Source organism: Periplaneta americana, chromosome 2 (assembly GCF_040183065.1).
Source record: "Periplaneta americana isolate PAMFEO1 chromosome 2, P.americana_PAMFEO1_priV1, whole genome shotgun sequence".
NCBI classification, from domain to species: Eukaryota; Metazoa; Arthropoda; class Insecta; order Blattodea; family Blattidae; genus Periplaneta; species Periplaneta americana.
The window spans coordinates 85262688-85334776 of NC_091118.1; positions in this window are offsets into that span (position 1 = coordinate 85262688).

The window sequence follows — 72089 nt, forward strand, 5'->3', positions numbered from 1 at the left end:
ATTGCCATCAAGCAGGCAATGTAACGAGCAGCGGTCACGTATCTGTCATCTTGCAATTTCCGCTCCCACGATGCACTTGAACTGTCCATTATCTGATTAATACGACCGGTCGCTTTGTTGCTGGATCCAGGCGGTCAGCTCCACGCGGCCGCCTGGGAATGCTTGTCTTCATTTCCCGTCCGGCATTGCTGTTAGTTGGGCTGCCTAGACTGAAGGCACGCTGTAAAATGGCCGGTGACTTTTTACTGTATTATTTAAGTACTTTTATTTTCTCTCTAACGTCACTGGTTCCTTTTTATTTTCCCACTCATTACTTTTGGTTGTCTCTTTAATGTCATGTTAAGTTTTGTATTTATCTGTAACGCCATTGATTGCACTTAATTTTCTCTCTAATGCCATTAATTACTCTTATTTTCTCTCTATTGCCATTGAATACTCATTTCTCCTGTATCGCTATTCATTACTCTTCATTTTCCCAGTAACGTTATTGATAATTCTTCATTTTTTCTTTAACGCCATTTATTACTCTATATTTTCTTTCTAACGCCAATGATTAACCTTTATTTTCTCTCTAACGTCATTGAATACTCTCTACATTCTCCCTAACACCATTGATTACTTTTTCATTTCTCTCTAACGACATTGATTACTCTTTGTTTTCTCTTTAACGCCATTGATTGCTTTTTATTTTGTCTATAACGACATTATTAATTTTTATTTTCTCTGTAACTTCATTAATATACTTTATTTTCTCTCTAACGCTATTGATTACACTTTATAATCTCTCTAATATAATGTATTACTTTATTTTTTCTCTAATAGCATTGATTACTTTATAGTTCCCCTCTAACGCTCTCATTACTTTTTATGTTCCCTTAACACTATTGATTAATAATTACTTTCTATTTTGATTCTAACGCCATTGATTACTCTTTATTTTCTATATATATTTTTTCTGTAACTCCATTTACCACTGTTCTTTCTTTCAATTTAATTAAACGTTCGCTAAATTTAAAGATAATCTACGATGAAAAGGTATGATGTCATTGATGACGTCACAAGGTAGCTATAATAGTTATGTACCGCCATGTTGTTTTCATATTCACGATGATTATATATTATAGTGTTAATGCAGTTAAATTAAGTATATATAATATTTAGTACTCACAATTCTCTTTCATTCATCATCTACTTCCACTATTCCTCGAGTAGTATTAGCTTTTGGACTTAATTTCTCCTTGCCGTATCCTGGGCACACTTTGGCGATATCTTGTAAGAAAGTCGGTAAAATCTGGGAAGGAGTGTTGAAACCGTATGATCGTAAGTTGTGGAAGTAAAGGAACTGAAATATAGGCATTTCATCTTTTTTGCACAATATCTAAATTAGTACATATTGAATGTTTGTAATAATATTTAGAAAATGCAGGTTAATTATAAACACTTAAGTGAAACAAGAATTTTAAATAGAACATTTTTAAGACAATATTTACATTTAGTAATAATGCCACCCTTAAATTACATAAAACAGTAAAAACATAGTTATAGGTTAAAATCATCAACACATTTACAATTGTCCAATGTAACAATTTGTTATACAAAAGGACTTGTCTCATCAATGTACATTTAGAAGCTGTTTAATTATAATGGATAATTCCAGTCGTTTGGGATGCTACAATTATGTGTTGATATATTAAAAATTCGCTTTAAGTACGGTATCACGGCTTCAATGGCCATTGATTAATCTTTGTTTTCACTCGAATGCCATTGATTACTCTTTAATCTCTCTCTGTTGAACCGGAAATCTGACATGCTCGTTGTATCTGGTTTTAAATTTATATTTTTGTTCGACTTATGTATGTAGAATTACAATTCTTACATTTTAACGAATGTATGCCGCCATTAAAGTATTTATCCTTATTGTGTACTCTGTTAAGATTAATATTACTTAATTTATTGTTGATATTAAAAGCTACAGTACGTTAATATTTTCTTTTTTAAAAAGATTATATAATTTATTGGTGATGGTACCATGGTATGTCATAGTTTGCCACTTTTTCTTTTTGTTTTTAGTTTTTTCTATTGGTTTTAGGGTGGTAGTTGTTTTCTTATTCTTTTGTTCAGGATGTTGATAATAGTTCTTTTTATAGCCTTTTTTAGCTATTTTTATTATGTATTTAGTTCTTTCTTTTAGTTATTCTGACTTAAGGGGATGTTGATCAATCTGTCTATTAATTATATGAACTTGCTCATTTTTTTATTGTATGGATGTTGAGAATTTTTATTGATAGAATGGGTAGTAGAAATGGATTTATGTATATATCATATTCAAATTTTAATCCATTTATTTTTAAAGTAAGGCCTAGAAAAATTTATTGATTTTTTTTTTTTTTTTTAGTGTGAACTTAAGGTTGGAGTGCAGATTATTACAAGTGTTAAGAATTTCAGTATTAGTTTGTTATTCCTTTTAAAGTATGATGAGGATATCGTCAACCTATCTTTCGTAAAGTTGTATATTATGTTTTTGTTGTATGTTTTAAAGATGTATGTTCTCTATTTCTTGAAGAAATATTTCTGCGAGTAGGCCGGACATTGGGTCACCCATGGCTATACTTGATTTTAGTCAATATATTTTATTTTCATAAGAAAAGCAGTTTTGGCGGAGCGTTATGTTTAAGAGATTAATGACGTCTTTAATTAAGTTGGTATCTACGTTTTGTTCTTTTAGTTTTTTTTCTCAATTATTAGGATGGCTTCTTCTATTGGTATACAAGTTCTTGACATCTAATGAGATCATTTTTTTATTTTTGTGTGAGGACTAGATTATTTAAAGTATTTATGAGTTGTTTCGTATAGGCTATTGTGGATGTTTTCCATTTTCAGTGTTTCTTTAGGTATTTATGAAGAAATTTATTAATCTTGTAGTTGAGTGCTTCCATACTGTTAACGATTGGTCTCATGGTTAGTATTTGTTTGTTGTTTTTGGAAGAGTTTTTAGAAAGGATGTATTGGGGTTTTTGTGGTATATTTAAGTCTATTCTTAACTGGTATTAAATCAGGGGCTGATTTTATGGCCTTTTTTTGTTTGTTTTGATAGTTTTTAGTAGGATATGTGTGTATTTCTGTCATTTAATTATAGTCGATAAAGAGGTTGGTTTTGTTCATACAGTCATTTTTATGCACGATAACTATTGCATTGTTTTTGTCGGCTTTTACATGTATGAAATTTTTTTGTTTCAGTTTTTCCCCAAATGTATTATTTTGTGTTGTTCTGATTAAAAAAAGAAACAAAATAATAGCTAAAAAATCTGAATCACAGATTCTCACAAAAACATCTGAATATCACTTCTTGTCAAAACCACCTATATTTCCAGTAGTTTCGTTTCCACTATACACTGAAGCCAAGTTTCATTCTCGCTCGCGGCCTTCAATCAGGTCCTGTACTCTCGTTTTCTTTCGGCTTCCGACATTTGGTCTTTTGTGAATCCTTGTACCCTTCGCCACTCCTAATGCATTTCGCCGGTCACGATGGTATTTTTCTCAGAATTTCTTGAGCATGTTTGAAATTTTCAGTACTGCTGTCACAAACTGGTTCTAGTAATTCTCGTAATTTAACTCGCAGATACTGTAAATGGAATTTTTACCACTGATAGCGTTGTCTTTAAACTACAGAACGAGGTACTCCTCGCTTCCGTATCTCAAGTCACACTAACGCAATCGCCCTGACTCATACCGCGGTGTCGCGCCGAGGTCACTAAATATGGCCATTTTTGCCGTGCCTCCCTTCGTCCCCTCACACAACTGGTCCAACTGGATTACATATTGTTGAGAAGGAACTTCTGCCCTCTAATCAACTGAAAATAAGTCAATAACGTACCTCTTATACAGTAGTTTCCGTGCAGTAAGCATTTCAAATTATGAATTTTTGGGACATCCGAAACTGTACTTAATCCCGTCAGACACACTCGGGGAAGAACGTAGTTTTACGTTAAAATCGTCAAGTCATTATGCAAGCCGTAATTGTGATGTTCCATGGAGGTCGCGGTAGCGGGTTCGAATAGCACTTAGATTATGAACACTCGTCCGCTGCCATTAGCATGTTCTGCGTTAAATTAAGTGGAGGTCTGGCCTCGAGTGGACCCCACATCAAGATAGCCTCCGTGTCTGTCTGTTAAAATTGCCAGAACGAGTAAAAAAGACGAAACCTTGACAAAGATAAAAAATCGCAAAGAAAGAAGAACATTTCAAACCCGTGTTCTTACCTAACTGTAGAGAGATGCTAATGACTGACCATACTTCGAGAGTACAAAGTTTTTAGAAGCTAAACATTTCCCTGCATATATTTTTAAGTGAAAGATATGGTACTTGGTAGCTATGTAAACATTGTTTACTAAATAATTGATAAGAGTAAACTCATTACAAGGACATATTCACTTTTGTTGAATAAACAACACGTAACACAGGTGATGATGGATCGGTGTCGGTTAGAGTTCCCGAGTAGCTCAGTGGTAGAGCGTTGGTACGTTAAACCAAAGGTCCCGGGTTCGATACCCGGCTCCGGAACAATTTTTCCCTCGAAATTATTCAAATCAACTTTACAGGGAGTTATACCTGAAACCTTGATTTGCATAATACACGTCACTGTTCGTTAACAGAAAACCACAACTTGTCACACGGAGTTAGTGTGCACTCGAAGTTGGTTGCTTGACGGTTGTCAGCCCACTTTGAGGTCTGTGGATATAGAGGGAAAAATTGGATCGGTGTCGGTTAGAGTTCCCGAGTAGCTCAGTGGTAGAGCGTTGGTACGTTAAACAAAAGGTCCCGGGTTCGATACCCGGCTCCGGAACAATTTTTCCCTCGAAATTATTCAAATCAACTTTACAGGGAGTTATACCTGAACCCTTGATTTGCATAATACACGTCACTGTCCGTTAACAGAAAACCACAACTTAAGTCACACGGAGTCAGTGTGCACTCGAAGTTGGTTGCTTGACGGTTGTCAGCCCACTTTGAGGTCTGTGGATATAGAGGGAAAAATTGGATCGGTGTCGGTTAGAGTTCCCGAGTAGCTCAGTGGTAGAGCGTTGGTACGTTAAACCAAAGGTCCCGGGTTCGATACCCGGCTCCGGAACAATTTTTCCCTCGAAATTATTCACAGGTGATGGTTTCTCACTATATTATGCGGAATTTTATCCTAGACGGCGTTTGTCATATTTGTGGCTTGGCAAAGCGACTACACAGCTATTTTTCTCTAGCGTAGTTCTGCAGCTTTTGTTGCACTGTTCATTATCATTTATCACCATGCAGTGATATATTTTTTACTGTAAGTTGCAACAGCTTTAGTTTCGTACGTTTTACGCTTGACACTTCATTCTTTTACCTTTCACCTTCAATTTTATATATTTGAAGCAGTAGCGGCCGGTGATCGAAATCCTCGGTGAGGCCAGATCCAACTAGTTTTTAAGTGCCTCCGATAGGAAATGTTTATTTATGATATTAATTATTATTGTTATTATATTATTCATTCCATTATTACTGCATTATTACTATTATTATTATTATTATTATTATTATTATTACTATTAATGATTTCACTCACCAAATAGGCTAAGCTGTTATGCTGTGAGTTTCAGTGATTGTTTCAGTGTGATGAAGCAACCCATATTATGTGTTGAAAATCCCCTTTCTTTCTTTTCTTTTTATTTTTTCCCCTTGACAGCAACAAATAAAGCCAACAGAGAAGTTTATTTTGCACCACATTACCATTCATGTTGCCCACCAGGATGCAATAGAAACTCGCGTTTTAAGATTATCTGTCGGTAAAATTGTCAGCGATGTCGTAGGTATCTTGATAGACTCTCTCTTTATTTAAAACGTCTTTGTTTCAATATTATTTCTTCTCGAAAAAGGACACTCTAACAATGAATTAAGCACACCAGCATTACTCCTCGCATTTGTTTCTGTTTATATTTTCCCGAGATACATAACAACATTGGCACAGATTCACTACTGTACTACGAAGTACAATAGTACAACACCCTCGCTTAAGTCATAAACTAAGACATAAGGGGAGAGAATAGTGTGGGTCTCTGCCTGCCAAAGAGCTGGAATTTTTGTTATTTATGGCCTATTTAGGAAGACAAGTCACAATTGATATTCCCACCCCACTCTACCCTACAGGCCGGCCCATGGATGGGAGGAGTGAAACCTGACCAGGCCAAGAGGCCAGACGAATTGTGCCTCAGCTACAACGTTTTAAGCGTAAACTCAAAGCCCGCGAAAATGCAGGAAAATGCAGAAACCAGACCCGGCACGAGCGATCCTGGCCTCAGGAACAAACTTTACTGCAAAACAGATCTATATACATCACAAGCCAGACCCGGCACGAGCGATCCTGGCCTCGAGCAAATTTTACTGCAAAACAGGTCTATATACAACACAAAGTTTTCAAATGCTTCCACAGCGATATATGCTTCATTCAAAATACATTATATAAAAACACAAAATTTGATTTCAGTTAAGCCAAGTGACTGAGGCCCGGCCTCACTTGCCTCAGCCAATCAGCCGCCACTGATTTGAAGACATTTTGTTGCACTTCTTCGGCGTAGGCTATAGTCATCGCGACGTTCTGATTCCTTTAAGCCAGTATGTTTGTTTTATTTTTAAATCTAGCATCTATTTTAAAATTTGTCTTTGGAGCTGTTAACAATGCACTTTCATAAACTAATTCGTATTAATTAATTCTGACGCAAATAATTTGCTTTATATTATTAAAGTCATTCATTAAAAACTACTAACACCTTTAAAATTTCATTTTTTCTTTCATTTCATTTATTATATTCCATAGATCTTACATGAGCAATGAACAAGTAAAAATTTTACAATATTACAATTACAATTTTTACAAAATTTTACAATTTTTACAATGTTTTACAATTTTTACAGTTGTACAATTTTGTAATTTTCTACAATTTTCTAAATTTTTTTTTACAATATTTTGGCGAGATGTAGTGTGATGATGTGAGGCCCGAAGATTCGCCAAAAGATTACCCGGTATTTGCCTTATGGCTGGGGAAAACCGTTCTATTTTTAGATGTACGAAATTTAAAACACTGATAGCAGAAAAAAGTTAACGAAACACTTCACAAATTTCAAGATGAGAAACTTACATTTATTTTATTTTCCTGTAAGATAACTTACATTCGAAACAATACTGCTTGATTCGTTTTTGCAATTGTGGCTTAAAATATTCAACTGGTTTGTATTTCACATCTATGTGTTTTAATTTCAAAGTAAAATAACTTCACAGAATTCATGCACTCTTTTAACACAACTTCAGAACACACAAATCACTTATATACTCAATTCTCACCGCCAAGCACTGTAAATTCAAATTCTAGGCTAAATAATTACCATCACACTTTCCAAAGTGCATTTTCTTTCAACTGCAATATTTTCTCTTTTATTTAATTCTTTTTTTATAGTCCTGGTCCGAAGTCGGTATGCCATTATTTCGAAAAATACATTAAAAGACGAAATAAAAAGTCTTCAGAAATTTCGCAATATCACATTTCTTAGTTCTTCATAGTACGCAAACATTCTCTTCCCGCCATGTCAACAATAATCACTTATTAAATGCCTAAGAGAGAACCCTTCTGTCAAGTTCACCTGAGCTGGTCAACGTTAGTTCTATTCGTTTGGAATGTAATCTTTAATAAATTTTGAATAAAATAATTGCTAAGTACTATCTGATTTAGGCGCCATGGTAAATCAGATGATAGAACTCTGGTTTATGAGGATTGCTGACCAGTGGCGGTGCGTCCTATAAGTTCAATTTTCAGAGAACTTCCAGGAAAAAACAAGGAAAACGAATTTAATTATTTAAGTAAATGTATTTATAATTTACATTATCATTTTTTGTTTCTTGCTCATCTTTAATAAGTTTAGTTGCGGCTCTGATGTGTTTCTGTCGAATGAAAACCTATGAACCGCAGAGATCGCACACATACGAATATACTATGTAATTATGTTTACGAGTGCTTTCGAGTTTTAATTTGTCCTCTGAACCTCGCCGAACCAGCTTCTGGATTTGCGTGCGGAGCGAAAGGCAAAGGGAAACGCTGCAGGGGAAACGTGTGGATGCGCTGGTAAGAGGACCAGCACAGCTGTACAGTGACATTGTTGTCGTGAGACAGCCGACACGCTCTGGCGGAAACGTAAGGAATACGAAGTGGTCCAAACCGGAAGTTAGCTTCACTCTGTAGCCGAAATTATGCTTTTAGCACGTGTATGTTAATGATTGTTGTATTTATTACGGTAGTCGTTTCTTACAATCCTTTAAATGTCCATTTAGTCGTTCTTGGCGTTTTAGTCTTAACCCCTTCAGGCCTGATGTACATTATAGTGTACATTCTTTCTTGTTTTCTTTTTTGGAATATCTTCGATACTTTTAAATATTTTGAAAAATTCAATGTGATAGAAATGGAGAATATTATTTTTGAAACATTTCTATACCTGAATTAAAAATAAAATTTAAAATTTTGGGGCCCCAGGGGTCAAAATTGTCCCCAAATTTTGATTTTCAGTGAAGACTTGGTTTGGGACTTTTGGATCCCCAGAATGATTATGTGACCAGTGTTTCTTTCAATTATTTTAAAATATAAATTCAGGTCTGAAGGAGTTAATATAATATTCATCTGTGGTGTGACCAGTGTTCGTTTCCAAAGACAATGAATAGTGTTCAATATCTTTTACAAATTAATTTTCCAGTTTTAATCTTGGAAAAGAAGTGTAAAATAAAGAAGCATGGAAGGCCGTTATCTCAACTCAATTTAAAGCAAGCACAAATAAGCCGAGGTAAGACTTTTGCAGGACTTTTAATGTAAAAATATATGAAAGAAAACGCTGGATTTGCGGTTGTGAATCTACAAATAATTATTTTGTTTCCCGTGCCTGCTATTTGCTGAGGGTAAAGATACGAGCTGGACATGCACTGGTATGTCAGATTTAAGCCATTTGACACAGAAAATTAAGAAGCGTGAGGAATCTATTGCTCATACGAATGCTTGCCAAGATTTATTAGTCCTTGGAAGAACAGAAATTAGGCACTAGCTTAGTTCAGCTTTCAGGCAGAATATTGAAAGACAGAATGATAACGTAAGGAAAAATCGCTATGTTCTTTCAAAGATAATTGATTGTATTAAGTTCTGCTGTGAATTTGAACTTGCCTTACGTGGACATGATGAAAATGCGGAGTCTAACAATCCTAGAATATTCAGAGGCCTAATAAATTTCACTTCCGCTTTAGATGTACTTTTAAAAGAACATTGTGAATAATGCTACACTCTTTAAGGGTACGTCTAAGGACATACAAAATGATTTATTGGAGTCCATGTTGTATCTAAGAACATTAATGCTGAAATAGCTAAGGCTGATTTTGTGTCCGTAATAGCAGACGAAACTTCAGTTTGTTATAGTACTTATTTATTGTCTACTGGAGAGCCAGTTAAAAGAATTGTCACATTTTTAAATCCATCTGGGAACGTTGCATCCTCTTTGGATTTTTGCATTAAAAATGTCCTCTCTGACGTAGTCCGAGAACAGGAAGAAAAAGTAATATCTCAAAGTTATGATGGTGCTAGAGTTATGAGTGGCCGACATGCAGGGGTGCAAACAATTGTAAGATAAGATTACCCTTTTACCAATTACGTACATTGTTACGCTCACCAGCTAAACTTAATTCTTGTCCAGGCTACTAGTCAAAACAAACAAGTCAAATTGTTTTTCACTACTATTGCAGAGGTACTAATATTCTCTCATTCACCTCAAAGAGTTGCTGGTCTATTGTAAAAAAAAAAAGAGTTCCTCAGGGATCAGCCACAAGATGGAACTTCAATTATTCAAGAAAGTTATTACAGTTTGTGAAAATAAAGTGTCCATCCTAGAGTGTCGCCAAACAATTGAAGATAACAGCAACCATATAAAGATGTTAATCAAGCTTACGGTCTAAAGTTGAAACTGCAGTAGCCAACATTTTCATTTTGGTTAGAAGTATTTTATAAAACAATGCCCTATGTAGATATCTTATACAGTCAATTACAAAAGCGCAACACTGACCCCCTCTGAACCCTGTGACATCATTCGGAAATGAAATTTTGAAAATGAGAGACGATATTGATAATATCACTACAGAGGAAGAAAATACACCATAAAGAAGATGTGAGGACATGTATGTTACAAGAAATGTAGCAGCAAAGAAAGTGTTTGACTTTATCATTCAGCACAGCAAAGAAAGGTTGGTTTGATTTCTCCAATCACATATTGACTTCTACATTACTCGACCATCACTTCTTCTCTTCATTCAAAAAGAAATTTCCAGAAGATATTCTTTCTACTGTTGTACAGTCCTACCTATTTTTTTGAAGAGAGTTAAGCTGAAAACTGAATTACAGATAATTTATTCTCAAAATGATTTTCAATATATGAAAAGTGCAATAGCTCTTCTTAAGTTTTAATTGAAAACAACTTGCATGAACCCTTTGGTGACGTTATGAAATTCTTAAAATTAGTAGCTACTATTCCAATGACATCGTGTGATGCAGAGAGATTTTCTCAGCTTTGGCGCGAATGAAGACATTTCTTAGAAGCACCATGGATGAAGATAGGTTGTGTGCACTCGCCATCCTGTCTATTGAAAAAGCAATGATCCACAGGCTTCAGGATTTCAATGTGAAAGTCATCGATATATTCACCACAAAAAATGGAAAGAAGGATGGATTTTCTGTACAAATATACTTCTACAGGAGGCTTAACTTCATCATCATCATCATCATTATTAATTTAAGAAATTATCTACTTTAAAGAACTGTAATATATATATATATATATATATATATATATATATATATATATATATATATATTCTTTTTCAGAAATGAGATATTGTTTAAGATGTTGGGAAACTATGTAATATCATAAAAGTATGTATGATTTGAGGCTTTCTCGGCGTTGGTTCGCTAATAAGTTTTCGCGGGATATCAGCCGAGTTAAGATTTTGGAATGCTCCAAGCTTTCGACTGCTATCTCTGCAGCCATCTTCAGGGAAGTGATGTCCGAACAGAAAGTCGAAAGGTTATATAGATGTGGCTGTCTCAGGTGAAACGGGATTGGTTGGCGGATCGGCCAATCCGGGGCCGGATTGGCCGATCCGCCAACCAATCCCGTTTCACCTGAGACAGCCACATCTATATAACCTTTCGACTTTCTGTTCGGACATCACTTCCCTGAAGATGGCTGCAGAGATAGCAGTCGAAAGCTTGGAGCATTCCAAAATCTTAACTCGGCTGATATCCCGCGAAAACTTATTAGCGATCATAAAAGTAGTGAACTCCTTGTCATTTTAGTCACGAACAGCCACTGACCCAAGCTCAAATCTCAGCGACGACGGAGTTATATTTGTGATGGACAAAGCCAGGATGTGAGAAGTGTTCTCGGAGTTCTCACGGTTTTTCCTCTTCATTCCACCAACACTTTTCATGATTTCTCTTTAATTTTATTATCCGTTTCGAAAAACAGGGCACTTGATTTCTGTTTGGCTTTGAACAGGCTTTTCGCCGTGGCAGATGTTACACTGATGGATGACATTGGTGGTCATGAGTCATAGATCCTCAGAAAATATCGAACCAAGGCACAATATTTTCTTCCAGGGAGATTTGGCGACTCTGATCGATCTCTTAGGTACGGAATACCACCTGTAGAGATAAGGTATTCGCGCTTGTTGGCTGGAGGGTAATGGACGGTAAGGCGAATGTTGATCAGAACTCACATGTATCGAATTTCGAAACAGCATAAATTGCATCCATTCAAGATGTAGTTACTGCAGAATCTTAGAGATACAGATTATAGGAGACGTTTTGAATTTTGCTTTTGAGGTAATGGTTAGAATAGGTGATGATCTCATTTTTCTATCTAAAGTTTTATGGACAGCTGAAGAAATATTTCATAGGAATGGAGTAGTGAATCGCCATAATTGACACTACTGGGCTGCAGAAAATTCTCATTGATTGCGAGGAACCAATCATCAGCGAATGTGGTGTACTAATGTATGATGTGGGATTTTAGATGGATATTTGTTGGTAGTGTCGTGTAATGTTCGAACATGAGAGGGGATATCAAGACACTAGAAACTTAGCCCTACTCCTTAGGCATCCAACAATACGTAGAAGTGAAGCATGTAAACTAAAAGAGCAAGTCCGTTGAAAATCTGTAAGAGACCTTATGTTCGGTTCATGTTTGCCGTGTCTCTGCAGAACCGAAGCTCTCTTTACGTTTATTTAATTTTTCCCTTTCCTTAAATTATCTTCGGTGCCTTTCTCCTCCTGCTCCTTTATGCTTGAGCTGCATAAGGATGTCAGGCACATGTCTTGCGAGTTAGGCGTAGTCATGGGTATAGGTAATTTTTCTTGTTGTAATATGATTAAACATTCACATATATATATATATATATATATATATATTTATATAAAACGCGTATGTTCATAGTACCGACTAATATTGTGCAATCTTCAAACATGAGACAGGAAACCAAGACGTTACAAACTTCATCTATTTAATATGACATACTTATTGCAAGATATGTGCTAAAATTCTTAAGCGGTGAGAGTGGAGGACAGCGAATATTTTTGTAACAAGATGGAACAAAATGACAGTCCTCCTCCTGCAAGTCGAACATCGGAAAATATCGAACTTCGCCATTCTCGACAAACTTGAACCAAACATAACGCATGTAATGCACGACGGTAATACTTTCATCATTCGTATAGTCACACATCTGTTGTTACCGAGCAACTGTGATTTATTTGAATATTATGTCAATAAATGTAATTATAGCTACTTTTTGTCGGTAATTGGTATAGTAACAACTATCATGTATTTTTAAACATAATGTAATTTACCTGTATGTACGTATATTTCTGTGGATTTTTAATCATATTTTTGTAATAAAAATTACTTGTCCTTTGTCTTCGGACAGTTGGCTAAACAAACAAACAATTCTTACGCAACTAAAAGCATGAAGGTATGGGAGGAGGGGATAGGAGAGGTTGACGAACTTGAAGGGACAAGTTCGAGCGAGCTGGACAGATCCGCTTCTTCAAAGCAGACTTCGGTTCTTGTCATGCTCGACAATCTTAAACCGAACATAGTGCTTGAAATGTACGACGCTACTTACTAGGTCCATACTTTTATCAAGGAACTTCAAAAGCCGCCATATATCTACAGTTTATTCAGAGTGCTCTGGTTGACTTCAAATGTTCTTTCAGCACGATGGTGCACCAGCACAAAATGCAGCAATTTTATGAATGTCGGGACAACAAATTCCCGCAAGGGTGGCTTGGAATCACTGACCAATAAGATGGTCAGCACGGTCTCCAGATACACACCATTGTATTTATTTTTATGGGGATACTTAAAATCGCTTGAAGGCATACAGTCATATAGCTTTCTAAGTACTTCGTAATGTCACAAGAATGCACACACAAAATATTATGAAAACTGTAAAATGACCTGAATATAAAGCAATGGTACTTCATACTTATATCATTTAAATCAAGATGAAGAGAGCAACGAGTTTATGGAATGAAACTTAGAGTGTTCCACTAAAAACACTCTGTGTTATTACGAATTTCTGTAACATTCAGAATAATTGCCAATTATTATTCAATAATAATAATAATAATAATAATAATAATAATAATAATAATAATAATAATAATAATGATGATTTATTTAACCTGGCAGAGTTAAGGCCATACGGCCTTCTCTAACACTCAACCAGGAGTAAAAACTGCCTTATAGAAACACTACAAATTTACAAAGTACACACAAAACTGAATAAGATAATAATAATAAAATGTAAACAACAAGTAAGAAGAAATCAGACATAATATATAACATACAGAATGAAAGAAAAAGCATAATAAAATGTGAACAGCAGGTCAAAAATAAATGAGGCCTACAAAGTATAAAAAATAAGACAATTATTGATAATAATAATAATAATAATAATAATAAATAAGAATACTAATGATAATAATAATGATAATAATAATAATAAATAAAATAATAATAACAGGCCTAAGAGTAATAATAATACTAATATTAGTAATACAATAGTGCAGTACAAAGCATACAATGAATACAATATTTTTAAGTATACACAGTAAGGAAAATTATGTTTATATATACCTCAACTTATCACATTAGAGATATACCATTATCGGAAAATATGAAAACAAAAATATAAAATAAGTTAAATATCATTAGAACATAAAAAAAAAGTGAATGCGTGGAAACATGCAATACAACACTTGTCATAATAGTAAGTTAGTTTGGCAACTCAAAACAGTAGACTTTGGTCATTTCCATAACGTAAGTATGAAACTACTCTTGGATACACTAAAATGCTCTGGTTATGGGAGTGTCGTGGGAATCCTGTATATTTTCTTTATTTAAAAGTATGTTTTTTTTTCTACAGAATACCATGCATTTATATGTAATTTAGTCTAGTCCGAAATAAGTGGATCTTATGCATGAAGCTAATTGTGCAAAATTTTTGACAGTCGTACATGGCACTTATTGGTGTTAAATCGCGGAGACTGTCAGAGACGTGTCCTGGTGTTCTCGTAACTTACGATTGCCTACCAATCGTAGAGTTCTGTAATTATTATGAAACATTAATTCTCCATAAAATTTCGGAACATACGGTGGGTGTCTAGAATTGTATCTCTGCCGGTCAGTGTTCGATGTCTGTACCGATTCATTTAGGATTCAGAAATAAATTTAAAATGACTTAATTCATTTCTTTTATTTATGCGTGCTCTGCTCTCTGTCCTACAAGGGAAATAATTTGCATTGAAAGATCGAGTGCACAACATGTAATGTGGATATAATTAACGAATGACTCTCTCGCCAAGGCCCTTGTAAGCACATTCTTACCTGAGCTTGCTTGTACAACACCGTAGCCAAGTGTCAGTACACTGACAGAGTTAGACTATATATACGCTCTTGTAACTGGGTGTTACCATATTGATTGGAGGTTAATGAGGCTGTCCAGACATGAACAAGTTACTGGTTACACTGATCGAGTGCATTTACAAGACAATTCTCACTATAAAAAATATCGAAGAGAATAATTTTATGAAAAGTAGAATTTGAGAATAAAATTATGGAAGAGATCTATCAGATTTAAAATCTGATATGTGATTGTTGAGTTTATCGAAATAGCAGATGAAATTGTTATTGTTAAAAATGTAACTTTAACTTGTGAGTAGGGATGTTTTCGAAATTAGATCGTAGGCATTTGATTTTGCATTTGATCAATCACTTCAATCGGAAATAATAAATAGCTAGTTACGATCCAAATGAGATCATTCTCTCCGTGTTTGAAGAAGAAATAATGATTAAGTTGTTTCTTTACACACGTCTACAAAGAAATAAACCAGCAATAACGTTTGCTAAGATTATACCCTTTTCCTCTGTGTTAAAGGCTAATAGAAATTTTTCTCAAAATTCCTAATGTTCATTAAATTAGTTCTTTTTAGTTTGCGAAATACAAAGCATTGCAAAAAAGTACACCTTGTCTTTTCGTTCCTTGTCACTTTTTATTAAATTCCTTCTGTTCGTGTCACTTTATCATCTTCTTTTACCCCTCCTTTCTTTTCTTCCCCTACTTGAGACCTTGGCATGCGATAGTGAAAGAAAAACTACGAAGAATATTGATTCCACTTACAACTATTTTGAAAAAACGCACATTAGAATTTATACAAACTCACATACCAAGATTTCCCCCAACTGGCGTTTCCAGGTAACCAGTTGTACCGTTAAACGATCACATCAGCTGTATCGTCACGGGTATAATTTCATGAAGCTATACGATTCCGAGTTAGGAAATAGACTCTTGTGACGAATTTATTTGCATTTGTTATGCCGGCTGAAATTCAAGAAGTGTTAACGGTGGAACATGAGCTGCTGTATACTTGGATCAAATATACTGACGAGCACAAATACTGTAGAATTTGTGATAAACAAATGGTATATTGAGTAGATATGGTCTGATTTCTGGAATCTTCTGTCAGCATCTTATAATATAAAATTACTCACAATATCATGCCAGCAATAGGCCTATGATGTATCCAAGTATCTCATTACTAGGCTGCGGCCTAGAGTCACCAATTCGCGAGGTTGAAGTTTGGAACGCATGGAGTATACATGACGTCATGACCCATGGGATGGGATGGTACTATGAGAGTACAGTTGGTTTCGTAAGAAATTACATTACCGCCTTTCAAATTCTGCTTGGCGTGGGTCCTTGCAATCACTACACGTACTTGAGATCCTTTGAGTAAACAAGTATATTTTATTTCATTTCATTCATTTATTTGATTATTTATACATGCATATTTCTGTTAGTGTTAATTTCGCTGTTTTATAATTTACACTACTGAGGAACATGTCGAAAATTAAGAACGGACTTCTAGAGAAGTTCGGAAAGGAATATTTTATTGATAAAGGAAGAAAAGCGCTGAATTTTGCAAATTGTTAAAGAAGTATAAGGACAGAACTAGAATTTTTCAAAAGCAGTGTAATAGCGATATATTTTACCACCTTAACACAGAAAAAGCTCTGTGGCTTTAACTCTGCCAGTATAAATACATAAATTATTATTATTATTATTATTATTATTATTATTATTATTATTATTATTATTATTATTTATTACTTACTTACGTACTGGCTTTTAAGGAACCCGGAGGTTCATTGCCGCCCTCACATAAGCCCGCCATTGGTCCCTATCCTGAGCAAAATTAATCCATTCTCTATCATCATATCCCACCTCCCTCAAATCCATTTTAATATTATCTTCCCATCTACGTATCGGCCTCCCTAAAGGTCTTTTTCCCTCCGGCCTCCCAACTAACACTCTATATGCATTTCTGGATTCGCCCATACGTGCTACATGCCCTGCCCAATTATTATTATTATTATTATTATTATTATTATTATTATTATTATTATTATTATTATTATTACCTACAGACTCCCATGCTCTTGCCTTTTGATAGACGTTATGGCATGACATCAATTTTTTTTTCCTAGCACCTATTATAGTCATTCACTATCTCAACTAGCTTAAATGTATCTTCTATCTTATAGTTGTGATTTCTAATTCCTTTTGATTCATTAATTTCTTTATAATAAACTCCATAGACAAAATAATAATGATATGTTCAGAAATATTAAAAAAATTGCTGGTATTGTGAAGCACTTTATAAACAAAACACCATCTAAATTAATGCCAACCTCTGTTCCTGTTCGGCTAACTATGGAATAGATAACCTTGGAATAAACGAACATCATACAACACAGAGCTCCATTTATTCTATAGTTAGACTATTCCACGAATACCTATTCCAAGATTTAATCCACGATCGTACAACTGGGCTTTAATCTACGAGACGCTAACCCGTAGCGTTTGCCCATCACCAAGAGGGCAGTTTCATCTGTATTGATATACAAATGAGTCTTCGTGCCGTTGGTGTAGTGAAAGGGTGGGCCATTGATGAACACATTTAACTGTATGGGCCCATTTGTACACAACTGGGGGACTTCTACTCAAGTTTGGCAGGGTTGGTGAAACTTTTACCTACTCAGTTCGTGAACGTGCGTCCTGGGATATAGACCGAAGTAAGGCGCACCATTCCAACTGAAAACACCCATATCCAGTAACTTAATCAGACGATCCTTATGGCAAATCTTGTAGAAAGCTCACTCGATGTCCAGGTAGACTGCAACTACGGCACTGTTATGCTCAGTCCCCAAGTATTGTCCTCCGTCATGCCAAGAAATTGGCCAAGGTGGAATCCGAACTGTTCGTTACCTATCTGCGACAATACTTTCCCAGTGAGTTGTCTATGTATAACCCACCCCGCCAATTTTCTGAGAGAACTGAGGAGACTAAAGTGCCTGTAGTTATTTGTATTCGCCATGTGTTTTCGGGCTTTGGAAAGTGAATTACGTAGACCTCTTTCGAGGGTGGGGTGTAGTGACCGCAAGCCAACTCCTCCTCCTTCATAGATGAACAGGAGAGATGCTGTAATACGATCGCCTGGATAACTTCAACGCCTTCACTCTTGTTGAGGTTTCAGTAGTCGAAATGTTGGAGATCTGGTTTGCAGCCTCTTGTACTTGTGTGGCGTGTCTAGGGGCCATGACGACGTATATGTTTCCTTGTATAATTTTTATAAACCTTGTCGTCCTCCCGAATGGGACGCCAATACTTTCCAAATATCGATTTTCTCCATCACATGTCTTAAATATGGTTGACGAAGTAGATGAGGAACATCATTGTTGTTCGTTTGAATCTGTGACGAATTACAGAAGTTCTAAAGTAAGCGTATATTACTTACACGAATTTTATCAATATTTGAAGATATTTAGTGAGGAATAGACAATCCATATCAGCACTGTGGCATGGATGAACGTGTGATTGACATTAAGGAATGGCGTTAAAAACGTGTCAACACTGCGTGGCCCTTGCAACGCGGTGACTGAAAGACAGCAGTTCGTAGGAAAATCAGACAGACATTCGTTTTAAAGTGACTTGTATATTTCTTGGACACATTCTGGATACCCCTGTTACAGAAATCCTCCACATACGACGTATTTAAAAGTTTACCGTCATTGCAAGAGCGAACTTGAATTTTTCAGCATTATCTCCTTCTCAGTTATCAGTAACAACAATGGCGTGGCGCGCAAATAATTGACGCCCCAAGAATTCCGAGAGACAATGGAGACAATGATAAAGCTGTAATCTGGACGGGAATGCCTCGTCACGACTGCCCCTGCAGCAATATTCTCGAATGTGGAGTGTCGCCACGTCAGGAAGAACAAATGACTGCTGTCGGAGCGACACCTACAGCATCCACATGCCCAATTGTTTGAAGTCTTGCACAAGACATTCGATTCTCATTCATAGCACGCTTTGAGAAAGGAGCTCTCTCATTTGGAAGTAAAATACAGAAATAGTCCAATAACGGCGATAATATTTTAGGTCTGTGGTCAATTACTCAGTGTTTTACAACTCATGAAACTTACCTGAAGCAGGACTTCTCGTCTTTATTTGTTATTCTCGTCGGTTCTATTTTTCTTAAAACTAATTTATTTTATTTCAAACTCGTCTGTTGTCTTCAACCTTATCTATTATCTTTAACATTATCTTACAACCTCTTCCATTCTTCTACAACCTTGTCTACTCTTCATCTTTATCAAAACGAGGGAGAAAGTAATGGTGGATGTTGAGGATAGGTGTAGGTTGGATTTTCTCATTGCATTTAATGAAGAAGGAATTGGTAACGTTTACATGAATGATTCTATCTTCGTCTTCAGTTGATTAAAATATTGGACTGAGACGGAGTTCCTTCTCCCGAAGTGGTTACAAACAGACTAGTATGAAATATTTAGTTGATATCTTTCTTAATAAAAACAATGGAAAATGCTGTCTAAATCTATCATGGTCGTTTTCTCCTCCATCCTCCTCTTTTCCCCTCCTATTCTCCATCCTCCTCCTCTACTCTGCTGCTTTTCTCCTTCTATTCTTCTTCATCGTTCTTGTCTACTCTGCTTTTTCTCCCTTTTTAGTCTTTTTCTGGTCTTCTATTCTGCACCTATTTCCCTTCTATTCTCCTTCATCATCATTGCTAATCTACTTCTTTTTCCATTCCAATCTCCTTCCTGCTTTTTCCCTCCTTCAGTATCCTTCATCCACATCCTCAACTCTGCTCCTTTTCCCGTATTATTCTGCTTCATCCTCCTTCCCTATTCATCTACTATTATCTCCTTGTTTTCCTCAGTCGCCCTTTGTTCTCCTTTTCCTCGCCTTTTATTCTCACCTTTCTTACTTTTTGGTTTTTATCTTCTGTATCAAGTGCATTTCCTGGTTATTATGTAACTTTAAGAATTTGCCCATGTATTCTCATAAATCATATGTGCAGGACGATGTATTTCTTGCTGTAAATCCAAAGCTGTTCCTGCCAAGTGGTGCAGAACTAATCAAATTACTGCCTCAGTTGGAAGCTTAGCACAAAGTTCAGACTAGGGAAGAAACTGAACGTTTGGAATTGACAACCGATAAATGATAGCGATCTTAGTCTGATTAGTGTAACATCGACGATGTATGCGATGGTGGGGGAAAGCAACTGGCCACCCTATCCCGTTATCTCCTGGCCTAGTTGCATCATGACATGCCTTATTGGCATCACTTATGAGATTCAGACAGTTGACTAAACAAACAAATGATAGCGATGAGGTTACTGGTTGTTAGCACGAAGACGATGTTAATTTTATTACGATAGTGAAGATAAAGACGATGACCTTGGTGGTAAGTCTAGGGAGCGAATGTTGATGACTTAAAAATCTACTTAAAATGATCAATAAAATGCCCTTAAAATAATGGAAAAATGACGTAAAATGAGAAGAAAATGACATTTAAATATTATTCACCGTACTCGCAACCACAACTTCTTAAAAATTAGTCACCTTGTTTCAATGACTGCCCTGCAAATGTCGGAGAGAGAAGGAAACTTTCTAGAATTTGATTGAGATAAAGGAAAAGAGTATGCAACAAGATGAAAGTTTTAAGGAAAAACTATAGATTTTAATGAGGGTTTACAATGTGTTTCAATTAGGGGTGGTCCATGTCAGTGTCTTCATTCTCCGTTTCCTCCTTCCGCTCTTCACTTTTGTTACTAGACCATCCAGATAAGGAGTGTAAATGACAAAAGTTGTGGGCGCAGAGTGCATTCTTGCAATCTTTGTCTTAAAAATACTGTCTACTGCAGTATATCCCTTCCGAACCATACTGGGGAAACAACGTTCTATTGTCCAGGAAAAGATTAAAGTTTCCCCCCTTCCAAACATAAATTCTAAAGGCATCCTCGTACCGACAAAAGAACAATAGTGATCAAAGCCCTTACTTAAACTAAGCTGTTGTCAAGCATTTTATATAATTTCTGTTGTGTGAGGTGAAGCCTTAAGTGAAATGAGGGATAGACTTTAAAGGTTTTTCCAAACTATAAAACTCAAACTTCACTGTCATTCACTTATTTATTAGGTAATTACTAGTAGGGCCTACTACTGATCTGTTTGCTTAGAAAAAGACTCAACGGGTCTATATGTAAAGAAGGAAGTAAAATGCATTCAAAACGATCTAAAAGTCCTTCAAAATATTAAAAATGACCAAAAAATACCGAAGAAATGTAAAAATGACCTACTAGTTCAAAACGTCAAAAGATGCAAAAAATGCAATGTGAGGAATTAATTTTTTACGTTGATATTAACATAGAAAGGATTTCTATATTAATAGGCATCGTCCTAATGTGAAAAATAAGATGATTTTTCATCAACATCCGCCTCCTATTGGTAACAATGATGTCGATTATGATTCTGAAATAATTCACATGAAATTACCAGCGAAATTGATTTAATAGATTTTTCATTAATACCTGCTGCTATTTGAAACGGTTTTGTACGAAGGAGAATTTCGGCACTCTGTAAGATTCAGCAGGAGAGAGCACGCAAATGGATAGACCTGTCACCAACTTCATAAGTCTTGCAGGAAAACACGAGGGCGTGAAACTGCACGGCAACTCCCACAATTTTCACGGACACTAATGGCCAAAGATGATATAAGAGCTCGTTACTCAGACAATTGGCCAGTCTCGTCCATCACGTGCCGCCGATTGATATTTGTTGAAGATGTGATTTGATGGCATCGTGCAGGCGCCCACAGACTGATACATGTTTACTTAACGAGGATAATCTGTTTTGTAACTGCTACTTTAAATTCAGTCCATTTATCTGGCTGGGCTATGTGGAGCAGTTGTTATAACAGCATACAAAGTAGGAAATTGAAACTGCACAAACTGAATGGAATATTATAGAACGTAATGGAATATATTCTCAATGATGATGGATGATTATTGACCCAAAGGTCTGTCTCACGTGCAAAGTTGTGTCCTATGATAACTATGAAGCGAATAAATAGTGAAATTGTAACAGAGAAATGGAATTACCCCACAAAAATCTGTCTTTACTTCGTATTTCTTAAAGCCCCAATTTTGACATCGGTTTTATTTGACAAGCAGAGACTAGCACAGCGGTGACCAAAACTCGAGCTGCAGTGATTACTTGCGACAGACAGCCTATGAAGTAAGGAGACGGAGGAAAGGTAGTTCTCATGAAAACTACAACCAGTGGTGGTTCCTGTGCTAACATCTTGGTCAATCCCGAGGATAAAAATCTCAGGCTTTGCTGTATCAGTAATGTCATTGCTGTCATCAAGAGCCAGTGAATAATATACGATTTTTCTTGCTTCTTTTTTTAACCTTCCTCTTGAATATAATCAGAATTTTTCTAAATTCTTCTCTCGATACTTGGTCGAGAAATTCGTAGTTTTTCAAAATTAAAAACTTCTTATGGACAAGTTATTTAAGCTAATTTAATCATTATTCTTTCGAGAAATTCTGTTCTATTAAAAGGCTTTAGAGCATGAGATATTTCAAGCTACATTAGGTAGCTGATTTCCTTACATTTGTTTATGTCATCTTTCTCTTCCTGGCTATGATTTAAGACATGTCAATTCCTGGCGTTTAACAGCTCGTTGGCACATAATATTGAATCAATTTTTCTACAATATTATTAATAAATGAATAACTAATAAATAGTTACCCTCATCTAAAGCTTAAGAATATTAAAATTGAGATAAAACCTAATAATTTCATCCTTCTAGGGAGAAGATCTAAAAATATCAATATTCATGCACGTATAGAAGAATTATAGAAACATATACTTAGTGGTCAGTAATAATAATAATAATAATAATAATAATAATAATAATAATAATAATACATTATTCAGCGTGGCAATTAATGTTTCTATATACTCATAATTGAACCGTTGAGCAAAGTAAACATAATAGTCTACATTTTGTCCGACAGAACAAAAAAAACAGCTCTTACTGCTTGTAGAGACAGAGTTTGTAGAGCGACATGATACACCCACTCGGTGGCGATTTCTCTTAAGGAGCACAGGAGCAGTGCACTACCTCTTCAAATAACACATGTTTTTAAATTTATACCAATGAGCTACAGTAGACTATGTGAGCGACATAATTCTTTATTATAATACTATTTAAAAATAACACTGCATGTGTACTGTTCTTGTTGACGCCTGGCACTTACGTTTACCGCTCGACACTTGCGGCACACTGTTCCATTCGAGCATGCGCAGTAGTACTGTTTCACTGGCAAGCTTTGGAGCATGGTAGGGAGGCAATACAGTGTGCGTAGGAGGGCTTAGGAGCACTTTCAGATGTGTTCTCAAGCTCGTTCCATCATAAATGTTACAATGAATAGTGTGCAAAATCTTTTAAATGTGTAATTTTCTATAAGACCTTTACACGAAAAGATGAAAATAAATAAGATGGGTAGAACTACACATGAATTAAAATTATAAGTGACGAAGAACAGTAATAGAGAAGTGACTAGAAAATTCAACATTCGGACTTACGAAAAATGCAATATGCGGCTGCAATATAAAAGACGCTGTATTTTGTTTTCCTTGCATGTTGTTCGACGGAGAAAATTTATTGACAAAAATAATTACATTTTTATGAATTTTATTCATTTTTCTGTTTGAATTTAGGACTCTGCGTAGTAACTACATAATTTTGATTATCGTTCTGCAGATATGATTGATTTGAAGCACATGAATGAAAGAATTAAAAAGCACGATTCTCCAGCTGCACACATCAACAATAATGTTAAATTAGCAGTGTCGGTTCAAAGAAACATACAGACACAATTGGATTCAATTGGATTGTTGCACTTCACAATGATAAAGTTACCAAGAACAGATATGTGCGTGCGGTTTTGTGGAGCTTTTGAGTTGGCTTTAAGAGGTCGCGATGTCGGAAACTTATCTTTAAACGCTAGTATTTTTCTTGGCCTCATCAATTTCAGTTCTGAATTAGATGCACTCTTAAGGAACATTTGGAAAGAGGAACAGTGTTTAAGAGTACATCAAACACTGTGCAGAACGAAATCCTTCAAGCCATTTTGATGTATGCGAGATGAGATTTCAAAGAAATAAAGAAAGCTGCTGACTTTCTAGCAGTTAAGGCTGATAAGACGACACACGTATCGAATGCTTGTGAACGTGTGAACTGTGTTATAAAACGCAATATAGCGAAAACAATACTATTTACGGTGTGCTGCAATAGAAATTGAACACTTTACTTTGCTATTACTGGACTTACATAGGAAAATGATTAACTCCAATTTCTTGACTAACAAAATTATACAAATCTATACCTACGTAACATATGTTAATATGTATGTAGTAGTTAGTACCTATAATAATAATAATAATAATAATAATAATAATAATAATAATAATAATAATAATAATAATAATAATAATAATAATAACAATAATAATAATATGATAATCATAATCATAATAAATATTTGTGCACCACCAGGATTATTTATCACCAGGGAACGGATTTATATGGACTAAAAATATATGAAATATGTAAATATATATGTAGTTATTTTTACCAAAATATGGAATTAAATATGGATTTTTACCAAAATATGGAATTAAATATGGACTTAAAATTATAAAAAAAATGACTATGTACGTTAAATATTGGTACATTTTAATCAAACTAAACAAAAAATATAATGGACGTACCTTATCTTCCAATGTAGTTTCAACAAAACACAATTTTTATTGTCTGTTACCATAACAATAGGTTACAAACATTTCTTTCAAGTGCTGAAAAGTGAATCTTCTTCTATTGTCTCTGAGGATAGATTTATACTGACTAAAAGAGCGTTCGACGTCACAAGAAGTAACTGGTACATAATTCAATTTCACAATGTCTGCTGGGGATAAGTCCAAGTTAATCTTCACTGTTGATTCACCACTCATCACAGCAACAACCTTTTGTAGTTCTTCATATCCAGGGTTTTTTGAAAGTACAGTGTCCACCTTAGCTCTTACTGCATCTGCAACTTTACCTCTACCACGATTCAGTTGTTCCACAGTACTATTTATAATTTCAAAACTTTCAGATAGTGAAAGGTGCCTATTTTGGAGACTTTTGAGCGTTTTTATGATGCATGAAAATGTATGCTGAATGTGAGCTAAGTCATTCTTCACACTTATGTCACAGGTAACTGTTTTCGCAGTATCAATTGAGACTGCATCTTCAGAGTCCAATGCAAGGAGAACATTGTTAATAGAGTCTATATGTTCGGCATAATATTCAACTGCTTCTAGCCATGTACCCCATCTAGTTAAAATTGGCTTTGGTGGCAATGGAATTTCAGGGTACATTTCTTTCAACACGTTAACTCTACTGGGAGCTTTGAGAAATACTTTTTTCACTGATGAAATCAACAAATCTACTTTAGGGAAATTGTCTCTGACCACTTCTGCCACACGATGAAATGCATGCGCCACACAAGTAAAATGAGTCAATTTAGGATATACAACAGATAATGCTTGTCCAGCTTTGACCATATAAGGGGCAGCATCGCTAATAAAGAATAACACATTATCGTACATAATACCCTTTGGCCACAGGATACCCATAGCTTCGTTGAACAGTTTAACTATAGTTTTGTTATTGCACTTTTCTAGAACATCACAATGTAAAAGAATTCGTTCAGAATATTGTTCACTTAACAAACCGATAACTACATTACCAACAAGTCTACCTTCTTTGTCGGGAGTCTCATCAATGGAAACCCAAATTGAACTATCTTTAATTTCATCTCTTATCTTCTGTATTGTCTCATCGTAGATGGATGGAGCATACGTCTTCCTAAGTGTTGACTCATCCGGGATTGTATGTTGAGTATATTTTTCAAGGAATTCCCTGAAGACCTTATTCTTTAGTTTGTAGAGAGGAATATCAGCAGAGATGAGAGAACGGCACAGGTCGATGTTAAACTCAGATCTTACATTCGATGTTGTTGGTTGTGTTAAAAACAATTGTCTCTGCTTGGAATTTAGTTGTTTGTTGGCCTGATGTTTACTAGTTGTAATGTGTTGTTGCACCAGGAACTTTTGTGTAGATGATACTGCACACTGACACAAATTACAAAATAATATTTTATTGTCAGTTGATAAACCATCTTCTTTAAATTCTGAAATGTAACTTGTTAGTTTTGATTTTAAATTGACTGAATGACGTACTTTTGGCATATTTACCGTCTTTATAGTATGATTTACAAAACTGAACCTATGTGTACTCTGACTGGCATTTAACTGTTGAGCTGCACAACTGAAGTCTGTTAAAAATTTTAAATTAAATTAATACAGTTTTGTAACTTACTTTCCCATTGTTGATAGGACTGCTAATTTTCAAATAACTCTGATGTTAAAGGGATTACTGAACATGTGTTTAAATCTCTATTGTTGAAATGTATTTTTAAAAGTTAATGGAATTTTGTTTTGTTTTATTGTTAAACCTAATATAATATGGACTGTTTTATATGAAATATGGAAAATATATGGAAATTAACGAAAATATGTACTAAACTCTAAAATATGGAAAAATATGGAAAATAAAAGTAGGATTTTTCAACCCTACACATTGTGAAACATAAAGATAATGCAAAATATAAATTATATTAGCTTTATAAGTAAATATGTATTTACATATAAATCCTTTCCCTGTTTATCACCACACGCCACTGCACCCACTGCTTGCCTTCAGTACGTGAATGAAACACACAGCAATGTACAAGAAACTTCTCGTACCCGTTTGAATGTCTGTGATTATACGAAGAAATCACGACATCCACTTTGGTCATCACTGCTCTAGCAGCTGTTAATCTAATGATGCGCCTGAATATATCTAGATACTATAATATAATCTGATATGATATAAATTGATATGTTTGGTATGGTACTGTGTGACACTATTTTTATACGATATGGTATTGCATGAGAAGATAATATATTTTGCTGTTATGTAGTCTACAATATATTGTATATAACATAACATAGCATGACGTGACGTGATATGTGATGTCATATACCGGTATGATATGATGTACGATAATCTTCGTCTCGTGTTGCCTTGTCTTAAGCTGTAGTCTTGCGCTATGCTGACCACATGATCAAGAAATCGCGCTATGGATGTTGAAATATAGGCTATGGTAAATTATAGTAAATGGATCGGTGCATAAGTTCGTAGCGTAAATAAATACTCGTTTGCTATGGAAACATGGACAGCAGATGAATGAAAGTACAGAAAAATGCTACAAACTTACGCACCAGTCTAATAATTAACAATAGTTTTACAGTTTCACTTACAAATCCAAAATGTTACAATACGGACAATCAATATTTAAAGAGGACACATGACTTTATTCATCCATTCATCCATCCGTCTGTCTGTCTGTCAGAGACAGGCAAAATGTCTATCGGGCTTGCCCATGACTGTTTACGTCCGTGAGCGGGCTTACGCTTTGTATCGTTCGCCCGCCTGCAACCTTCCCTCACAAACAGGCAGGCAGTGTGGTTGCACGTGACTCCCAAACAGTCCTAAAGATACGGTCACACGTCGCTACTTTTGCAGCGCTGCAGCACAAAAAACTGCGCAACTCTTGTACTGCGACGTGTGAACAACGGTGCAACCCGAAAAGTAGCGGCTGCCGAACCTGCTGCCCGCTACTTTTCCATGCTGCGCGCATGGTTTTGTTGAAACTTTTGCTGCGGTTGCAACCAGTGTTACCACCCAAATGTGCCAATGATACTTTTATTGTTTGGATATATTTTAATGTTAAATGTGATGAAAATAAATTATTTGTAAGAGTTATTAAATACACAACACAGTCTGAGCATTATAGCTGACGATATAATTCATTTTTTAAATTTTCCTTAGCGTAGTTCCAAACAGGAGGAATATACTGTTTTTAAAAGCTTTATAGTAAAAATAATGTCCATTTGTGAATACTAGATACGACAGAAAAGCAAATAATAGATAAGGAAGCTTTCGCATCAGTTTCTTAATAATGCGAACATAACCACAAAATGTATATTGAGAAGTCAACACGGAGATGGAAACCTGCAGCATGACTGCGGCTGCAAAAGTAGCGCCTTGTGTGTGAACAGACTCGCAACCTCCAGTTGCAACTTTTGCAGCACTCGGGTTGCGCAGCACGAAAAGTAGCGTGCAGCGCGCTACTTTTGGCTTACGTGTGAACACGACACGCAACTTTTGCAGCTGTAGTACAAAAGTTGCGCTGCAAAAGTAACGATGTGTGACCGTACCTTAAGAGTGACCCGAAAGGACTGTTGGGTTCCGTCGACCTGCGCCAGACTGTGCTGCTTTCAGATGCATGATAAATATCAACCAAGTCATTCAAACCTGACAAGAAGCCTACAGATATAGACAAACTACTGAAAACTTAATTTGTTGTCTTCTAAAACGTACCGTTAATAAAGACAAAGAAAACTATTTCTCGTCAACATAATATCCATTAAATGCCAACAGTTATTATAAATTACTTGCACTTTCCTTTTCATCGTAGTAATATAAATTTAATACAAACCATTCAAACTTTCAACTTCATAAATACTGTGAAAAGAAATCTGTCCCTCAGAAGTTAAATAGCAAATCAATATTCTCAAGAACGAAAAACTTTTATACATTTTACATGTATTCATGGGGCTTTTAATTGTTGATAAGGAAAAAGTTAAAATGAAATATTTTTCTATAATAGTTGTTGATATTCATAATAATTGTTACCAATATCTTTTTTTTCAACATATTTCCTTCTCTTCTCTTCTCTTCTCTTCTCTTCTCTTCTCTTCTCTTCTCTTCTCTTCTCTTCTCTTCTCTTCTCTTCTCTCCTCTCCTCTCCTCTCCTCTCCTCTCCTCTCCTCTCCTCTCCTCTCCTCTCCTATCCTCTCAACTAGTCATAAGTTACGAAATGTTACTATTTTGTTGAGTCAGGTACTACACTTTGCAGGAATATGAAATATATAATATTGTATTATTATTTTATGAATTCTGTAGCGCAATAAATCGTAAAACTGTGTTTCTGTAATCAAGAATTATCCTGCCGTGTTGGAACATAAGATAAAGATTTTTTGGAGTGACTAAATAGCCAACGATCTTAGATTTAAAACTAGTACTGTTTCATCTTAACCAGTGTAGACTGGCTTCCGTAAATGCAAATCACTCTACCTTATAATACGAGCAAACAGGCAGGCTTTCTTGGGTCCCGCCTGGACTGAACCTATAAAACCCGGGCTCAATGGGTTCAGTCTTAGAAGTTAACTTGCTTTGTAGCGTCACCGGAACCCAAGCCTGACGGCAAGCAGGTACGGGCGTGAGTGTTGTCTGATTTGACGGTCTCTACTGTCTGTCTGTCTGTCTGTCCGTCTGTCCGTCCGTTCGTCTGTCTGTCTATCGATCGGTCGGTCGGTCCGTCCACCCACCCACCCACCTACCTACCTACCTACCTACCAACCTACCTACCTACCTATCTATTTATTTAATCTGAGACCATAGGGCCTTCTCTTCTATCTATCTTACTTACAAATTGCTTTTACAGAATCCGGAGGTCCATTGCCGTCCTCACATAAGCCCGCCATCGGTCCCTAACCTGAGCAAGATTAATCCAGTCCCTAGACTTATAGGCCTATCCCAACTCCCTCAAATCCATTATAATATCATCCTTGTATATCGTCTCGGCCTCCACAAAGCTCTTTTTCCCTCAAGTCTCGGATTCACCCATACGTGCTACATGCCCTGCCCAACATCTGGACTTAATGTTCCTATTTATGTTGGGTGAAGAATACAATGCTTGCAGTTCTGCGTTGTGTAATTTTCTCCATTCTACTGTAACTTCATCCCTCTTAGCCCCAAATATTTTCCTAAGTACTTTATTCTCGAAGACCCTTAACTATTTCTCTCTCAAAGTGAGATAGGCTTATAACTGTTTTATAAATTCTAACTTTCAGCTTCTTTGAAAGCTTCTCAACCGAATAATAGCAAGCATTTCCCATATTTATTCTGCGATTTATTTCCTCCCGAGTATCTTTGTTATGTTTCTCGAAGATATTTGAATTTTTGCACTTTTCCAAAACATAAATTTCCAGTTTATTAAAAAATTCGTCAGAACCGATCACAACTATTGAAGACTGGCATGCTGATTTTCCACGATAATGCAGGACTTCATATCGCCGGGCCAGTGAGGTCGTATTCATCGACCACAACTGGGAAAGATTCCCTCAACCAGCCTACAGTCCGGACATGAGTCCACTTGACTATGATCTTTTCCCTCAAATGAAAAATCCACTTCGTCATCAACGTTTTACAACGTTAAATGACCTGAATACAGGTGTGATCGGACGCATCCGAGAGTTAAACTTCAAAGCAGAATTCAACGGCATCCACAGCTACCACAACTTTGGAAAGTAGTGATAACACTCTAAGGAAACTATTCTGAACGCTCTTGATGTATAAAATACATGGCAATTAAGTAACTCTCTGCACCCTTATAGGCCTAATTAGATTACTATGCTGATATTCCGACGCAATAATCTTTTGCAATAGAATTGCAAAGAAAACAAAATGATGTGGAATCGTTTTGTATTAGGCAGTCAGTGCGGTCCCTCCTTGTGTACAAGGCAAACCGCTGTAAACGTGAGGTCAACTGATTTGTCCTTTGGATCTAGATGACGTCACGTTTACGTCAAGGGCTTAAATCAAGTGCTGATGTAACAGATTAGCTATTGTTTATGCAAAAAAGTAAGCATACCGAACGAAGCATTGCAGGCTTACGGTGCAGAAAATTGGTGTGTGTATTGCAACTATTCTCGAAATAGAATTCATATTGTGTAAGGCTATTGCTTCTCACCTCTGACATAACCAAGTCGTTCTTTATCATATATTGTATACTACAGCGTAGCTTTACAAATTCATCTTCATAACTAGCGCAAAAAAGATCTGATATACAGTATGTAAGTTAAGTGTTGTTTGTTTGTCCAAATAAAACACTAATTTGAGGTGGTCAGAAGCAAAGTGATGTAAGTGCACTTTAGTTACTTTCGAGAATAAGTGATTAAAAGTTACTAAGCTTTCGTAAATTCCGTGAAATTTTAATTTTAAATGTTAATGTGTGATGTGGTTAAAATACTCGTATATATCCCTTTACCACTGAAATTTTAAATGTTTTAGTTTACCCTGGATGCACTTACATCAATTTTTTTAGAAATGTCACTTATACTTCTTTGCTTCTAATAGCCTCATTTATCTTATGAAAATAGCCTATGTATTTAATTCCTTTTTAGATAAGAGCACAATAAATACATGGAATTTGGAATATATTAAAGTCAAAAAATAAAATATAAACTTCTAATTACATTAAACAAAACAAAATAAACAAAAACATGTCGAATTTATATGTAACAGTCTTGTTCGTACACTTTGTTTATTTACAAATGTGAAAAACAATTAATATCCTGTAGTATAACCTTTCGACTTTATTACTGCTTGGCATTTCCTTCTCATTGATTTTACCAAGTTTTCACACTGTTCTGGTTTGATTTTAGCCCATTTTTGTCTCACTACATGTTTCAATTCCTCTAATGTACGGCCTCTTTCGTGGTCTTCTGCTATGGTAACAATTTTTTCACAACACACGCCGGATAGTTTGATTACTGATCTTCGTGTCTGAAGACTCTTCAATCATGACTCGAATTTGTGGAACGCTTATTCTTGGATTTTTGACAACTTGATTAACTATGAATCTCTCATCACGTGCATTTAGCAATTTTTGCTTGGTTTTTCTTGCCAAGTTATTCCAAGTTGCAAGATTTCGAAATTTTTCTACAATGTGTTGTACTGTAGAATGTGTTTTATGTACTATTTTTACCTATTTTTCTATAGGAATAGCCTTTCAGAGCCAGGTGAACAATAACTTTCTTTAAATCTGAACTGAGCTTGTTACAACGCTCCATTGTACACAATTCTGAATGACAGAGTAACAGCAAGTGACGGCCATTGAAAGACAACCCTGTGCGCACTGCATGCTAAATGTAAATACTCCCTCTCCATACGAAATATGTAGTTTAAATTTTTTATATAAGTAACAGGTGTATGTAAATTAATTTTATTCATGTCACTGTGTTCGTGTTTAACTTATCAAACATAATGAATTTAGTTTTATTAATATATTTTGAATTTTAAGGGCATTTCAAAGGTTAGTTTAACAATATATGAGGTGAACGAACAACACTCTTATATACTGTAGCTATCACTATAATATATGCTTTGTAATTGTCTGTACTTCATTAGTTAGGGTCCAGCATGGTCTACGACTTTACGTCACTGTCTTGGGAGCTTAGTCATTAGTAGGGAACGGATTTCTAATTCCATACCTATTTTGTTTGCTACGTCTTAGACTATGTTACTCAGATATCTCTACGTCTTATGTACAGAGGATTCCCCTATTAAAATACTATACGCCTAAATAACCATGAACTCCTATGAATTCCTATAAATTCTGTGCCTGAAAAGTGCCTTTTTAGTACTTTGTGTTTATCGTATAAAACTACCGGTATTAAATTGCAAAAATGCCTTAAAATTAAAAAAAAAATCAATTTAAAATGTAAGAAGATAAATATAGCTATACTGTATATATACAGAGTGTTAAAAAGTACTCAATATATTACGAGGTGTTAGTATGTATCAAAACAAGAAAATAATGTCTAATAAACGTGGTTCCTACAACACATACTTTCAGAGATCTGAACACTTGTTCATAAGAGATGCTCAATGCCACGTCCATTCATGGCAATGCATTTCTCTGCCCTTTGGCGTAAGGAATCACGCATTCTTTCAAATTTGTTGTTAATCCATTAATAAGAAAGTCCTGATAACGAACCCCAGTTAATTTCTATGGTAGCACGTATGACCCTATTAATCTGTTACCAAGAACGCCTGCCCATATGTTGACTGAGAATCGGTGCTGATGTCTTGTTTCTTCAACTGCATAGGAATTTTCACCAGCCCACACATGCTGATTACGAAAGTTCACATCATCATCTCTGCTGAACCTCGCTCATATCCGCAACTAAACTTTTGTTTTCAATATTCCTTGCGACGTATCACTATTCCATGCCAAGGGTGTCAACTACGGTATGATTATCTGGTAGTCTGCTGTATTGTAAGGCAGAGAAATGCATTGCCATGAATGGACGTCACATTGAGCACCTCCTATGAACAAGTGTTCAGATATCAGAAAGTATGTGTCGTAAGACCCATGTTTATTAGACATTATTTTCTTGTTTTGATGCATATTATCACCTCCTAAAATATTGGATACTTTTTAAACACCCTGTGTGTGTGTGTATGTGTGTGTGTGTGTGTGTGTGTGTGTGGTGTGTGTGTGTTTATGTTTGTGTTTGTGTTTGTGTTTGTGTTTGTGTGTGTAATATTACAGACTAACACTGTTCTAACAAGTTTGTTCCATATTGGTCTTAAAAGGGGAGGGAAGGAGATTTTACCTATTTCCTAGAACCGAAGTTCGTTTGGAAACATCCATCCTAGCATAAAAGAGATGTAGGTTGTTCGGGTTAGGCGAAAGCATACAAATTAGCTTTCGCGTCAATGCACCCCCATTATGCGAAATGAAACTGATCAATCGGCCATCATTCTCTTTTACTGATAGAATTTGAATCTTCAAGTCAGTAGCACTCGTTGTCAGCAACAGTTATTCGTATTGTACAGATCCAGAAATAAAATTTGGGTCACCTGAATTTTGTTTCTGGTTATGTATACATAAATTCCATCTGAAACTAAATATTTATTAAAATTACAATTGGGCCCATTATTTCTTAATTTTATATAAACTTCTAAAAGTCCTAAATTTGATTTTATAAAGTCCTAAATCTCTTTTCTTTCAGCATCTGGAAATCCGTCCCCTAGTCATAGAGCGCTGGACTATGACGTCCGTGGATCCGAGTTCATATATTGCTTATGGCGAATTTGTATTTGTGGTGGGTAAAGCGACGGATCATCTCCGTCTTGAAAAATAGGCGTGACGACCCATGCCGTGTAGAGTGTTCTTGGTGGTTTTTCCAAAGATTGGTTGGAGACAGGTATGGTGGAATCTAGACGACTCACAGCCTAGATCTGCATCAGTGACACCGTAGTCCATATCAACTGGTCGCTTGATAAAAGAACGATGTATGGAAGTATAAACATTCTACTAAAACATGATTATTTCAGAATAGTATAAAATGGAGATTTAGCCAATTATCAGTTCTTAACGATTTTCTTTATTTTTTTTCTCACATTGTAGGGTAAGAAGAGAAGATTATGTAAATTCAGCGCAATGGCTCGTTTGAGAATGTAAACAGGCACGAAAGGTCACATGCTCTTTATCTGCCCGTGTGGTTGGCCTGTATGGGGAGGGAACAGGCTACGGCGTGTTTCCACTCTCCAACATCCATTGAGCTGGCTATAGAGACGTTAAAAATACTTTTTGAAAGATGACGTTACTTTTGTTCACTACACAATAAATGCAGTTTGCATGCCCCTATTGCGGCATTTTTTGTTTAATTTCATTCTTTTTGCATTGCTATATTTTCAAGATTCATTTAATTTCACATGTGTTTGAATATATTAATGGCGCATATCAAACTGTCTTGGAACACTGAGGAAGGAGGGGCGAAATGGGATAGTGGGATAACAAGAAAAATAAATAACAGACAAAGAAAGAACGAGACATGAAAAAGATAAAAGGGAAAGATAAAACAAAATAAATAAACGAAGACAGAGATTGAAAAGATGAACGAAATAGACATGCAGAAAAGAGGAAGCAAAGTAGGAAGAGAGAGAATGAATTAAAGAAAGGGGAAATTATAAAAAAAATAATAAGAGAAACGGACGAAAAAGAAGAGACGGCATTGTCGTCTCAGGAGAAGACTGCGGCCCACACTGGTGGAAACTTTACCTTCTTGTTATTAGCAGCCGTGGGTAATATTTCAGGCTGACGCTGAAACAATTAATGCACGTGTAAAAGCGATATATGTGTAGCGGGAGGGGCGAGCAGTTGTATGGGCGTTGCAGGTATTTATGCAAGATTTCCTTCAGTTACGAGTGTAATTGGCTCCAGGGAGTTATAACACACTTCCTTGACATACAGTATCATACAGGTATTTACTTGGAGCTTAAGGGACGCCAAGTTATAAATCTGTATGGAACCACACCTGGCGCAGCTCAAGTACAGTGATTGATTCAGAGCCTCAGGGATTTGTAGTGCTGTACGCAATTAAAACTCATAGCGCAGTGACATTATAGGAGACTGCAATGTAAACTTGTTTACGTCTCGAACACCTTTTTACTATATCAAGATTCCTTTAACTGGCTGAAACTCCAGGGGAGAGGAAACTTATTCAACTGTATAGCTGGCTTGTAGTAAGAGTTCCACTGATTATATCTCACTAAGTACGTGTTGAATACCACAGAGAACTATCTGCTCTTACGACGAAATGTTGAAGTTGTAAAACCGTGGCTTGCAGGATCTCTTATTCTAGTCACATGCATAGTCCTTTGTATATTTACAATGCACAGAGAGTAGACCTAACTTACTTACATTTACTTCGAAATAAGAACTTGTAACACTATTATGCCCTTCCTCTATTGCAGCTCGCAGATTTTGTGGGCCCAATGAACTCTACTAATCCCGTCTTCACGATATATGTTCTTTACATCTTCACTAAATTAGATGCAGTCTGTCATATAATCTAATGACAAGGGAACGGATTTCTAGGTGCTAAGAAAGAGAGATTTAGGACTTCATAAACAATTTAGGACTTTTAGGAGATTATATAAAATTAACAATAATTTTAATTTAGTAAATATTCCATTTGAGGTGGAATTTAAGTACACAGAACTGGTGCTGACAATGAGTGCCGCTGAACCAAAGACTCAAATTAGTATTTATTTAGTATTAGTAGTATTTATTTATTTAACCTGGTAGAGATAAGGCCTCCAGGCCTTCTCTGCCCCTTTACCAGAAGATTCCAACTATAATATGAAGAATAAAATTACAATTAGTATTAAATTTACAATTACAAATAAAATTACAATTAGTATTAAATTTACAATTACAAATAAAATTACAATTAGTATTAAATTTACAATTACAATTACAATAAAAAAAAGTACGGAAAGATTACCTGACTAATGAAAGCAAGATAATTTATCATAGAAAACCAAAGAATATTTTATATTTACTGAATTACAAATTAAACCTAGAATAACAAAATTGTATAGTGATGAAATTACTGGATATTGAAATATTTTGTGATAGATTAAGGAAACTATTTAGGCTACAAGAAATCAATTACTGACCAAGTGCCTAATAAGTTTGCGTTTGAATTCAATTTTATTTCTACAGTCCCTGATGCTAGCTGGTAGCGAATTCCAGAGTCTTGGCAGGCCTATTGTGAAAGAGGATGAGTATGAGGAGATGCGATGGGATGGTATTGTTAGTATTGTTTCATGACAAGAGCGTGTGTTCAGATTATGGTGGGAAGAAAGGTAAGTGAAGCGAGACGACAGGTACGAAGGAATAGAAGCAACGAGCTAGAAGTAGAATATAGAGTGGCGTTCACGTCTGTATAAGTGCTCTTGTGATACTAACTTGAACTACCGGCCGCCATGTTTTAACTGGTTAGCTCGCTTTAGCAGAAGTAGACGTATAAGCACGTGGAGATTTTTAAATCCCTTAATTAAGATGCGTCTTGTGAGCTCTGCTTATAACTGTAGCAATCGAAGCGACAAAACAAAGAATATGTCATATTTCAAGTACGTAGTCTGCCATAATTTAGTATTATTATACATATAATAACAGTTATTGATAGAAAGATTCTGTAACGTGTTCATTGTTTTCACAGATTCCCACTCAAAAATGATTTGTTAACTAAGCTGTTGGTTTCACAAATGAAGAGAGAGAAATGGCTTCCCACAATACATAGTCATAGTGTTTTATGTCCCGCACATTTCGATACTAAGTGCATGTATTTTGTAAACGAGAGGAGACGTTTGTTGCCTAATGCAATACCAACTAGTGTCGTGCATTACAGGCGCTACGCTCGGTTCAAGTTTGTCGAGTACGGCGAAGTTCGATATTCACCTAAGTTTCCTCTGCAGAACGAGGTCTGTCGTGTTTGTTCCACCTTGTTACACAAATATTCGATGTCATTCACTAACGTTTTAAGCCCTTAAGAATTTTAGCACATATCTTTTGATTAGTTTTTCATATGATATAAGACGAAGTTTTTAATATCTTGGTTGCCTTTTTCATGTTCAAACATTGCAAGACACTAATACCAACCATATTCGATTTTCCATCTCATTTACAAAGAAAAGAGACATCTAGGCCTTCACCGAAGAAGCGACGTTTCGAAGCTTTTTCTTCTGTGGCAGAGGAAAATTCAGTAGAACTCCGCCCAAAATTCAGGTCTATATAACATACTGGCATGAATACGACTTCAAGTAGCCTATGTCTGTCCGACGGAACTGAAGCTTACGTGTCTTCCACTGGAAGCATGTTCGATCTCGCCTGCATTTTCATAATGCCAAAATTACTCATTTACAAAAAAAAATGTGTATTTGGACATTTTAATATGCTCATTACTTGCGTTTCACTCTACCGACGATTCATTGAACTCGAAAAAAATAAACATGTCAATTTCAGTTAGTTAAGATATATGGAATAAAATGTTGCTGCATGGGTTTACTAAAGACTATTAAAAGTAAAGAAGTGTTAGTAAAAGAATGTGATATACGCGTTATTGCGATATAAAATAAGATTCACAAGATGCAACTATCCTGGACTAACCTTTCCGTCTCATCCTATAGGAACCACGCCCACTTCTGTATTTGTTCCACATCTTAAAGCTTCAATGTCTATGTAAGGCAGAGAGCCCACTAACATGATAGTGATACGACAAAAACACTGATCCAACACGAACTATGATAGCAACATGACAGCAAAGTGACCTGGTACTCACTGGACTGATTCATTCATACAACATGTTGTCGGAGGATGAGGACGCTCTCAATCTAGTTAATTTAGATAATATCAAATTATAGGGACAGAAAACATAGGAGACGATTCTGGGTGCATCCTTTTTGGCATGCTAATTTAGAACAACGCGGTGCTTTTAATCTGTTCAAAGACTTAAATAGATACCCAGAAAGATTTAAAATATTCTACAGAATGAGTAGAGAAACATTTAATCTGTTGGTACAGAAAGTTGGATCTGCAATTTATAAAAAAGAACACTAACTTCAGGATTTCAGTCAATGCTGAAGAACGCCTTCTGATAACTATCACGTAAATAGGCCTATATGTTTATACATCAGATAAATAATAATTGTTCGTTTCTCGTCCACATCAAACTAAACATGTGTTTACAATATATTTATAGGGTAGATGGGCCAATTACAGGACAGGTCCTATTTACGGACACTCCTAATATTTTGTCATGTTGTGCTTATACAGAATACTTTATATATTCCTTTAGCTAGTCAATGGAAAGCAGTAATATTCTAGAGCTGATTGCGACACGTGGGAGTGAGATAGTGTATGAAACCCGAGCTACAGATAGCGGAAAGTGAGCAAATGTTAATAGGATATCTTTATATTTCGCCCTGTTATAATATTGAGCGGTAAATTATTCTGTGTAAATAATATAAAATGATTTTCCAATAGGTTTATTATGTTTTCAATCCGAAAAATAGATGTAGAATCAAAACACATGGCAAATCTTTAATAAGTTCAATAAAGGCTATATTGAAATTAGGATCGTCCCGCATCTTAACCCTTGTATTACCAACTCACAACTGATACAACAAAAAGTGGAGTATGCAGCACTGTGAGCGACACAACACAACACAGATAGTGTCGAGTTGTCTGATCAGATGAGTGGGCTTCCGTTCATTTCATATTATGGGTATATAAGAACATACACGTTAGCAATAAGCAAGGCATCAAATCCGTGTCGTGTTGCTGCCACTTGTCGTTCCAGTGGGCGCTCTGCCTAAGATGTATAGAATAAAATGTTGCATGGGCTTCCTTCCCACTGGTAAAACTGGATCTATGAGTTATTACAATATAAAGTATGATTGACAAAGCGCAACATTCTAAACAGTCCTTACAGCCTCATCCTATAGGAATGACGCCCACTTGTATCCACATCTTTAAGCTTGGATGTTAACGTAAGCTTATGGAATAAACTGTTGCTGCATGGTTTTCCTGACCGCTCTTAAAATAAAGAAATATTAGTAAAATGGAATATAATATGGGTTAATACGATATAAGCTAAAATAAGATTTATACGATGTAACATATTGTATACAGTTACTTTCCGTATTATCCTATAGGAACTACGCCCACTTGTTGAACAGTTAAAACATGGCGGACATAGGTTCAAAAGTTTCAAAGATGGCGGCGCGATCGCCATTCTATATTCTACTTCTAGCTCGTTGAATAGAAGAGTTCAAGATTTCGAAGAGAAAGAAAAGTGAATTTAAATTTCTTTTCTTATCTAGCTTAAGCCAACCTATTGCTTCCAGGGATGGAGTAATATGATCATATTTACGAACATTGTTTACAAAACGTACACACAAATTACGTTGAAGTTTAGTTTTGTTGTGGCTGGAGAGGTCAGTCAGTAAAATGTCAGCATAGTCAAAATAGAGAAATACAAGTGTCTGCGCAAGGGACTTTTTAAGCAAGAGGGGAGGTGAACATTTATCCTTTTTAGCACATGAATAATAGAATATATTTTTCTGCAAGTTTCTGTGATTTGCATGTCCCAGTTGAGATTATTATCCATGTGAATGCCAAGATTTTTTACTGAAGAACTGAAAGGGATATGCACTGTACTTACTTTAACGGGGGAAATGTCAAGGTGTTTTACAGCATCGGTTTGCCGTTTGTATCCTAATATAATTGCTTGTGTCTTTCCAGGATTGATTTTAGGATGGAGTTTCTTTATCCATGTCGCAATCGAGTCAATGTGAATGAGTGTTATTGGTGATTGGTCAGTTTCATTTCGCATAATAAGGGTGCATTGACGTGATTTTTAAACTCTCGCCTAACATGAACAACCTATCATCTCTTTTATGCTGTATGGACTTTTCCAAACGAACTTCAGTTCCAGTAAATTAGGTAAAATCTTCTTCTCTTCACTTCTAAGATAAATATAGAACGAATTTGCCAGACCAGTGTTTGTAAGATAAAAAGTAAAGTATGGTTTATTTAACGACGCTCGCAACTGCAGATGTTATATCAGCGTCGCCGGTGTGCCGAAATATTGTCCCGCAGGAGTTCTTTTACATGCCAGTAAATCTACTGACATGAGTCTGTCACATTTAAACACACTTAAATGTCATCCACCGCAATTACGAGGGCCATAAAAAATAAGTTCGCTAGGGGCCGTTAAGAGAAAGAAAACACAATTTCTTTGGAAAAATTGATTGGAACAGACACAGCAATCGTTGAGCTATTTTTCAACATATTCCCCACCGGAATTGAGACTTTTGTCATATCATGGGACCGACAGAGAGATGCAGCTGAGACGGCTTTCAAACGCTGCTTCTGATCCAAGGCGGCTGACTTCTAAGACACAAGGATACAAAAATTGATCCCATGGTATGACAAATGCCTTAATTTCCGTGGGGGATATGTTGACAAATAGTGCAACATTGCTGTATCTGTTTCAATAAATCTTACCATGCAATTGTGCTTTTTTTTTCTGTAAACGACCCCAGGGGAAATCATTTTCTGGACGGCCTCGTAATTGCGGTCGAGTGGCCAAAATTTGTATAAGCATTTATTTTAGAAGAAGAAGAAAAAATTAACTTTTCTATCTGCCCCCATTAGAAACTTTGCTTGTTAGTAAACTACACAAAAAAAAAACAACACTTTTTTTTTTAATTCTACAAAACGTTGGTAATTTCGATACTGTTACATGGTTCAGAAAAAGTTTACATTGAACAGTAGATAAAATACATAGAAGAGTTAGAAATGGAATTGTTTAGACTTCAAGGATAACGTCATAATTTATCATAAACCAAGTTATATCTTCGAAATGATAACATTGTAAATCAATTGAAATAAAATGTACAGAAGTAACAGGTTGGCAGTAGCGTTCTTCCCGCGCACTATGGGAGGCGATCTACATAACATTAGATGCTTATGATAATTAATGGAGGAATGGCGCAATGGGGTAAGGGAAATGAGAGTTACCCTAAAAAAACCTACACCGAACGCCGTCTTTGTCCACCACAAATGCCACTCTGACGCACCAGAATTTGAACTCAGATTGCCAACGTGTGTTGCGGAAACTCTAGTCCAGTGGTCGTCAGCACTCGCTGAAATGGGTAAAGGGTAAGCAGTGCAACGTAATATGGCCCGTCGTGCAGCAGGAAGAGGGAGAGAGCATACCCGCCAGCTGCCACGGATGCACCATAGTGCAGTCTCTTATCCGCGGGTAAGAAATGCCAGCCTGAGAGTGCACTGTGCTGATGACCTCTGCTCTAGTCGTTCGACTAACGAAAATTTCTATCTCATTTAAGAATCTCAACAATACATATGAGGAAGTATTGTGAAACTCTAAAAATAGATTTTCATACATGTTTTCAGTGTCACTGATACAGAACAATTGTTTTCAGCCATACCGTTTGTGTAAACATACAGCGACTTCTCTTAAATTATTGGACGAATTTACACCAATTCAGCAGATACTAATCAATTTATGCGGGAATGATGCATATTAAATAATTATAATAACTGTATTTAAAAATAATAGATATGTATTTAAAATGAAAGAAAAAACGATTGTGAATTCGAAATCTATCCAAACGATCTTTTACTTTTTTTCCTTACATAAGATGTAGAAATAAATAAAACAACTACAGTGTGTCCCCAGATTCCTATTTCTAAGAGATTATTACATGCGGTATTGTTTTACTTTTAGTTGCGAATATTTCAAGTAGACTTCTGACACCTTATCAGCCACCGGCGTGGCTCAGTCAGTTAAGGCGCTTGCCTGCCGGTCTGAAGTTGCGTTCGGGCGTGGGTTCGATCCCCGCTTGGGCTGAGTACCTAGTTGGGTTTTTTCCGAGGTTTTCCCCAACCGTAATGTGAATGCAAGGTAATCTATGGCGAATCCTCGGCCTCATCTCGCCAAATATCATCTCGCTATCAGCAATCTCATCGATGCTAAATAACCTTGTAGTTGATAGAGCGTCGTTAAATAACCAACTAAAAAAAAAACACCTTATCTGTGCGTTCTCCTACCGTTTGTGTGTGAGAAAAAAAGGTCATTGTTTGTATGTATGTATGTATGTATGTATGTATGTATGTATGTATGTATGTATGTATGTGTGTGCATGCATTCATGTACAGTTTCTATTATTATTATTATTATTATTATTATTATTATTATTATTATTATTATTATTATTATTATTATTATTATTTTAGTAGGTTATTTTACGACGCTTTATCGACATCTTAGATTATTTAGCATCTGAATGAGATGAAGGTGATAATGCCGGTGAAATGAGTCCGGGGTCCAGCACCGATAATTACCCAGCATTTGGTCATATTGGGTTGAGGAAAAACCCCGGAAAAAACCTCAACTAGGTAACTTGCCCTGACCGGGAATCGAACCCGGGCCATATGTATGTATGTATATATGTATGTATGTATGTATGTATGTATGTATGTATGTATGTATGTAACACAGCAATAGTTTATGGTGATATACATTTTTATAGATGTTAGGAACTTATACGGCTAGCTACTTTTATACTTTGTGTGATTGTTTAGTCAACTGTCCCAAGACAGGTCTGAATCCCACAAGTGATACCAACATGACACCATTTATGACACAACTAGGCCAGTAGATAATGGGGTAGGGTTGCCAGTTCCTTTCCCCCTCCATTGCATACATCGCCGATTAGCTACATATTCCACTAATCAGACTTCATAGTATATACACACAATTGTTCATGATATTTGAACAGATATGACCTCGTTTGTTGGATATAAATTTAGGATATTGACTGACAGTGACTTTGTTTTATTTTATACATTTCACCAGCAATTTTTTTGTCATGGTTTAGCAACTTTCGTGAAAGGACGCAGTGATGTGCATTATAAATTCACCACTACCACTGTCGTTTAATTTACTTGATATAATACAGGCCAAATATTTAAATTCTGTTACATCTCCAATGTCTTCATCATTTATAGTCTATTTTCGGTCTTTGCCATTCATATTTTTCTGCTCAAGAACAGGTCTTTCACTGCAAACCCAGCATTCTCCAATCTTTCCTAATTTCAGCCTTCCTCTTAGTCTCCGCATATGATCCAAATATCTTAATGTCGCCAACTATATGATATCGTGGTCTGCCACGAAATCTTCTCCCGTTCTTTGTCATTTTTTCTCTTATTGCCATTGCCTCAGTGTAGTGTCAGAAATCTTCATTTAAACTTCACGTGTGTAATTATTTCATATATTTGAGACTATACACTGCTCTCTGTAAATCATTCTACGTAGTTACCAATAATATCTTATCATCTGAATGTATGGTAACAAATTAGATATGTTTATAGGGGTGCATACGAATTCAGCACATTATACCTGAAGAACCCTTATTTCCTATTTGAGTAGTGCACAAACATTCTGAAATCGTTCATTCGCGTTGAGCGAGCACAAAAAATTTGAAATCGTTCATTCGCGTTGAGCACAAACAATTTGACACAATTTCCTTCCCATTTTCTACGAACCTAGGACTGACAGCATTGATTTTACTGGCATGGTTAAAAATGTTGGTCAAAATTATTTTGCTGGTGTGGTTGAAAATGTTCTGTCAAAATATCTAGTTTTTTTATGTTTCGTCGAGCGGTTTTCTTTTGGCGATTGCAGCTTCTTATGTTAATATAAGCCTATGTATACAGGGTGTTTCAAAAATACGGGGCATAATTTCAGGTATGTATTTCCCACATGTAGACAATCAAAATAGTTCATTACAACATGTGTCCGGAAATGCTTTATATCCGGGTTATGGCCTTCACAACATTGAAATTCACCGGAAAGTTTTTCTTTCCGCAGGTCGTTGCCGTCAAAGGAGACATTAAGAGGGCACTCTGACAGTTCATTCCGAGGCGAAAGTTGCATTCAGTGTTGTGTAGGCGTTAGACTGTGCGACATGTATTCAAATCAAGAGCTGGCAGAGATACACTTCATGTACGGTAAGGCGGACGGCAATGCTGCGCTGGCTCGTCGTTTGTACTAGGAGAGGTACCCACAGCGACAATGTCCAGATCGGAAGACATTTGTACGTCTCCATTACCGTCTGTGCGAGTATGGAAAATTTAACTCTCCTGGTTTGGGAAGGGGACGACCAAGATCTATAACTCCAGAAGTACAGGAGGAGATTCTGGAGGCTATGAACATGACTCCTTCTATCAGCACACGAAGGGTAGCGTTGCAGTCAATGTTCCTCATACGACTGTCTGGAGACTGTTGAAAGAGTATCAATTGTATCCTTATCATTTGTAACGTGTACAGGCCCTGTCACCAGCAGATTGCCCTGCACGAGTTAGGTTCTGTCAGTGGTTCTTGCAGCAGTGTGGTGTAAATCCGAACTTCCCTGCCTTAGTATTATTTACAGATGAAGCACAGTTCACACGAGATGGCATAACAAATTTCCACAATCAGCATGTATGGGCGTATGAAAACTCTCGTCCAACTGTTCCATCTCATCACCAGGTGCGGTTCTCCCTCAACATGTGGGCCGGTATCATTGGTGATCGATTAGTTGGACCCCATGTACTTGTAAACAGACTTACGGGGCAGGCGTACACAAACTTCCTGGAAAACACCATACCTCATGTTTTAGAAGACACTCCACTGATCAATCGTCAACACATTCACTTCTTGCATGATGGCGCTCCTGCACACTTCAGTCGTACGGCTCGCCGGTACTTGGATCGAAGGTTTCCTGATCGATAGATAGGTAGAGGTGGCCCAATTGCTTGGCCTCCACGCTCACCTGATCTGAGCCCTCTCGATTTCTACTTGTGGGGCCATTTAAAATCATTGGTTTATTCGTCTCCGGTGCCTGATTTGGAATCCGTTCGGAATCGAATTGTGGCATGTTCTGAGGACATACGCAATACTCTTGGAGTTTGGGATCGTGTTCGCAGGTCAATGAGACATCGATGTGAGGTCTGTATTCAAGCAGGAGGTGGACATTTTGAACATCTTCTGTATTGACAACGACCTGCGGAAAGAAAAACGTTCCGGTGAATTTCAATGTTGTGAAGGCCATAACTCGGAAATGAAGCATTTCCGGACACATGTTGTAATGAACTATTTTGATTGTCTACATGTGGGAAATACATACCTGAAATTATGCCCCGTATATTTTAAACACTCTGTATACTCCTTTTAGAATATGTAAAATGAATTATGTGTTTGGATGTGGGCTGGTGAAATTCTTATTGAATTAAAATGAAATGCCTCGCAAGTATTTTTAGTCCCTTTAGATTTTTTTGACTCGGATGCCCACATTTACATTTGTCGATGAAATATTGCAGAATCACTTATGTACGTGTCTACTAAATAATCGCTGAATCTACTGACTTCAGTAGGTTGGCAAGAAGTGAAATCATCTACAAGCGAAGCGTCAACTTCCTTTGGATCAAGGTATGTATGTTCAAAAATTGATCGCAGCCAAATACCACTCTCGGATTGTTTGTCCTTATAGAATGTCGATAGTCCTAGCTCTTTAATTTGTCGAAACGAAGCTAGACAAAGATGAAATCGACACCCTTTAATAGGTGCCAATGGCCATACAACTGCCACAGCAGTATAAATGCTTCGTTCAAAATCAACGACTAGGCTACAGCCTTGGGATTAACTCTAGACCTGTGGAATGAGGGAATGTAGGCACTCCATGCATTTGTGCTCTTCTCGTAAATAGAATCGTTTCTACTGTTGTTTGTGCTCAAGTAGAATGACATCGATGTAAGCGCAGATAGTGATTTCTGAGCATTGTGCTCAACACGTACAGCTGTCAAAAAAAAAAAAAAAAAAGTGGCCGCACTCGTGAACAGCGAATATTTTCAAAGTCCACTTCGGGTCGCGGCGATGTTACACGATGCATGTGCTTGTACAAGGAGTTCCGGAACTATGAAAGTAGACCAGCCTCGTAGACCAGCGGTAGAGTGCTTGTTTAATGATTCAAAGGTCGTGGGTTCGGGCCTTCTTGAAGTTTTCATTTTATTTTTTAATCGTTCTTTAGCGATGTAAATGATATTCAAATTATCATTTATATCCAGTTATCGTTCTTTATGGATATCACGTTATTTATAATTTGTTATCGTTCTTTAGAGATATGAATAAAATTCAGGTCATCATTTGTATTCTGTTATCGTATTAAAACGATATGAATAATAATTATTATTGCATCTCCAATGGGGGTTAGCCCTATTTTAAATATGTATGTTAGGGCTATAGTTTTATACACAAAAAAGATAAGCATAAAGAGAAATGGAAAAGAAAATTAAATTAGCTTACGCGATGTAAACAAAACATAAACAATCCGTAAATTAGGCATTGCGATTGCAAAACAAATATCAGTTATCAATTTGAAACATACAAAAACATTAACAACACACATACGTAACACTTCTATAACACAAATATGCAGCTTTCCGTACCATACATCATAAATTAATACACAATAGTCACACAAACACAATAAAACTATAATTACGACATTGCGACGACATCAAGTATCCCATAACTGACTCACATACATAACAAATCAAGCATCCGTTACAACACATACACTTCAACATAGTAACCACACTTTTAAAAGTTACAAATTTGGCTCCAAGAAGAATAAATAGGACACTGTTACTAATTACTATTCTTCTACAATTTCTTAAATACATCTGTAATAAATCTGTGAAATTCCGATATGAATAATATTCACGTTTTTTATATTGTTATCGTTCTTTAGCGATTTAAATAATATTCAAGTTATCATTTATATTCTGTTTTCCTTCATTAGCATTATAAAACAATATTCAAGTTATTTATATTGTTATTGTTCTTTCGCAATATATTAATTAAACAAACCGATATTTATCATTTATATTCTGTTATCGTTCTTTAGTGATACTGTATAAATAATATTCAAGTTATAATTTATATTGAGTTATCGTTCTTTAGCGATATAAATAACATAAATTTAATATTAGGTTTGGAAAAATCCAGTTGCATAATACTGGTATTAGTTTTTCTTTTTGTATTATTACATTATACTATCTTGAACCACAATAAAATGAAAAGGAGTAACGAGGAATTGAACCTGAGACGTTGACATCTAAATTCCGACGTTCGTCCGCTCAGCTACGAGAGCAAAAGTGTGGAAACATTTTCGGAAAAATTGGCCCAATCACACTCTAAGATTTTCTGATGATTCGTAGAAGCTAGTCCAGGATGCGGGGGGCAAAGGCTAATTGAGATTTCCCGGTCTCTGACCGGGTCAAACATCCTGATAGAATTAATATTTAACCCTTGCCGTGACTTTCGGTGAAGTCCGGAGGGCCCAATTAGTCAAATCCACTCTCCTCATCTCCACGCTTGGGCCCCCTGGAATTTAATAAGATGCGAAAGAGATAGTGGTGTGCGGAAAGCAACGGGATGTTACCGCATTTAGGCCTATCCTTCCCAAGAAAAACTGCAAACATGAACAAAGGAAGCTTTTAATAGAAGAAGAAGGATCTTCTGCGGACCTCTGGAAAAAAGAACTAAGGAAGAGACTAGTGAAGTGCTTTGTGTGGAGTGTGGCATTGTATGGGGAAGGAACATGGACATTACGACGAAATGAAGAGAAACGAATTGAAGCATTTGAAATGTGGATGTGGAGAAGAACGGTGCGTGTGAAGTGGACAGACAGAATAAGAAATAAAATTGTGTTTGAAAAAGTGAGTGAAGAAAGAATGATGCTGAAACTGATTAGAAAGAGAAAAAGGAATTGGTTGGGTCTCTGGTTGAAAAGAATAAAAGACGGCATTAGGATATGTGGATCATATGCGGAGACTAAGAGGAAGACAGAAAATAGGAAAGATTGGAGATTGCTGGGTTTGCAATGAAATACCTGCCCATGGACAGAGCACTTATGTATGTGGGTATGTTCAGAATGCCTGGAATATCGTGTCTAAGAACAGTCGCTATTTACGAAGACTAGTCAATTCCATGCCCACTCGACTGCAAGATGATCGAGATAAGAGGAAGATAGACTAAATATTGAATTGTGGCTTTTTGTTTTGTGTTTTGAACGCTTAATTGTTTGAATGTTTTAAGGCCGACGCCAGTAAATTTGTTATGTTTATGCCACGAAAGATATTTTATTGAGAATAAAATCTTTTTTCTTTCCATTTGCAGCCACAATATCATAATGATAATGATAAAGTCACGGCATAATTTATTAATGAACCTGATGTTAATTACTAAAATAATCATAAAAGAGAAAGGGGCCATCATGTCTAGTTTGTCTCTCTCAAAAACAGAACAAAAAAGGACATAAAAAGCACGAGGTTGTAGTCGAACGCAGGACCTCATGAATAAGAGGCCTGAACGCTATCATTATGCTATCGAATAACACACAGTATACTTCAATTTTAACTGTAGATATCAGGCAACGTGGTGCAACAACATGTAACATCGCCTGTCTCCGAATTGTAGCGAAGATACCCGAAGGAAACTTTGTTTCAGGAGAGCGGCCACTTTTTCTTTTGACAGCTGTACCTACCTGTTTATAGCACCTGAATTGCTGTTTATTTTGGGTTAATTGGGTACCATAATTTAAAATTTTCTCCATATATTTACTTAAGTTAACACCAGCGGAAGTTCATATCCCTGTTTGGGTCCCATAATTAATATAGATAGATGTACTCAATCTGGATTCATCCATTTATATTATAGAGCATGTTTTTGTCTAACATCGCCACCCGCGCGGTGGCTTTCGTTTGCGTAGCAACGATGCACCTATTGCGCACGAAGTACATTTTGGGAAGTATGCAAGATGTAGGAACGCAGACTCAATAGACAGCTAATATCTTCTAGTTTATTAAGCGTACTAGTATCATGTGCATGCGCTTTTAATTGTTGGAAAATGTCATTATTAGAAAATGAAGCTGTCGAAACCTCAAGAGACAATTTTTTTTTTTTTTTTTTTTGCTGAGTTTCACAGTTCATCGTTCTGTTGTTACTGTAGGAAGAGGAAGACAAGTTTATTTTTCACCAAGTGCACCACTTCACTTCCACCATGAGTACATCGACGATCATCTCCCTCAACGTTGGACTGGCTGTTGCACTCCCAAGACCAAAACTTTAAAACTTGATGAAAGTGTCCTTAATACTCACCTGACCTAACTCCTGATTTTTTCCCCTGTAGGAGTAGGTACTTAAATGACATTGCTTTTTTCCTGCTTTGCTTAAAAACCTGCAGGAGTTACGAAGTGGCATCACAGCTGCGGTGCAGGCAATTGAAGGTGACTCTCTGCGAAAAGTATTCAATCATAGTTATCTGCTCAGGGACAGGTCTTTCAATGCAAAACCAGCAATCTACAATCTTTCCTATTTACTGCCCTCCGTTTAGTCTCTGTTTACGATCCATATATCTTAATTTATCTGTTATCTTCTTCTGCTCCGAACTTTTTTCTCGTGCACCAGTCCTTCCAGTGCATCCTTCAGTAGGCAGTTTCTCCTCAGCCAGTAATTCAGCCAATTCCTTTTTCTCTTCCTGATCATTTTCAGCTTTATTCTTTCTTCACCCACTCTTTCTAGCACAGCTTAATTTCTTATTCTGTCTGTCCATTTCACACGCTCTATTCTTCTCCTTATCCACATTTCAAATGCTTATACTCGTTTCTCTTCATTTCGTCGTATATCCATTCTTCTGCCCCAGACAGTGCCACACTTCACACAGAGCACTTCACTAGTATCTTAATTCTTTTTTCTAGAGATCCGCAGAAGATGCTCCTTTGCGCAAAATATGAAGGAATAAATTTTAATATTGTCTAGATGTGTGCCGTGTGGCCAGAAGTTTACATATCGAGAACCTGTAAGTTATCAAATGAAATTTGGAAATTTACCTGCATATTGACACTTATTGCTTTGCTGTAGCACCAATAGCTACAGAGATAAGATATTGTAAAATCTGAGCATTCATTTTGGGACACAATGTAGATTATCCCTACGACGCACAGTGGTTCCAAACTCAAACCTGACTGGACAAAAGGTATAAATGTTTGATCTTCAAAACAATATAAATACTGCAGTTCTATAATCCTAAATAGTCGTGCATCTACGATTCCTATTCAGTTTTCCATAAAAATTATTGTGGTCTGCGCAGGAGCAGGTAGAAGTCAAGTGTTCAGCACAGACATACTCTTCTCGTTAGCATCGCCCGGCAAGTTACTTTCGGAACATCGATATCTGAAGATATAATATATTGCCAATCCCCTTCGAGTTTCGATGAATAAAACTACAGGTATTTCCCTACATTTTTAGTGCATTTTCGAACTTTAATATAGTTGTATTTAGTTATAATACTCATTAATACACAGAGAATTGTTCCATGAAAATTTTTAAAATGTTATTTGCTGTAGCAGGCCCGCAAAAGCGAAGACCACAAAAGGCCACTGTCAAAGCAGATTCAGCATTTACATTAGTCATTTAGGTAAGTAATTATAAAGGTTTTATAACCAACTTCAACCACCTTCTCCTTTTATTTGTATTTTAGTGATGGTGGACGGAATTCTAAGAAGAAAACTAGTTGACATTTCGTGAAAAGAAAACAATATTTTAAGAAGATTAGCCTGTGTGTTTGAGTATGTATTAATTAAAATTGTTTAGGAGATTCTGAGGGACATGATAGTAAATTAGTGCAGAAAAAAGTGCTAAATTCTGAATGAAACTTAAAGATCAATGGGCTAATTGCCTCTATGTATTATAAAATTTTCTTAAGGAAATACAAGGATTGGTTAAGTGTTAAAATGACTTTTTTTAAAAATAGACTGTGTCTAGCAACGAAAAAACAAAGATCGTCCACAAAAACCGTTTCATGAATGTGCTGAGAAAAGTCAGAAGAGGAAGCTGAAGCTTTTGGTGGAAACACACTTGGTTGATGAAATTGCTCTTATCGCAGAAATGGATTTAAGACCAACATATAGGCCTGATGCAGCAGAAATGGAAAAGCAAGTTTTTACTCAGAAAGGGCCACGAAAATGAATGAAAGAAAAGAAAACAAGATCGCTAACGTAAAGAAATGGGACTTCTTGTAGACATTCCCAAACCAGAATTTAGTACGACTAATGACGGGATTAGCGCGCGGAGGTTCTTCAGGTTTGGCATCAGAAGCTACTGGCGTAGATGAAAGCTTAATACGGTGATTTGGAACCATCTTTAAAACCAGTGGTCGTCATTTCGTAACTCGGGAATCAACCTCTTAATATAGCCTACAAGCAGGGCGGAGGGGTAAGGCATGATTTCCCTCCCCTTAGCCAACACTTGTTCATTCAATGTTAAGCAATCTGGATATCCTCCTCTCCTACATTCCCGTTTGCTGTGTATTGCGGGCAGCATTTTATATGACGTAATCTTTGCCGTCCACTGCTTAAAACAATCGCCAGTGGGAGAGTTTGAAAAAATATTGTTTGGGCACTGTAGAATTATACATCCAGAAGTATAAGGGGTATTATATGCCGCAAAGTGTGCATAAAATACTTATCCGTGGTGCGCAGTTGATAAAGGAAGCCGTACTTTTGTTGGGATGAAGTCCGAGGAACCCCAAGAAGTCCGATATAGGCCTAAAGATTACAAGAATTTCAGGGAATAAGCTTATCACGCGCGAAAATTTTGTAGAGCCGATATGCCGATGGATATGATGGAATTTCCTCTGGCCCGATGGTAAGCAGTCTTCGTAACTAACGCCAAAAGAGTAGAAAAAGTGTATCTTCTGTTGTAGACCTACTGAGACTGCTCCAGGATCACGATGGTGATGATGATGATGATGATGATGATGATGATGTTTGGAACGAAAATCAGTTTTGTAAAATTATTATAATTCTTTAAAATTCAACCCCTGTAAAAGGGTGCTTTATTTTATCCAATCGTAATCAGAGTTTACACGCAAATGCAAAATGCCATTTGTAACCTGTATACAAAATTTTATGAAAATCTGTTAGAAACGAGGAGAGTTATTAATTTTGTCCTGCTAGATTTTCATTTGGAACCACTGTGCGACGTGCCCATCTGCTAAAATGAAAGTGTGAAAGATATAGAAATAGAGCTACATTGTATGTACATTAACACTGAGGAATATGGTATCGAAATTCAGCATTCATTTAGTATAACTATTTCCTCTGTTTGCATAACCGAGTGTGCATAACACACATCGGTCTGCCTATAATGCATAAATGCATAACTCTCCTATGTTTACATTAAAAGCATTGTTATCTGACAACTTTATCTTGGCGCCAGGATTTGAAATGAAAAATCTCTATAAAACTTATCATATTGTAAAGGAACGATACCACTGGTGCCTGTACACGAAGAATGTGCATACCTGGCAGATATGTTTAGCACACCTGTTGGCTAGGGCAATAAAATGAACGCGAATATATAGAAACATAAAATTCAATTTATTGTCAAACAGCAGTCTTTCAGACATGCAATATTTATCACAGTGTATTCCCATCACTAAATCCACTGTTTTAAGGGTTGCTATGCAAATTATTTCAACACGAGATTACCAGCATGGAAATTTATAATGATTTACACTACTCGAGATTAAATACTTCGTCAGATAAGAAAAAGATGTTTAGTCTATTCACTAAGAACACACACTGCAATATTCAAGAACTTGGCCTTCAGTTTCTGCCGAACTATGATTTTTGTTTTAGATAATAATAACAAAGTCATTATTACTTTCATCATCATCATCATCATCATCATCATCATCATTTTGAGTGTATTCTGCGAAGTTATGGATCTTTTCCAGGTATCGATTTGAAAGCGAAGTGAATAGTTAACTGATTAAAAGTAAAACCAGTACAAGTCTCCATTTTCATGAAATGTAGTGCTATGTTATTTGTCCAAATTAAAATATCTCTATTAGTTTTGAAATATCAGATTATTGATAAATGTTTAACGATATTGACGTTGAGAGAATAGAATAGAAAAAAGCCCATCAGTTCATTATACAGAAGAAAAAGGTAAGCAGAGGACCTGAATGAAAGCAATATAGAAACAAATAAACAAAGGTAAAAGGTAAAGAAATGCAAGACAGTAAGATATAGAAAGAAGTAAATAAGTAGGAGGAAAGGAGGTGGAAAGGAAGGAATGAAATAATAAAGGAGGAACAGCGGAAGAAAGAATTGAAGGAAGGGAAATAGAATGAAAGAAAGAAAGAAAGACAGGAAAGAAAGAGAAAAAAGAAATAAAGATATAAAATAAAAAATGAGGAAAGTGAGGGGGAGAAAGGTATGGAGGAAGAGGCGAGGAAAGAACGAGGAAACGATGAAGGAAAAGAAGACAGGAAGAAGCGAATGAGTAAAAATGGGAAGAAAAAGGAGAAAAGAAAGAAGCAACAAAGAAAATGTGTAAGAAAAAAGTGGCGAAATAAATAAATACTAATAAGTAAATGGAAGAGGGAGGAAATAAAGGGAGAGAGGTAGGAATGAATGGTGACAGAAGGAAGAGGAGAAAAATAAGTTGGAAAGAAAGAAGAAAAAGAAACTAGGAAGAAATGTGGCTGTTTTGGAATATTACGAGGATGCCTACAAGTGATTACCTTCTGGGAAAGATCGACGAGACCATTTTCTGAACCATCACGCGATGTCAGCGGAGCACCTCTGCACGTTACAGGAAGCTGTTAACCTTTAAATTGACAACATACAGGGCCATCATTTTATTTTTACTTCAATTTTTATTGTACCCGAGTTTTTTAATGTACTTCACTCCCACCCCTCTACTACTAAACTTCCAACTGTTCTCCACACAGAACCAAGCGTATACAGTCAAAGTCGCCTTACGTTCATAGTAAACACAAACCGTACTGAGTTAGTGAGTATAGTACGTTCCAGAAATATGTCCGCGTTTTTCAGTGACGAAAGAGCTTTCAATATTGAATCATATTCTCGCACAGGTACTGTCGTCCGTTTTCCTACGTCGTATCCCGGTTTCCCCCACCCGCTTCTGCTCGCTACTCTATAAAGGCTAGTGGCTGTCTTAGCTCTTTTCTGAAAACATTAATTTCTGTTAGGAATTGGACATCTACGTAATATTATACAACTACTTAAAATAACTTAAACAAAAGAGCCTCGTTAACTAATTAAATGTCACGAGATTTCCCTCCTTTCTACGACCCTGCAACAAAACCACTTGGACGGACAGTAGATAGCATGTCTGATGTAATTTTAACTTTTCGGATCGGGCAGAAGTGAAGATTGAATTTACAGTACAGTACAGTACTCTTTTATAGAATAGGTACAGAATTATTTCAACATGAGTTACTAGTACGAAGGACGAAACTGGTAATTGGAATTAGATATAATAGTTATAATAGTCTATAGTGCGATAATATACAGAAAAGAACTGAAGCCTGTATCGAAATGAACGGCCACCTTTTTAAAAAATGTGTATCCATATTATGATTATTTTTCAGATTAACTTCATTCTCATAATGTACACTGCATAATGAATACATCCGAATGGATAGCTCAGTTCCTGAGTAAAAACACTTATTGTTAATACAATACTGTATTTTGATTAAAGAAGAACCTAATGAAAATTATCAAACTCAAAACCGCGATATTTCCTAGTTTACGTAAATGGATGAACTACTTTTCTTCCCTCCTATACCTAGTAAAGTAAATTGTTTGTATTTTACGCCAGTATCATCGAACTTCAGTCATGGAATGGGATAGCAAACGATGTTTCCAGTTATCAACCGTTAATCGAAAAGTATAGCCAGGTTAATATTAGAAACTAGCTGTACCCGTGCGCTCCGCTGCACTTATTAGAAATAATTATAAAGTAATTACATAATTAAAAGAGAACATTGGGTCCAGGGAACATTCGTGTTTGATAGAAGAATAAATCGTTTAATATGGTACTTAATTTAAATTGTATTTAAATAACTAAAATGCTATCATTTTGGTCCGGAGATCACTCATTTGGTTCAAATATAATTCGTTTAACATTTTTCTAAATTAGTCTTGAATGCATCCTTTAATAAATCACTCCAGATTAATAGAGTTGATTGTGAAGGTTAATTAGCTTCTGAGATTACTTCTTACAAACACACAAAATATTCTCTGTATATTAATATTGATAAACGTCAAGGCCGCCTTAAATAGACGGAGTCATTTATTTTGATTTCATTGTAGCCATCGTCGTCGTTCCTGCAATAATTCCTACGTCATATATCGATTTTCAGATTTTTGCTCTACTAAATAACTTAATGATGCAGCAAATAATACAATCTACTATATACAGTATAACTTAATTATATTTCTTTCTTTCGAAAATGTAAGAACTCACGATTTCCTATGCACTACTGCCATAGAATGAATACATTTGTTTTTCTTCCTACCAAAAAAATTTAATATTTTGCACCTAGGAGTTACGGAACAACGACACTATAATCTGAGGCGGCGCACAGTGGTCTAGAATGCAAATTTAGCGGGACAAACTAATAACTTTTCAGCTACCTAACAGATTTTTATGAAAATTTACACAATAGTTACAAGTAGCATATATGTTTTGTATACCAACTCTCGTTGCGTTGGTATAAGGGGAACTACCCCTTACATGGGGGCGCAATTAGACAAAATTACTAACTTTTCTCCTATCTTAATGACTTTTATGAACTTTTACACAGTGGTTACAAGTAGCATATATGTTTTGTATACGAGCTCTGATTACGTTAGTGTAAGGGGAACTACCCCTTATAGGGGGCGCAATTAGACAAAATTAGTAACTTTTCTCATACGTGACAAATTTTTATGAAATTTTACACAGTAGTTACGGGTACCATATATGTTTTGTATACAAGCTCTCATTACGTTGGCATGAAGGGAACTACCCCTTATATAGGGGCGCAATTAAACAAAATCAGTAACTTTTCTCCTATGTAACAGTCTTTTATGAAATTTTGCACAGTAGTTACAGGTAGCATATATGTTTTATACACAAACTCTGATTACGTTGGTATAAGGGAAACTACCCCTTATAGGGGGCGCAATTAGACAAAATTAGTAACTTTTTTCCTATCTAACATATTTTTATGAAATTTTACACAGTAGTTACGGATAGCATATATATTTTGTATACAAGCTCTCATTACGTTGCTCTAAGGGGAACTACCCCTTATAGGGGAGCGCAATTAGACAAAATTAATAACTTTTCTCTTATCTAACATATATTTATGAAATTATACACACTAGTTACAGGTAGCATATATGTTTTGTATACAAGCTCTCATTACGTTGGTATAAGGGGAACTATCCCTTATAGGGGGCGCAATTAGACAAAATTAATAACTTTTCTCTTATCTAACATATATTTATGAAATTATACACACTAGTTACAGGTAGCATATATGTTTTGTATACAAGCTCTCATTACGTTGGTATAAGTGGAACTATCCCTTATAGGGGGGCGCAATTAGACAAAATTAGTAACTTTTCTCCTATCTAACAGATATTTATGAAATTTTACACAGTAGTTACAAGTAGTACATTTGTTTTGTGTACAAACTCTGATTACATTGGTATAAGAGGAACTGCCCCTTATAGGGGGATGCATTTAGACAAAATTAGTAACTTTTCTTCTGTCTAACAGATTTTCATGAAAATTTGTACAGTAGTTACAGGTAGTAAACTTGTTTTGTATACAAGCTCTAATTCTCTGGATTGTTTTTGTTTCGACCTCATACTTGCTATAATGGAAAAGTTTTCTTGGGCATCCACGACTTTTTCCAAAGGTATGTTTTCTCTAAATTTTAATTACTATCACGATGAGAACTTAATTTAATAAGTAGTTGACTAAGACAATGTTCATTTCATTAAAAAGAAAACTCATATTCTTTATCCTCTTGCTCTCCAACTATAAATTATATTAGGGGAAAAATGTATCATTTTAGGTACCGTTGCACTTTTTGGGCACTCGGGAAGCTTATTTGATACATAATTAACAAGTTGCCACCTTGGATTCCCTAAATTTTACTTCGGAAGCAGATTCAGTTCACAGATATTAAAATAACTGTAATCGAGAAAAATTGCACTCCTGCACCTGGAAAGAAGAGTGTGCATAATTTATTACTTCCGCAAATCTGCGCACCTTAAGACTGCATTTAAAATAGAGTTAAATACTCAAGGAAGTGAAAAAAAAATCATTTTGGGACGGAACAAAGGGCGTTTTTTTTTTCTCTACCTTAGTCAAGTCTGCACTCAATGGTTACATTTATATTTTATCCCGTGTCCATTCATGCTAATGTGACATGCTGTAATAACATTAAATGTAACAAAAACAAACAGTGTTACATACCTAAAGAACTACTTGACATGTTGATACCAAATATGACTGGAATCGACCACTTACAACAGAGTTACAGCACAAAGAAAACGGCAGACTCGCGGCATTTGCTGAGTAAGAATGCTGGGTGGCGAAATTTGGCATGTTACCGGCCTCTTATCTCGCTTTGCAGCCACCTCCGCTAATTAAGATTATCAATTCAGTGTTTCTCAGTATATAGGAAAAATAATTTAAGGGTTTTATTTCATTCTTTTACATGTCATTTTTTTCTACTTTTTTCCTCCTAAATATGGATTCTGGACCACTGTGGGACGTAACAATTTGTTAGAAAAGAGGGAAATTTTACTGCCTATCTCCCCTTCCTTAATTTGAGGAACTGTCGATGTTATGAAGTCCACCATTTGCTTCTTTACATCGATAGTATTTGCTCGAGAAAGAAGACTTCCGTTGAAAAGGAATTCAAACATGTCCATTCGCGTCACTATCTGATTCATGCCTGGCAACGTAAAACATAAAAAATAGTTAACTTCCGCAGAGCCACGCACATTAAGAGTGGTCTTATTACATAGATGAGGGTGTAATGAAGAATATTAAACAATTTTTAGCCCGAAAGAAAGGGGGTTATTTTTTTCCCATCCTGTTGAATTTAGTTCTAAACTCGCTGAGACGCATTTTTTCTCTTAATCCAAAAATGAATTGTATTGTAGTGATAGAATCAAAAGATGTTGATAAAAATAGTACATAATTTACCTGAAGGACCAGCAGCCATGATGACACTCATATATTTACAATATACTACAGTAAGCACTTGCTATAAGACAACGAAAAACCAACTGAAAGCGCTCACAATCAGCGGCCGACGGCTGTGTATATTTTGCTCCGTTTAACGGTGTTATTATTGCTCTTTTATCTTCGCTGATTTTATTAAAAGATACTTAGAAGTGCTACGCAACTATCTGGCTATATTTCTACGTCAGTGTTTTACAATTTGAGCGGGTTGAGTTTTAGGGCAAATGTCCCCGTAAAAGTGAGAAATAGACCACTGTGCTGCGGTGGAAATGTATTGTATTGTTATTTTAAGACTCTTGTATATCCTTAAATATCAGTCCTATCAAACTTTTGCCTGGAATAAAACTTATCGGAAATCATTTTTAAAGAAACTTTTGTTATGTAACATTTTTCACAATAATCAATAATAAGCGAGATACTTCGGTTTATTTAATTCAGGCCCCCTTATAACCCCCCTTTTAAATAAAGTATTTTGAATGCTATATAGCCTAAAATCTAAGTTACAACGAACTTAATTTAAGTTCCGGTTTTATCGAAATCCGTTCAGCCATTATCGCGTGAAAAGGTAACAAACATACAGACAGACAGACAGACGACAGATAGACATACAAACAAAAATTTCAAAAAAGCGATTTTCGGTTTCAGGGTGATTAATTGTATATGTTAGGACCAATTATTTTTGGAAAATCGAAAATTACCAGAAAAATTTCGGCTACAGATTTAGTATTAGTATAGATGTTAGTAAAAATGAAATGATGCCCCGGTATAAAATATGGACATTGCGATAGTTGTTTTCTTTACAGTCCGACAAGGTTTAATAAACTAGAGTGAGAAATGAAGTTTTGCCAATTTAAGGGTTAAAGATTCATACTATCCTCGGTCACATAGGAAACAGAGGTCTGCAGTGCAGATATGAGCAAATAAATACGTCCATACTCCCTGCTAGTAAAATGTGTTTGTTCTGAGTTAATACGCGTCAGTAGGTATGTGGTATATAATGCGTAATATAATTTCCCATATTAAAATTTGTTCTTTGATCTATTTTTAGATGAAATATGTTAGTACAAAATAGATTATTAGTTTACAAAAATTATTTTTCTGTAGGCCTATTGAAAAACTGGTAAATAAACTGTACTGAAATTGGTCCTCTCCCGTTGTATTGTTTCGGTAGCCAAATATGAAACTAGAACTTACTGCGAAAAGGGGATGTTGGATTATACAAATCGAAAAAAGAAAAAGAAAAACTTTATTTATTTCATTTCAAACGACAAAATCTAAAATGTAGAAGTCAACTGTTGCTTATCTGATAAAAACAATTCGAAATCTGTTCACGAAAATCCAGAAACAAATTTTAATGAAGCTAAATCATCAGCAACTTCTCTATTTAGACTGACTGCTGCGCATGACTTCTTATTTTTCACCCCCAACAAATTGTACTCTATATTTATACGAAAAAGAGAAAGAATGAAACAAATCTGCTGACACGTGCGGTTATTGAAACAGCGAACTTTAAAAGAAAGGTAATTCTACTGATTCGATTCTCGTATGTAGTGCATTTGATACACAACAATTTCTACATTCCGACGCCTGAATGGTGATCGCTTGCTTTGCTTGCTCATGAGATGAACAGCTTTTCTATCTACAGCTAAATGAAGATAACATTTCAAATGTCGGTCTTCTCTTCCAGGAGTCTGAGTTTCTCCCATTGCTATTCTCATTTTCACCAGACTTCCGCAAATTACGTTCCTTCAATGAAAACAAAAAATTTTTAGTAGATTGCTTTGAATAGTCTCTAGCTGAGCTGCCGGCAACCTGAAGTTATTTTGCATTGTAATGCTTCACTGCGAGCAACTGCTTTTTCAACATAATCAATTTCTACATTCTACATGGAGGATATTGAGAAAGGAACAGAGATTAAGGGTGTTTGAGAATAAGGTTCTTAGGAAAATATTTGGGCCTAAGAGGGATGAAGTTAGAGGAGAATGGAGAAAGTTACACAACGCAGAACTGCACGCATTGTATTCTTCACCTGACATAATTAGGAACATTAAATCGAGATGTTTGCGATGGGCAGGGCATGTAGCACGTATGGGCGAATCCAAAAATGCATGTAAAGTGTTAGTTGTGAGACCGGAGGGAAAAAGGCCTTTGGGGAGTTCGAGACGTAGATGGGAGGATAATATTAAAATGGATTTGAGGGAGGTGGGATATGATGATAGAGAGTGGATTAATCTTGCACAGGATAGGGACCGATGGCGGGCTTATGTGAGGGCGGCAATGAACCTGCGGGTTCCTTGAAAGCCATTGTAAGTAACATGGAGGATATTCATTGTACTTCTCGGTAGCACATTGCTGCTTCATGAGAAAAATCTCTCCAGTAAGTAATCAATCCTACCAGCATTTAAGATGGACTCATATTTCTTTAACAAAAAATACACACATGAAAATTGTCTAAGGAACAACTAAAAAATTTGAAATATTGAGAAAATTTACCAAGTTACAAAACTGAATGGAAGTGAATATTAAAGAGCTAGTCATTTGTCATTCTACCAGGTTGCCATAGTAACCAACGTTGTTATTTTGTATTGTTACATTGGAAAGAATATTAAATTAGTGTGTTATAACAGGTGACATATGTAACTAAAAACTGTCTAAAATCGTCATAAACAGTCAAGAATAGTTTTAATGATTGAAGAACATCGTTATTTAAACCATCATTGAATGTTTAAGGCGACTGGCATAATTGAAAGTGGCGGAAAACAGAGATACGGGAAGAGGTGTAATTTTAAGAATGTGGAGTCGTTATGAACAATTTGGCAGTCCAGAAGAAAGGCACTAAGGAAAACCAAGGGTTACCACTGCAGTACAAGACAGATTTCTGTACCTTAAAGCCCTGAGAGAAAGAACTTCAACTGCCACAATGTTAAGAAGTGCCTTGCAAAATGTATGTAATGTAATTGTTTCAACTCAAACTATTAGAAATAGACTGCACGAAAGAGGCCTTCATGCCCGTCGACCTTTAAGGTGTCCAGCTATTCGTCATGGAAATCGAGCACGTCGTGTTTTGTGGTGCCCACAACATCAAAATTGGAGAGTAGATCAATAGGGACAGGTCCTCTTTACAGATGAATCACGCTTCGGTTTGCACCCAGACTCGAGAAGAGTGCTCATATTGAGGCCACCAGGTGACGCAGAAAGGCTTAGGAACGTACAGGATATCCACAAAATTCAAGGAGCTTCTATCATGGTTTGGGGAGGAATAATGACCAATAGAAAGACGGACCTCGTTCTTGTAAGAGGAACACAACGAGCAAATGTTTATATTCTAAACATTTTGCAACCTTTGGTGCTTCCGATCGCTGAAGAGTAGGGGCCTAAATTCCTCTACATGCATAATAATACCAGAGCACATGTTGCCGGAATGGTGTGTCAGTGGTTTCAAACACACAATATTCAAGTACTACAGTAGCCTGCGCAATCTCCTGATCTAAACCCCAAAGAGCAGCTTTGGAATCACCTTCAAAGAAACGTTTCGGAGGATCTAGACAACCAGTGCCTTGATCAGCTGTACGCTCGGCTTAGACATCACTGGGAGAACATTTCTCAAGATGAGATTTTCCATCTTATTTCGTCAATGCCAATCGCCTTAAACATTTCATCACGGTTTAAATGACGACGTTCTTCCATCATTAAATCTATTCTCTACTGTTTATTACGATTTTACACGGTTTTTAGTTACATATGCCCCCTGTTAAAACACTCTAATTCAATTCTTTCCAATGTAACAATACAAAATAACAACGTTGGTTACTATGGTAACCAGGTAAAATGACAAATGACTAGTACTTTAATATTCACTTCCGTTAAGTTTTGTAACTTGGTCAATTTTCTTGATATTTCAAATTCTGTAGTTGTTCCTTAGACAATTTTGATGTGTGTACTTGTTTTGGTCTCTTTCATCATCCCCAGAAGTTCAGGCATGGAATTCTTTTACATTCTACAGGGACATAATTTTATTTTTACTTCAATTTTTATCGTACCTGAGTTTTTGAATGTACGTACTTCACTCCCACCCCTTCTATTAATGAAGTTCCAACTGTCCTCCACACAGAACCAAGGCCGCATATAGTAAGCAGTACTGAGTTAGTGAGTATAGTACGATCCAGAAATATGTTCGCATTTTCCATTGACGAAAACTTTCAATATTGAATCATATTTTCACACAGGTACTGACGTCCGTTTGCCTACGTCTCATCCCGATTTCCCCCATCTGCTTCTGCTCGCCCCACTGTAAAGGCTAGTGGTTGGGCTGTCTTAGCTCTTTTCTGAAAACATTAATTTCTGTTAGGAATTAATTGGACGTCTACGTAATATTATACAACTGTTTAAAATAAAAGGGCCCCGTTAAGTAATTAACTGTCATGTGATTTTCCCCTCTTTCTACGATCCTGCGACATAACCACTTGAACGGACGGTAGATAGCATGTCTGAGTAATTTTATCTGTGCGGGTCGGGCAGAAATGAAGATTGAATTTACAGTACGAGTGTTAGTTGAGAGGCCGGAGGGAAAAAAACCTTTGGGGAGGCCGAGACGTAGATGGGAAGATAATGTTAAAATGGATTTGAGGGAGGTGGGATATGATGGTAGAGACTGGATTAATCTTTGCTCAGGATAGGGACCAATGGCGGGCTTATGTGAGGGCGTCAATGAACCTCCGGGTTCCTTAAAAGCCAGTAAGTAAGTAAGTAAGTAAGCAAGTAAGGTACTCTTTTATTGAGTAGGTGCAGAATTATTTCAACATGAGTTACTAATATAACCAAGTCGATGGCATTTAAGTGTGCTTAAATGCGATAGGCTCATGTCAGTAGATTTACTGTTATGTAAATAAACTCCTGCGGGACAAAATTCCAGCACATCCGGCGACGCTGATATAACCTCTGCAGTTGAACGAAACTAGTAATTGGAATTAGATGCCATAGTCTATATACGCACAAACGAACGAAGCCTGTATCGAAATGAATGGCCACCATTTTCAAAAACGTGTTTAAATATCCATATTATGATTATTTTTTATTTTAACTTCATTCCCTATATTGTACGCTAATGTGCTGTAGACAGTATAATATAGGTTTACACTGCATAATGAATACGTTCGCATGGATAACTCAGTTCGTGAGTAAAAACACTTATTGTTAATACGGTACTGTATTTTGATTAAACAATAACCTAATGAAAATTATCAAATTCAAAATTGCGATATTTCCTAGTTTACGTAAATGAATGAACTACTTTTCTTCCCTCCTATACCTAGTAAAGTTATTTGTTTGTATTTTTTTAATCATCGAACTCCAGTCATGGAAGGGGGTAGCAAACGGAGTTTCTGGTTCTCAACCATTAACCCAAAGGTATAGCCAGGTTGATATTAAAAATATTAGTAAAAGTAAAATGATGTCCCTGTATAAGTTTATATGTACAGTTTCCCTGGAAAAGAATGAGACGATTGAATATTCCAAAGTCTCAGATATAAGACACTGCGCATGATCAGAGACCAGAGCACTGATACACAAGATAACGAATATTTAGTTACTTAAATTCAGGCTATTTGGTTTGTTACTAACATCGTTCCGATATTCACTTCAAAAACTGCAAAAAATATGATAATATTACGTAAATAAAAGATAAATATATACATAAATCGTGTAGTTAAATCGACAATGGACCTTCATGACTAGATCGACACTCCGCACAGAAAGTAAAGCTTTCGTGTCGTTTCAATAGCTCAGACGCTAAGACTTCTGCGTGTTGTGTAGAAGAGTGCGAGTTCGATTTTTAGTCTACATCAACGATTTTTTTTTGTCAAAATAACGTTGAAATAGCTAAGTAACGTTGAAATAGAGTTTTGCAAAGTCCTCAGATTAAGTGTTAATGATCACAGACAATACAAAATTACAAGTTATAATATTATAAATGTTAATCTAATGAATGCATTTATATACACACATATACAATGTAAATGCATATATATTAAAAACTAATAATTAAAATTATGTTAAAAATATTCCTAAGCCACTCAAACAAACTTTTACAAAGGTTTAGAGTCCTTAGGCTATGTCATTTGTTGAGTAATTATTACAATATTTTATTAGTAGCTTTCCCATATGTGTAAGAAATGCACTCGCACAAAACAATTTTTGTTAAAAGTGTGGCTTTGTATTATTTCATTCTCATACCTTCAGTTGATTTTAACTATATTTTTTATCTACGCTTCTGCAATACTCTTTAATTTAATGTGCATTCAATTTTATTCATGTATGATTTGAGGCTTTCTCGGCGTTGGTTCGCTAATATGTTTTCGCGGGATATCAGCCGAGTTAAGATTTTGGAATGCTCCAAGCTTTCGACTGCTATCTCTGCAGCCATCTTCAGGGAAGTGAAGATGGCTGCAGAGATAGCAGTCGAAAGCTTGGAGCATTCCAAAATCTTAACTCGGCTGATATCCCGCGAAAACATATTAGCGAATTTTATTCATGTTATGATTGAATGAAAAAGCACTGTTGCAGTTATTGACTAATTACATATATTAATACTAATTAATTATTAAATGCATCTGTTAATTAACCAATTCCAGTATCTTTTGCAAAACCTTTAATGTTTAAGTTGTCAATAATATTTCTGTACTATATACTATAAGACGTTAAAAGAACTAACAATAGATTTGGGACCCTCTACTTAATAATCACTGATTTTAATGAAAAAATATTTTCTTTCTTAGGATATCTACTAGTTTAACTTTAATAATATTCAAATGTATTCTATTTCCCCCTTTCATAATTTTTTATAAATTACACTGTACTTCTTGTAGTATTTAAGAACATGAGGATCATTACATTGCAACTCATTACATACAGATTCTTCTTTTTAATGCATGAGATTTTTAAGTCCCTGCGTTATCTACATTTTTTTACTTTTGAATTTTTTCAGAACATTGAGTGGAGAACATCCACTGAAGCCATTCTGAAATTAAGTGAAAAATACAATATATTTACTCTTAATATCGGCAGTACCAGTATCATATACGTTTTCCCAAGATTTATTTTGTAGAAATAAATGTAAATAGTCACAAGATACAGGATTTACGACCCTCTTTTAGTTAATATTTTGAAATTGTTCAGTGATATTGGAAACACTTAGGATTTGTTTATCATGTTCAGACAAGCCATTGATTATAGATTCTGTAGAATAGAAATTCAGTCTAAATCTGTGTACAAAACTTTTATCAATAGCTGTGCTATTTCAGCTTGTATGCTGGTGGGAAAATTACTCTACAACTAAGGTTTTCAGTTTCAAGGAGTGAATTTAATTTACCTATACGGAAAAGTTCCTAGAGATAATCTATGTTTACGTCACTACAGATCACAAATTCCACATAAGATTTCTAAAGTATTTTCTTTTCAAATTCAATGTTGGCTATAAATATTAATAAACGATGTAAGAAATATGAATGATTGTAGTTATAAGTCTGATTTACATTATAAAAAGCAAGAAGTTACATTCCTCCGCAAGATTCGAACTTTCGATGTTTGGTTTTGTCGTCCAACGCTTAAGTACGGACCTATTCAATTCTCATGTTAACATCCTACAATTTAGCTGTAGCAATGTGGTGTCATAACTTGGGGTTTGTTTACTTAATGTAATTAGATTTAATTTGATTAGTTTCTAAACAATTGGACTTCCTGTTATATCCTATTGTTTAAATATTTACGTTAGAGTTGATTTATTACTGTGCAATATGCCTCTTATTCCAATAATTCTATAGCCTATCACGTTAAATAGTCATTGTCTACACAAAAGTATTATCGTCATCCCTCATTTCTCATCGTAATGGCGAACCGACGTGACATGAGACAGCGAGTTATAGCTCTAATTGAGGATAGATATGGGGCTAGATCTGCTGGCCGTTTGGTCGGTGTTCCTGGAAGTACAGCCGCGAGGTGGGTTCATCGTTACCAAAATTCAGGGGAAGTCGAAAATCTCCCTATTCCCGGCCTCCGCGGATTTCTTCATTGGAAGGGGATGCTCTCTTATTCGAGACAGTTCGACAGGACCCCTTTCGGACTGCTAACGAAATAAGAGCAGCATCTAACCTTCCCGGTTTTTCACAGACTGTGATCAGCAGGTTGAGGAACCGCGATATTAGGAGCCGGAGAGCTGCGCAAATGGAAATATTGTGGGAAGCACAAGCTGTCGACCGTCTTGCCTTCGCTATTAATCGAGTGGATTTCGATTGGAGAAATGTAATTTTTTCCGACGAAGCAACAATCTCGAGTAATTACGAAGGTCCTCTCCGTATGTATCGTGAGGATGGTCTCCGCCATGATCAGCGTTATGTGCACCGACGTGAAAGATCGGGGCGCTTTAGCATATCGTGTTGGGGGTTAATGTCTTACGATGGACCTGGCGTTATAGAACGATCGATGGCTGGTTTAATGCGGGAACTTACGAGCACATTCTGGAAAATATATTGCTTCCTTCCGCCCGAGAACGTTTTTCCGAAGGAACATTGCTGTTCCAGCAGGATAACCATCCCGTGCACTATGCTGCAAGCATTCAAAGATGGCTTCAAAGGAGACCCGAGATCGAAATCATTAATTGGCCCCCGAAGTCACCTGATTTGAATGTCATCGAAAATTTATGGGCGGAATTGAAAAAGAGTAGAATAGCCACCTATGCCCACCGACGCCCTCTAAATCGAGACGAATTGTGGAATCAAGTTGTTGACATCTGGGAAGATCTCGCTGGGGATCAGAACTTATTCCACAATCTCGTTACATCCATGCCGGATTGACTTGGAGCTGTAATAGAAGCTGATGGCATGTGGACAAGATTTTAAGTTAACAGGTCTATTTTTGTTTCTTATGATTTTTGTTTGAGGAAGAATACTTTCAACTTCCAAGTAAGATTAATTTTTTTTGACGAGGTTCAGCCCACTTGTAATACCCAGAAATTGGGCATAAATTGTTCCATATTTTTCGATAAATTAGACAGTCGAGTAACTCTGAAGAAATTAATTACTCCTCAATAAAAAAGAAGGTTTCACCAGGGATCGAACACTTGGCGTTTCGGTTATACAGTGAAACCGACACGCTACGATATGAGCTACCGAGACAAGACAGTGACAGCAGCAGTCCAGAATGTAGATCCTATAGCAGGCACTTGCCATTCGGTACAGAGAAGCAATGTTATTTTGTGACTCGAGCTATGTTGTGAAATCGTGGCCTTAAATGGCTATCTTCTTCGTGATCCTTATTCTGGTCCTTGTCCTTGTTGTGGTCCTTGTAACAATTCTTGTTGTATCTGTCATGGTACTTATTGTTACGTCGATATCGAGTGAACCGCGCTGTAGAACTTTAACTTTTTGACGACCAAGAGTCGTCTCATTCCTTTTAAGGGTAACTGTACAAGTACTGTTATTCTGTACAGACACAGAACACTTTTCTGGAGAAAAGAGTACATTAATGTCTTTATCGTAGTCATGGTAACAGTCATCTTGAATATGGCTTTGATGAGTGATTATGCGCCAGAAACAGAGCCCTCAGGTTCAGCACGACTGCGAGAAACCCATTCTAAAGCCTTTCTTAAACCATTAACGCTCAGTGGTAACTTTAGTTGCCGTTTGTTTAAAAAATTTGTAATAAACATAATAGGTTTATTAGTTTAACACTATTTTTTTCGTGACGGAAGCTCTTTTAGACATGTTTCCGTCATCTCGGCACAATCCTTCATTTCAAAGTCAATTGTTGTAGAGTGCAGACGCGAAATTCTGTAGTGACTCTGAGTGTCTACATACATGAAACTAAAATGTAATTACTATTGTTAAATCTTATTTAATTATTTCAAATCTCACTAAAATACATTTCAGAATGTTTACTTATTATTTTAAAGCTAGTTTATGACTATGGTTATATTGTGGGTATATACTACAGTGTCGTGAAATCATGTGGCAGTTTTAGTTGCCAGTGAGCACTACAGTATGCAAAAGTGTGCGCATTTCGTTCCATATGTGAGATGATAATTTATTCACTGTGAACCAGATTTTAAGTGCCATAAAAATTATCTCTCTAGTGCTCAGTGGCAGCTAAAGTTGCCATGAAATTTTAGCATCTTCTGATGCCTATAGAATTTTTTTAGTATTTTTTTTCCATTACATGAGGGATGCATAGATCATGTATAATGAAAAAAACGTAAAAAAAAAATGAAATTAAGATAGTTCCGAGCGCTAATGGATCAATATAACTTGTGTAATTAACATAGATTTATATACAAATTATGTATTTTTATTGAATTAAGATAATCTCTTATTGACTGAGCAACAAGTTAAAAGAAATATAAAATAATATACAAAATGTGTGTATGTGTGTATGAAATGTAAGTAGACCTACGTATGTATTAGCTAACAACTCTGTTTGTGGAACGGCAGTCGCTTGTAATACACAGCGCGCCGCTGTTACGTCACCTGTGTAGTACGATCGCTCTCTTATTCTTCATATACTATGTCTTCCTCTCTCGCACAGACTAACAAGGTAAGATAGCAGCGCCGCTGTTTACGATCCACATACAAAATTATCACCTAGTAGCCTATGTACAAAATTGTATACTGATGAGTGATAATTAAATGACCGGAGGTCAGTGCTGCAATGCTATCATTCGACATTGTAACGCACAGCAATCAAGTAAATAAATAAATAAACAAATATACAAGTAAGTAAATAAATAAATGAGAGAGCCAACCAACGAACGAACAAACGAACAGACAGACAAACAATTAACTGAGGAGTGTATTTCGTTTCATGTCAGCTGTTCATTGATTACTAAGGTTCGGATAAAGTAGCTGGTCCGTGCGTCTTGTTTACAAACATGAACTAGTTGTCGCGTGTCCCCCAGCCGACAGTAGTGACGGCGTATATTCAGTTCCTATTGGTTGTACTGTCCATTCACTGATGTTTTAGCTAGGGGGTGGGGAACTCTCTTCCCAGCAGGTAGAGTTTTTTAATTAATATTTGAGGAGAAAAATTCGCTCCGGCATTGGGGATCGAACCCGGGTCCTTGGTTCTACGTACCAAGCGCTCTAAACACTGAGCTACGCCGAATTCAATCCACAGCACCGGATCGAACTCTCCTCCTACACTGTTATTTCCCTTTTGTGGCCTTACTCCAAGTTGGGGATAGCCTATACGTTGAAGTTTATATTTCAAGTCAACTGCCATTGTACAAGGAGCGCATTCAGCTGAGTGACTAATGGCCGGAATTCCGCAGTAAAGTGCACAGCAATCTGTACAGAATTATGCACTGCTAGCTAGACGAATTTACTAAAGATGTTACTAATTGGTACAACAGAATTCCCGGCGCCGGAGCGAATTTTTCTCCTCAAAATATTAATTGTCACTTTAACAGATATTATTCTGTTGGATCAATTAGTAACATCTTTAGTAAAAAAAGGTAGAGTTTTAGCTAGTGGAAGAGGGTAGTGTTTACTTTGTCTTAAGCAAGTCAAGACCCTATCCTATACAGCTATACAGCCCATTCCGATACAGCTACTTTATCCGAACCTTATTGATTACTAGACAGTGGATGCGGGATGACTTAAGGAAAAGTGAAGTTGTTTCATATCGGAGTATATGGCACTTACCGTCTTTTGCGTACCTGTCGAGTACAGCAGCGTACATAACGAAGGAACCCCGGTCCACATTGCAACGCAATGTGTGCAGTTGTGTTATTCTGCTCAAGTATTTAGTACGAGTTGAATAGTGTAGTGCTGATCCATTCATAATGTCGAAGTCAAAACGTTAAATTCGCTTAGAGATACGAAATGCAATTAAGAAGTATGAGAGTGATATTTTATGCATTAACGAAGACAATATCGTCTGTAATGTATGTAAAATTGAAATAAAAACCAGAACAACTCAGGCTGTAGAGAAACATTGCAACAGTACATCTCACAGGAAATGCGTTGAAATAAAATCTGAGGAACCATCATCATCATCATCATTATTTAGTTGTGCTGGTCTAAACGACCACGTGCAACATGATGCTCAGTGCAAATATTCCTCTAAAGAAATTGAGTGATCCCCATTTTAGAGTTTTTCTTCAGAAATTCTCTCGATACAAAAACTGTTTAAGCGATAGGCGAAGACCATTCAGCTTCGACAACTTACGAGAATATATCGTCGTTTACTACGACGCTGGTAATTGCGTCATTGATGACGAGGATTGAACTTGCAAGGTATGTGCTACACTACTACAGTACATTATTTTTCTTTCCCTTCTGACTGTACGGAGATACAGTAGCATGTTGACGTTGTCTACGTTTAAAACCTGTTGAGCCAATGGTCTCAATGAAAAAAATGTAACATATAGTAAATGTGCACCTACATTCAACGATAAGTCATCTCGCATCCCGCATCCACTGTCTATTGATTATATATTTGTACCTGTGTTCACGTCTTCGTGGTCATCACTAACATTATTATCGGTACTTTATTTCAATGTAGTCTATCACTATTTTAGCATTTCTTCCACTCAAGAAATGACCACAGATGTATTGGTGTCAATTCTGAACACATTAGTCATTAAATATCTGTAATTTACGTACTTTAACTCTTGGCCCATACTCTACGTTAGCAATGAGGTCTCATATTGCCTTTTTGTCGCTTAGAAGAAGTGTAGATTGAACATAGATTTATATCTTAGTAATTCTTCACATTAATGATGTGGAGCCTTTGAAAATTTTTCCCGAGGAATTTCAGGAAAATAAAAGCCAGTAGCATCGCGAAGCTGCTCACTCATTGCGGTCTTCTTGGTTGATTTCCAGTTTATGGGGTGCGTAATAGGTCATTTATGCCTAATGCTTCAATAGTAATCTACACCCTCATAGATGAATAAGAAGAAGAAGAAATACGCAAATGATTTCCTTAATAAAAATTCTGGTATCTGGATCATTTTAATTTTCAGAATTTCGAATAAGAAACTGTGCACTCTTATTTCGCACACACACGGTAAAGCAAGATTTTCAGACTAACAGAGTTGAGAGCAGCCACCTGCCCCTGTCTGCACCATTTCAGGTGATCAATCTCTCAGTTATCACGTCTGTAGACGTTGAAAGTGAGACAAAGAAAAGATAGTGAAGTGACACATTTATAAGCTACGGAGTGTAAGGGAACGAACAGCTGAATGTCCGCTCTGATATGGCAGGACGTTAGTCACTGACATAGCTCAGGTTGTAGCGAGTTGCACTCGAGATCTAAATCTTCGCTTGGTTGTAAGTTTGAATTCTGCTTGGACTCATTGCTGATTGGGGTTTTCTAAGTTTTTTTTTTTCAACTTAAGGCGGCATAATTATAATTTCATAGTTCTCGTAAATCCTGAGACTCTCGCAGAATTCCATCTCTATCATCAACTCCACCGACAAGCAATAAGTCTTTAGGCCATGTCCATACGGAATAAA